Source organism: Diaphorina citri, unplaced genomic scaffold (genome assembly GCF_000475195.1).
Source record: "Diaphorina citri unplaced genomic scaffold, Diaci psyllid genome assembly version 1.1 scaffold576, whole genome shotgun sequence".
NCBI lineage: Eukaryota > Metazoa > Arthropoda > Insecta > Hemiptera > Psyllidae > Diaphorina > Diaphorina citri.
The window spans coordinates 1-63,195 of record NW_007378010.1 but is presented as its reverse complement, the minus strand read 5'-3'; the positions used below and the strand labels follow the sequence as shown (position 1 = coordinate 63,195).

Sequence of the window (63,195 nt, the reverse complement as noted above, 5' to 3'; positions counted from 1 at the left end):
ATTTTCCAGACTCAAGTCCTGGAGGAAAAACAATTAGGTACTTCGATTCTTTATGATAGTAAGGCTTAGGGGTATAGAGATAATAATCGGGAATACATTCCTATTAACAAGAATTAGGTTAGATGAGGGATTCGGGACGGGACGTATTAGAGGCCAATATAGTTCAGTTCTTAGGACCTGTATGAGTCTAAGGACTCTAAGGACTTTTTATCTGAATCTAAATGATCATATAACACTGTTTAGCAATCTTTGGACTAATATATTCCATCGGTCCATGATATCAAACATGTGAAGAGTTACGTCATACAATGGAATTTGCAGTGAATGCTATGAAGATTGTGTGCCTATATCGGTAAGACTTGCATATTGCAAGTTGAATTGTGATAACTGACTTGAGAGGGGAGAAATCAGATGACAGATATTGAGTTCGTGATTCTAATCAGAAAGAACACTGAGATAAATTGGTTGGTCTTTATTAAAGTGTAAATGGGTTGGATTTCATTTTGTACATAACTACGTAATTAGTTTGTTTTTTTTTTATTATTATTATATTTAAAAAAAAAAAAGGTTTGACAGAGGGAACTGTAACTGCTGTGGTCTTATCGTCCCGAAATCGAAGAGAGAAGGAAGACAGGATAGGAGAAAGCCAGCCGTTCCGAGAACGAAGATTATCCCATCAGTACAAAATCCGCCCCGGGCGGGAATCGAACCGGCGGCCTAGCGCTTACAAGGCAGACGCACTACCAACTAAGCTAACTAGACTGGCTATCAAAGTGTAAATGGGTTAGATTTCATTTTGTACATAACTACGTATATAATTAGTAATTACTACGTTTGAATTCAGTGAAAAAATTCTCTTAAGCAGGCAGTAGAAACCATGTGTCCCCAAACCCAAGGCAACAGGCAAATGCAACAATCAGCTCAGATTTGAGAAGCTTCAATGCAATGACAAAGCTACTTAAATGTTTTCAAAGAATCTGATACGTCCCCCTCTTTTTTTTACAATGGAAAGACATGATGAGTTCCTTGTATGCAAGTGTTGCAGTTTCACCACGTGGTTCATTGTATCTCTGTTAGCATTACAAAATGCCCATCTCATGGAACGCGCGGGTTTTCAATTTGGAGGGACTTTGCAATGTCTTCGTCTTTGTTTTTGCCTTATGTCTTGCGCACAAGTTCTCCTATCGATTTCTTTTCCTCTTTTTTCCTCTCGCGCTTTGTTCGCTTTTCTTTCTCTCCCCTTCACACGCGTTTTCGTCTTTGTAGGGAAATTTCTCGTTTCTAAATCAAAAGAAAAATGTGCTTTTTCCTTTTGCGTTGTATGTATGATGTTCGTTTTGATATTATGTTTTGATATTATTATGTACATACTATGCTTTTATGTTTGACAGTACTTACTGCGGCTTTTCATTTCATCATTTGCCGCCAGCGTTATTTTCTCCTCTTTTAGGATTTGGAAAAGGGGCTGAAGGGATTTGAAGTAATATTTTCTAATCAATAGAAAGTAGGTTGTATACATAGATGATTTTCCTTTTCACTTAACACTTACGTACACCGTACGTTGTTAAAATTATCTTTATGATATGGAGAGTATTTTTTTACGAGTACATATTACGAATTGTCCTATATTTGGGTTAACTGTATGAGGTGAATGTTTTCAGAGAAAATTCACGCGCTTTTTTTCTTTCTTTTTTCAACAGGTTGGAATGCGTTTAAAAGAAAGCGTTTATTTAGAATGGAAATGTAAAGATGTCCGAGGGGGCACAACTTACAAGTGGGAAATGGGTAATTTATGATTATCCCAAAGAGAAAGAGCAACTTGTTAGGTGGGGTGATAATAATTAGGGAAAGATAGTAATGATTATAAAAAACTAGTGTATACTGGCTGATGCCCTAATTTTACAATCACTAATCAGGGAGACATGATCATTTAATCATCTTGATTTTATCAGCAATCAGTTATTGCTCTTAGAAGTCCTAAAACTAAATAATTACATTTTAAACTATCGTTTCTCCTATCTACACCTAACTATTTCAATTTCCATTATACCTCTTCTTCTTTTCTACGTTCTTCTTTCCTCTCTTCTCCTATTCTATCTTCTCTTCTCTTTTGTTTTGCTGTGTTTCTCTCCTCTCTACCTCTTGTCTCCTTTCTCATATCCTTCTTTCCTTCTCTGCTCTCCACCTCTCTTTTACTTTCTCCTATCCTCTCTTCTTCTCTCGTTTTTTGCTGTGTTTCTCTCCTCTCTACCTCTTTTCTCCTTTCTCATATCCTTCTTTCCTTCTCTGCTCTCCACCTCTCTTTTACTTTCTCCTATCCTCTCTTCTTCTCTCGTTTTTTTGCTGTCCTCTCTTCTCCACTAACTTTTCTCAAATCCTTCTTTATTCCCCTCCATGTTACGTTTTCCTCCCTCTCCTCCTCTCGTTCACTCATTTGTTCTCCTATAGATATTTTTGGCCTCCCACACTCACCCATCTCATTCTCACCCACACTCATGATTATGAATACAAAGAACAATAATGTGGGCGGAGGTGGGGGTGATGTTGAGGATGAAATATTTCTTTCGAACGAGGAAAAAGCACAAAGGTAGGTAGCTATGTATTAGGTACAGGTAGGAGGAAAATGTAGGTTTGGGAGGAAATTGTACGTATAGATTGGAGGAAAAATATAATTATGACCGTGTTAAGAGTGGCAGAAGGTAGAAATTCATCATGTTCTTTCGGGCCTACGTATTGATGTGTTCGCAATTTCGAATACATATGTGCGTACCGGAATCTGATTCTACAGAGGTCTTAAACCATCAATACTCATTACTCATATTTACCTTCACCGGACAATGGAAAAATCAGCTAGAAAAACTAGTCTCTTCTTTAATCGAAGACTAGGTATCTGCCTAAATTTTGGATTACCATCTGGCCACTCGTTTCCTTGAGGATAGGGAGGTCAAAAGTTCCCGCTAAGTTTCCACACATGGTGAGTCCAAAGACCCATGTGACTCACGTGATATCAGGATTGAGGAATTTGGTGCATAACTCACATAGAGGAGACTGAGAGGCTGTGAACTCTCATGAGTCATTCACTGGGTTACTATATGGAATGAGTCACTCTTTGTCACTTGTCCCTGGTATAGGGTCAGCTCTAGGGTGATTAAACCGGGCTCTGATTATTGCAAGCATGCTTGATAAGTATGAATGAATTACGTAGTAATCATTGTGAGTCAATTTGGGATTCATCAAATTCCTAAAGGTTAAGCTCTGGGATGTATAGTTACGATGATGTAGGTATAGTTACGATTTTGTTTGTTAGTTAAAACTAAACAATGTAGAAGTTTAATTGTTTTTAATGGAGGATCCTGCTCAATTGAAAAGAATAGCGATATTATACCTTATGGTATTAGTGGAGATGCCAAAATTACTCAGGCCCGTAGCAGAAATATCAAGCTTAGAATTCATTCATTTAAAAGTAAAATATTCATGATGATGAGCATAACAGCTGAGCAAATGTTAGTGGAAAGTGTGGGACGGAAAAAGAGAGGAAAAATGTAAAAATCCCCATATTATCTAAGAATCTAATGAGATCTAACGATTATTTGAAAGAACTAATGACATATCATAGTTAATTGAATAAAATCAGGTATGATTCATCCTAGCAAGGGATGATTCAGAAAATCATACCGTGATCCATATTCTTACGTAGAACTTACTATGAAAAACGTTGACTTTCAGCAAAACTACTACAAATACTCTATACGTAGGTAATGCATACCTACTACTTACTATGGATGAGTAACAGTATGAGATAGAGTGAGGAAAGATTGAGATTGGTCGTACGTTTCCAAGGTTGATAGCTGATAGGTTTGTAGTAAGTAATAAGAAGTAGACACCAATAAGATATTCAGATGTGAGAATATACCACCCTACCTCCTATTGGAATGATGTCAGATGTAATGTAAAATGTACATATCTGCGATTTGATTATGGAATTCTCTTCACAAGAAAATAAAGGACTCACAGAGTCTATAGGAGCTCTCAAGACCTCCCTGGTAAAATATAAGGCTCACAGTTCACAGTGCATGAAAGAATAATCAGTGGTTGGGTGGAAGAGCTCTTGTCGGGGACTATTAACAAGGAGGAGCCCAGTCTGAAATTTCCTTGCTAAAGAAACAGCAAAGCTTGAGTGAGAAGGGTATCCACTTGGAATATTTTGTAGCCAAAACCAAATGTCAGCCCAAAGCAACCAACCTAGGGTTGATTGAGAGGCTGACGAAAAACGCCGACCCCATCTGACCCTGTCTGAACAGGGAAAAAGGCGAAGAAAAAGAATAAGAAGTTTGTAGAGTCTAGGGGAATTTTATATTTTCCTCTATTCTAAATCACGTGTTCTTTACACCAATAGGTCTAGATCTCTAGTTCTAGTCACGTGATGAGCTCTACCGAAGCGTAGATAGTAGTACTACAAATAGGTATAACAGATACCTATATCGTCATTATAGGGACCAACTCGAACGTTACCTCCTAAATAGTCAAGTCGTGTAAACAAATAGTAAAGTAGTACCTACATTCGTAGAGACCTACAGCTACTTTAGTTCATGATAACAATTGACTACACTCTTTTCAGTCACTATTTTATTAGTCAATTTTTGAATATTTTTTATTAATATTTTCTGAGAGAGAGAGAGAGAGTGGGAGGATAGAAAGGGAAGAAAATAGAAGACGTAACGAATAAGGACGGGAGAGATAGAGGGGAAGGAGAAAGAGAGGAAGAGAGAGAGAGAGAGAGAGAGAGAGAGAGAGAGAGAGAGAGAGAGAGAGAGAGAGAGGGATGGAGAGAGAGAGGAAGAGAGAGAGAGAGTGGGAGGATAAAAAGGGAAGAAAATAGAAGACAGAAAGAGAAGCTACACTAATGTAAAGAATAAGGATGGGAGAGATAGAGGGGAAGGAGAAAGAGAGAGAGAGAGAGAGAGAGAGGAAGAGGGGATGGACAGGATAGGGGTATAAAGAAATACTACGAGCTTGTTTGTAAGGAAGACAACAATTTTGTAAGTAATTTGTACAAAGTGCAAGACATAAATTTCAGATATGATAGGACCTTGGCGCCATTGCCGGAATACATTACTTTCCCTGTCCCTTTTCATTCTCCATTCTCTCCCTGTCCTTTCCTTTCCTCTTTCCCTATCCCTGCTCCATTCTCCCTATATTTCCCATCCCTTCTCTCCTTCCTCTTTTTCCCTGTACCAATACTTTCTTCCTTTTTGTACGTATTTCCATTTAAATTGTTTCCCCTTTATATTTACTCCCTGTCCTTTCCTTTCCTCTTTCCCTATCCCTGCTCCATTCTCCCTATATTTCCCATCCCTTCTCTCCTTCCTCTTTTTCCCTGTCCCAATACTTTCTTCCTTTTTGTACGTATTTCCCTTTAAATTGTTTCCCCTTTATGTTTGAAGTCAGTATAGGATAGGGGGTTTCCAAAATCTTCATACCACATAATTAATACCTGACGCAGAGAAAATCATATGGTAGGGTTCCTAATATCTAATAATGTGTTAAATACCTATCTATACCTAACTTTTTTTTACTCTCTATTAATATTATTACTATAGAAATTTAGGCTACAGGATACCTGCTCAAGGGATGTTCAAGATAGAACATTAAAGTTAAGCAACGTCGAGAGCAGTGAATGATGGACATTTAAATCTTCAAAGTTCCAAGTACTTAAAATAATTACCTACTCATCAAAACAAATTAAATTACGTATTATGCGTCCCTTAATAGAGTAGGTACAAGGTATTGTAAGAACAAAATAACATTAAAGTTAAGCAACGTCGAGAGCAGTGAATGATGGACATTTAAATCTTCAAAGTTCCAAGTACTTAAAATAATTACCTACTCATTAAAACAAATTAAATTACGTATTATGCGTCCCTTAATAGGTACAAGGTGTTGTAAGAACAGAAAATACAAACTGTAAATAGCGCTAGATACTCATAGTTCCAGTGCAAGCAGGTCCAATGTAGGTAAATACTGATAGCTGATAGAGTCATAAGTAGGACACTTCAGGTGATATCAGTAATACCCGAGTTTCTAGTTATTTTCCAATCTATACACCGCGTTAGAACATGAGAAAAACTATGGGAATAGAGGAGATAAAATGAACATTGTTTACGTATGTTTACTATCTATCTATTAGCATAAATTTTATTGTTACATAGGTTAGTTTGTGTAGAATATTAGTAGGTACCTACCGTATTGGGTACTCTAAGTATTTTACATACACTTGTAGTTTTTTCCCCCCCTAAAGGTTTAATAGAGGGAAATCTAACTGCTAAAGTCTTATCGTCCCTAAAACGAAGAGAGAAGGAGGATCGGATAGGAGAAAGCCAGCCGTTGCGAGAACGAACCTTAGGATATGTTTAGGATAAAATCCGCCCCGGGTGGGAATCAAATCCGCGACCTAGCGCTTACAAGGCAGACGCGCTACCCTCCAAGCTAACTAGGCTGGCACTTGTAAGTTTGAAGTAATTTTCCGGAAGAGCTCCTGTTAATTGTTTGGATAGGCAATAAGCCTGTCATATCTGTGCTGGAAAATTGAAATAAGTGCCTAGAGTTTAAATGGGAATGCCATTTCAGAAAATATGGGAAAAAATAGATTAAATTAAATTTTCCCCCTTTACCTACGTCCTAGAGTTTTGCTAATGAAAAAATGTGTGATCCCTCATATAATCTGGCATTGATTTGTTCAGGTAATAGATAGTGTCGTGTCGCGTATTTACCCATTACTTGCCTACAACTCGGCCCTCGTAATGTCAAGATAGTCCTTGGGTTCCCAGTACAAGATAGTCCCATCGTTCGATACAGCAAAGAACATGCTGATCGTACACCAAAGTTACCACGGCCTAGCTCCCACTGAGATTCTGAATTTAGGTCCATTCCAAGCACCGAATTCGCAAGTTCAGCCTTCCGATTTCCTGTTCCAAACATTCTAAAGACTCCTTTTCCATGTAAAAAAAACCTAGCGCCCTTTTACCCATACCGAACAGATAGTCTCTGCCCATTAACCACTATACTCCGCTCACATCTTATGCTAAAACCTGAGGCATTCTCTGCCACCTAACCTATCGACTCACCGGAAGCGAGAGAGGAGAGAGAGCCAGCTGTACTGCCACCACCCTCGTAGGCATAGTTCCTTAGATCATCGAATGGGGGAGCATTCGGATCTGCATCTGCTCGCTTCTTATGCTCCTCGATGAAGATGCCCACGTTAGGTTCAACCCCCATCGGCATGGGCCCGAGTCCGTCTGAAAGTGGAGGAGAAACTCAAGGATATGAGACTGGGTCCTACAAAATGGGAGGTATGTCTTACAAGGCATACTAGGGTATTTACATTCAATTCTTGAGAAAGGCCTTTTCTACAGGTACTCCTTTATATTTCCAGTTAATTAATTTTTACTTCGACAAAGTTTCCAAATAGGAAAGTTAAAACTGAAGTGAAATCTCGGGCAGAGTCATCTCATTTCCAAAAAATACTATAGTGCCGAAGAATACTATAAAATAAACTACAGGTTAGGTAAGTATGTAGGTACTAGGAAGTTTCCGACATTGAATCTAGGGCGTTCACGGTGGGTGTTTTAACTTTTCAAGTTTCAAACCCTCACATCGTGAGTCATGAGATAATATATTATGTTATGTCCCATGCATGCCTATCTCAGGGACACCGAAAGCAAAGCAATTTACTGCTTAATATTTTAATACAATCAATAAAAATTAAATTAAACTAGTGGTTTAACTTACAAGGTATCTTGTTGTTCATCTCAGGGTGAGGTCCGCCTATGGGTATCTGGAGGGGCGTAATGTCAAACGCCGTCATGTCATCCTCACCACCTCCCTCGTCATCATAATTGATAATATTCTCTCTGACGTCATCATCAGGGCCAGGGTACTTGATATGTGCCTCGCGTCTTCGGCTGTACACCACGAACACCAACACTAGGACTAGGGGAGTGAAAGGGTTAATGAGTTGGAATTAGTGGCGAGATAAGGGTTAAATAGTGGGTAGGAGTAGGAGATAGCTTATTTGAAACCTACGGGTTTGCAGTCTCATGGTATTATTCATTTTCCCAAAAAGTTGGGAAAGTTGTAAATTTAATTTGCATTTTAGACATTGTTTTTCAACTAATTTCATCGTTCTGCTTAATTTTCTGAAATTATTGTCCTCATTAGTTTGAGCGAACCCTAGGTTGGAAAAAAGTCACAGTTTAAGAATACTCCCTTAAAGCCTTTGAAACCCCGATTTTGAGTGGAAGAAACATAATCTACCAATCTGCCAAGATAGAAATTTCCCTTGCTAAAGAAATAGCAAAAGGTTGAGTGCGAAGGGCATCCGCTCGTAAAATTTGTAACCAAAGCCAAATGTCAGCCCAAAGCAATCACCCTGGTTAGGGCTGATTAAGAGGGTGACGAAAAGCGCTGACCCAGTCTGAATAATGGAAAAGGCAAAGAAATGAACATTTTATGCTGAATTCGGTACTTACCTTAACAAAATGCCATTGTCCATCATTAACAGCCACGGCATTCAGCCAGATATCCTTCTCATCTGTTTTCAAGTTGTTCAAATTGTATCGGAACCTCAGCTTGCTATCCTTGATCTGAGAGCCACGGCATTCAACCAGATATCCTTCTCATCTGTTTTCAAGTTGTTCAAATTGTATCGGAACCTCAGCTTGCTATCCTTGATCTGAGGAAAAAGAAAACGATTTGAGTTCACGTAAAGAATATGGACAGGATAGTTCTTTTATCTTATAGGGAGGATTCGCATATGCCAATAAGTCGATAACCAAGTGCAAAAACTCAAAATTAATTCTTGTTATCCTACTGTAAAATCAAAGTAATGAAATGAAATCCTCAAACTATACCATAGGGGTTTTTTAAGTAAAAAAAGACACTCTGACAGAAGGACAGTGGCGTAGCGTGGTCTAACTCCAAGTGTAGGGCGGACACTGATTTCTTTAACAATATCTATCTAATAAGCATACAATAATTTTTTAAAGTCAATATTGAAGGGTATTTGAGTGGAATTTTTGAGTGTATGGCCGCCATACACGCCCTACATGGACGCTACGCCACTGAAAATTAATTCTTGTTATCCTACTGTAAAATCAAAGTAATGAAATGAAATCCTCAAACTATACCATAGGGGTTTTTTAAGTAAAAAAAAGACACTCTGACAGAAGGACCGTATGAAAAACGTAATCACCATATGCAGTACTCACCTCTAGTATGGCATATTCTCTATTATGCTGATCACTCAGACGGAACAACTCTCCAAATTCTTCCCTCGTTCTAAACTTAAGCTGCAGCTGCGTGGTATACTTGTCTGGCTCAAAACTCAACGCGTACTTGATATAACTCTGCGGCTTGAACGTAACAGGACTTGTGGGGGTAACACAGCCCGTACCAGACCAGCCTGGGAGACATTGACACTTGGCGGTGTGCATACTGCCGACACAAACACCATGCTCGGGATAGCAGTGGAGACGGGAATGGGCATTACACACAGCCTCCGTGGCGGGACAACCGGGCACGGAGTTCTTGTGTAGACCAGGGTTGGCGAGATCGTAAAGCTGAAAGAAAAGAATCGAGGTCGATTAAATTGATTTTTTTTTTGATAAATTATGTAGGTAGATCAAAAATATCCTTAGGCCCTATTTCCAGAAGGCACGGTTTGGCCGTTATTCTGGACCAAAGTTCCGCTATTTAGGGCTATACAGGGAAAAAGCTCAAAAGGAACTAGCGCTTCTCACGACTTTACCTTTAGCCAAAGGCCGGCCAAATTTTGCACTGGTATGAAATAGGTAAACTTTAATTGAGAGTGCAAACAAATAAGTGCAATGAATAATATTATTAATAATGTTTAATAAATGATAAATCAATTTAATTTGAATTGAACTAGAAGTACTTGTAAGATAGTGAGATGTTTTATTTCATGAGCAAATAAAAGAAGTTATTTGAAAACGAACAAAAAATTATGAAATAATTCAAGGATAAAATAAAACATGGCAAGAGAGAAATCAACATTAAAATAAAATGGCAGTCAACTAAAACTAAAATAAGGGAGTGATAATATGTAAGTATTTTTCATGGATCTGTTTTTGTGGAAAAGAACTTATACTAGGGTGATATCGGGATCTAGTAGCAATAGCTTTACCTTGGGACATAGGAGGACCTATAAAGCTGTATGCAGGTGGTATACAGCTAGTAGCAATGTAGGTAGCTTTTCCTTATAAAGCACGTACATATTGTGGAAAAGAAGTTATACTAGGGTGATATCGGGATCTAGTAGCAATAGCTTTACCTTGGGACATAGGAGGACCTATAAAGCTGTATACAGGTGGTATACAGCTAGTAGCAATCTAGGTAGCTTTTCCTTATAAAGCACGTACATATGTAATTGTAACTATGTTCAGTATGTTCTCCATATTGTATTGGATATATGCAGGTTTCCCTCTATTAATTTTTTCGTACAAAACAAATGAGTCGTAGAAGAAAAAGAAAAATTTCGTTGGTCCTCATTTTTTCTGCTCTATGACTTTGAAACATGACCCAAGTAAGCGCAACTGATCAATTGTAACTATGTTCTCCATATTGTATTGGATATATGCAGGTTTCCCTCTATTAATTTTTTCGTACAAAACAAATAAAAATCAAATACTTAAAATAATAAATAATTAAAAATAGTGACTTCAAGACCTAATTAAAAAACTAAACAAAGTAAAATTTTGAATAGTAAAATGAGATTTCTTTGAGTATGTGCAAATCTTACAGAACTAAATTATTTTATGATATAATAAATTATATTGTTGAATTTTTTAATAATATTTATTACAGTATTAATTTATATTTTATTGTATACAAATTTCAAATGAAAACCCATGAATGAAAAATGTAAAATTTCATACGTAGGTATTTTGACTATATTACATGTTCTAATATTAAATTACCATCATTCTTCGTTCAGGATGGCCTATGAGCCTATGATATACATAATTCAAACGTATCATGATATCCGTTTTCAGATTTGAGCTTAACACGAAAAATGTAAAATTTCATACGTAGGTATTTTGACTATATTACATGTTCTAATATTAAATTACCATCATTCTTCGTTCAGGATGGCCTGTGAGCCTATGATATACATAATTCAAACGTATCATGATATCCGTTTTCAGATTTGAGCTTAACAAAGGCTTAAGTGAAAAAATCACCAGGTACCTCGACTAATAGAACATTGGTTATCTCGAGGCTGATGTGCTTACTTGCACTAAAGTGGAACTAAACGTGAACAGCCCCTAGTGTAATTTTACTAAGACGAAAATTATGCCTAATTATTACTGAAACACGTTCTATATTTGATTCTAAAATAATAAAAAAGAAAGGATAAATGATTCCAACTTGGGGAAAAAAAATCTCAATTCAACGGATCCGTATGTCAGTGATTTTGAAAAATATATGAGATTACTCACAACAAATACAAGAATTGTCGGTTTCGCAAAAACAAAAGTTGGGCAATGAGTTATACTTACAAAAATCTAAATCTAATAATTTAAAAATTAATTCACAAAACTGGTATGAAATAGGTAAACTTTAATTGAGAGTGCAAACAAATAAGTGCAATGAATAATATTATTAATAATGTTTAATAAATGATAAGTCAATTTAATTTGAATTGAACTAGATGTACTTGTAAGATAGTGAGATGGTTGTGGTTCTTTTAGAATTCATGAAAATGTGTCACAATGGACAAGTTTCAAATGTTCACTTTTCTTTGAAGATTACAGGAAAAATGCTAAAAAAAGCTTTCGTTTTTCCCCTGTGGAAGTTTAAGCTGGAGGTTTATTTCCGGCCAATCGGAACCGATATTGTTCTTAGGAACTAATTTCAAAACCAACTGAAAATGTTCTTGTTTGTGCTGAACTGAAAATGTTACACATGATACAATTAATTTAGATTATTCAATAAAATCATTTAGAAATATCAAATTGAGAATACCTGAATTGTTTATTTAGAAAATGTTTAATTTATGCTTGAAATGAAACTTTGTAAAGTGTTTGCTATAGGTTACAATTGTTCTAATATTGTTTATAAAGGAGCAGGGATTCGTGTACATTACATCAAATTAAATAATAAAGAATGAAAATTACATAAGTATATTTTACACAAATACATAAATTACAAAGAACTAGTATAAATAAAAATTAAACTTCAGTCTTAATTCATTGACTGTCATTTTCAAATTAAATATCTTTAATTTTTTATTTCAATAACCTTCTAGTTATTTTTGCGTTTTATTTTTTGTATTAAACCTAACGAGATCAATGACATCATGTTCTCATGAAATTGGGTTCTTTATTGTTTTTAATAAATAGAATCTTTTGTTCCAGACCAAACATAAAGCTCTAAAATTATGTGGTCGGATTAACAAATTAGGGGAAATAATCCCGGTATTGAACCCGCACCCTCCAGATTACCATGTGAGCGCCTTGACCACTATGCCTTCATAGATTCTTTTCCATCAGAGACTAATGCTTTCATACTTCAAAGATTCTTTTAAAGCAGAGACCAATTCCAAGAGAACAGAATGGAGAATGTATAAATATTAAATGACATGGCAAAATGAATACTGTTCTTAATATTGAAACGAGATAAAATGAACATTGTTTACGTATGTTTACTATCTATCTATTAGCATAAATTTTATTGTTACATAGGTTAGTTTGTGTAGAATATCAATAGGTACCTACCTACCGTATTGGGTACTCTAAGTATTTTACATACACTTGTAGTTTTTTCCCCCCTAAAGGTTTAATAGAGGGAAATCTAACTGCTAAAGTCTTATCGTCCCTAAAACGAAGAGAGATTGAGAGAAGGAGGATCGGATAGGAGAAAGCCAGCCGTTCCGAGAACGACCCTTAGGATAAAATCCGCCCTGGGCGGGAATCAAACCCGCGACCTAGCGCTTACAAGGCAGACGCGCTACGTTCTAAGCTAACTAGGCTGGCAGTTGTAGGTTCGAAGTAATTTTCCGGAAGAGCTCCTGTTAATTGTTTGAATAGGCAATAAGCCTGTCATATCTGTGCTGGAAAATTGAAATAAGTGCCTAGAGCTCTTTAAGTTTAAATGGGAATGTCATTTCAGAAAATATGGGAAAAAATAGATTAAATTAAATTTCCCCCCTTTACCTACAAAGGGGGAAAACGTCCTAGAGTTTTGCTAATGAAAAAAAAATGTGATCCCTCATATAATCTGGCATTCATTTGTTCAGGGGATGAGATTAGTAAGAAATAGGTACGTGTGAAAATAAATCTGTTTATAAAAGGGATACCAAGTTGTCTAATATTGAAATAAATCATTGTCATGGTAGCTTGACCATCGACCAAATCGGCCATAACTAGCCAAAAAGTCCACTCTATTTTCGCTCACTCAAAAAGAGGAAGCACCTTCATTCGTTAAGAGAGGAAACCCTGTGCTGTTCATGTTACTCAGACCTATATGATTTTTCCAAAATATCTCGCGGAACCCTTGCCGTCAGCTCGCGGAACCCCAGGGGTTCCGCGGAACACCAATTAAGAAACACTGGAATAGACTATTCACATTTCTAGATTCAATAAAATAGCCTGATAATTTTTTAATTATGCAATGTGCTACACTAAAATGTGAGTTTTAAAGTTTGCTTTATTTTTTACTTTCTATTACTACAGTATAGCGGAGCTATACTAGTAATGAAAGTATTGCAATCGGTCCAAATTTTCAAAATCGGGAAATGGTTGGAAATATCCGTTTTGGGATCCCCTGATGTCAAAAAAGTGATTTTTAGCCCATGGTCTGTACGTATGTATGTATGTATGTGTGTGTGTATGTATGTATGTATGTGTGTACTACAGGTTTAAATGGGAAAAGGTGGTATACAAAATATCTCAAGAACGGTTTGCCCTAGAGCGATATGTATGTATGTGTGTACTACAGGTTTAAATGGGAAAAGGTGGTATACAAAATATCTCAAGAACGGTTTGTCCTAGTGTAGAGAAGCGTTGGACAATCCTCAATCCTAATGGCCAAAATGAGTGAAGGTAGAATGTAAACACATCACACTGACACAAAAAAAAAAACAGGTAAACTGACACAAAAAATAGCACAAAGGCTCAATAAAGCAATGCGTGAAATATTTTAGTAAGAAAAAGCGGGCTAGACCTGTGAAAAAGGGTTGGCGGTTGGAACTGATAGAATACCTGAATTGTTTATTTAGAAAATGTTTAATTTATGCTTGAAATGAAACTTTGTAAAGTGTTTGCTATAGGTTACAATTGTTCTAATATTGTTTATAAAGGAGCAGGGATTCGTGTACATTACATCAAATTAAATAATAAAGAATGAAAATTACATAAGTATATTTTACACAAATACATAAATTACAAAGAACTAGTATAAATAAAAATTAAACTTCAGTCTTAATTCATTGACTGTCATTTTCAAATTAAATATCTTTAATTTTTTATTTCAATAACCTTCTAGTTATTTTTGCGTTTTATTTTTTGTATTAAACCTAACGAGATCAATGACATCATGTTCTCATGAAATTGGGTTCTTTATTGTTTTTAATAAATAGAATCTTTTGTTCCAGACCAAACATAAAGCTCTAAAATTATGTGGTCGGATTAACAAATTAGGGGAAATAATCCCGGTATTGAACCCGCACCCTCCAGATTACCATGTGAGCGCCTTGACCACTATGCCTTCATAGATTCTTTCCCATCAGAGACTAATGCTTTCATACTTCAAAGATTCTTTTAAAGCAGAGACCAATTCCAAGAGAACAGAATGGAGAATGTATAAATATTAAATGACATGGCAAAATGAATACTGTTCTTAATATTGAAACAAAATAATAATGGGTCAACACAAAACTTGGTGAGCTTTGAAACGCGACTTGAGTGGGATCTTTATCTTAAAACTTTTTCCTTTTATAAGACTGTTTAACACTTACGGACAGTACATCGTTCCTGCCGATACAGCTAGGTTGCCCTAGGTCTTATTAGGTCGAATAGCATATTGAAACAAAATAATAATGGGTCAACACAAAACTTGGTGAGCTTTGAAACGCGACTTGAGTGGGATCTTTATCTTAAAACTTTTTTCCTTTATAAGACTGTTTAACACTTACGAACAGTACATCGTTCCTGCCGATACCTCTAGGTTGCCCTAGGTCTTATTAGGTCGAATAGGTGGAGCACTTCAAAGTAAAGGAATAGTTAACAAATTGAAGGTTGTCTGAAAGAGAGGGAGGTGAGGAAAAAGAGGCACGAATGTTAGTACATAATATATGTCCCAAAGTTTCTTCAAACATTCCCGAGTACCTGTAAACTGAATTTTATAATTGACACACGGTAAAAAAATTTCAAAGCCCACAAGTCAATATGCTGATATGGATTAATTATCATAAATTGTTCTATGTAATATAAATCTAAGACTTAAACTTATTCTATCGTAAGTTTAATAATGAGTTACTATTTTATGTATAAGTTTAATATTTTTACACAGTTATGATCTTATTAGGTATACGTTCCAGTGCCTGAATAATATTCATTTAACGACTCAATGTATGAAATTCACCATCATGAATACGTATACGAGTATTTGCTTCAAATACAAATGTCATTAGTCAGGTTCAAATCACCAAACTAGAAATTTAACAAGTTACTAGTTGCCAAAGTGGCAGGGACGAATTAAAAGGGGGGACCTGTACGTAACAGGCACTGATACCTAATATTCACACGAACCAAAAAATTAAAATAAAAACAGGGCCAAGGGGGGAATAAACAAAAACGAAGGGCAAACAGGGGAAAATACTTACAGTGAATGCATCTTGTTCAAAAATTATAAATAGGATAAAATTGCAAATAAAAATAATACAATGGATAAGTTCAACTTAAATAAAAAAATAATCAAAAACTTAAAACGTAAGGACTAGATTGAGCTCAGTATAGAGTGACCTTTTGATGCGCGGAAATTTTGATCATAGATTAAAATACCTTTGATCATTACAATGGCAGATGATTTGATCGAAGGGAGAGAACTATGTATATTGATCGAATATGATGGGTAAGATCAGTAGGGAGGAAAGGGCAGTGGGGGGAGGGCGAGGAGGAGAATGAGTGAGATTGTATTGAGTAGAACACATAAATGTGTAGCTCTAAATGTGGCTTCAAATTGCATAAGTTTTAAACGTCGTTTTATAGTGCTACATATTAACAATACCATCAACAAAAACAACACCCAAATGCAACCTCTTATCTTTGGTATGCGAGAGGGAGGGGGAGAGTGAGTCAGAGAGGGAGAGGGAGTGATATAGAGAAGAAAAAAAAGGAGGGATTTAGGAGTTAGATCGTGGGAGATCTAGGGAGTTATAGAAGGGAGAAGAGTGGAAAATAATCTGGACATAGGAAGAGACGGGAGGGAAGAGACATAAGGATAGTTAGGAGGGGGAGATATTAAGGATAGTTAGGAGGGGGAGATATTAAGGATAGTTAGGAGGGGGAGATATTAAGGATAGTAAAGGAGGGATTTAGGAGTTAGATCGTGGGAGATCTAGGGAGTTATAGAAGGGAGAAGAGTGGAAAATAATCTGGACATAGGAAGAGACATAAGGATAGTTAGGAGGGGGAGATATTAAGGATAGTTAAGGATACATCTTACACATCGTCCTCTTCTTCTTCCTCTTCATCCTCCAGGTCACTCTCAGGTTCCTGGCCATACATGTCAGCCAGCTTATCGAACCGGGGACCCCAGGCTCCCAGGTAATCAAACTCTTGCTCCTCATCATCCGTGCCTGCGAAACAAATTCGTTTATTTTATTAACCAACCTTAGTGATGTAGTTTTGTTTCCATACACAAGAAGCGTCTACTTTGTAGGCGCTAGGTCGCGAGTTCGATTCCCGCCGTGGCCGATTTTTATGCTAAATAGATAAGATTCGTATTCGGAACGGCCTTAGTTAGGAACATTATTGTAATAGATAGTGTCGTGTCGCGTATTTACCCATTACTTGCCTACAACTCGGCCCTCGTAATGTCAAGATAGTCCTTGGGTTCCCAGTATAAGATAGTCCCATCGTTCGATACAGCAAAGAACATGCTGATCGTACACCAAAGTTACCACGGCCTAGCTCCCATTGAGATTCTGAATTTAGGTCCATTCCAAGCACCGAATTCGCAAGTTCAACCTTCCGATTTCCTGTTCCAAATATTCTAAAGACTCCTTTTCCATGTAAAAAAACCTAGCGCCCTTTTACCCATACCGAACAGATAGTCTCTGCCCATTAACCACTATACTCCGCTCACTTCTTATGCTAAAACCTGAGACATTCTCTGCCACCTAACATATCTACTCACCGGAAGCGAGAGAGGAGAGAGAGCCAGCTGTACTGCCACCACCCTCGTAGGCATAGTTCCTTAGATCATCGAATGGGGGAGCATTGGGATCTGCATCTGCTCGCTTCTTATGCTCCTCAATGAAGATGCCCACGTTGGGTTCAACCCCCATCGGCATGGGCCCGAGTCCGTCTGAAAATAGGAGAAATTGAAGAGGTGAGAGACTTGGTCCTAGAGAATGGGGTGGGATTTCTTCAAAACTTCCGGCACACTACATTTGTCAAGGGTCTAGTCACTGGATTTAAGGATCCATTACTTAAGGTATGTATACGAATTCTTCTCCCTCGTACTTACAAGGTACCTTGTTATATCGTTACTTACAAAGCACTTTGTTACTTACAAGGTATCTTGTTGTTCATCTCAGGGTGAGGTCCGCCTATGGGTATCTGGAGGGGCGTAATGTCAAACGCCGTCATGTCATCCTCACCACCTCCCTCGTCATCATAATTGATAATATTCTCTCTGACGTCATCATCAGGGCCAGGGTACTTGATATGTGCCTCGCGTCTTCGGCTGTACACCACGAACACCAACACTAGGACTAGGGGAGTGAAAGGGTTAATGAGTTGGAATTAGTGGCGTGGTAAGGGTTAAATAGTGAGTAGGAGTAGGAGATAGCTTATTTGAAACCTACGGGTTTGCAGTCTCATGGTATTATTCATTTTCCCAAAAAGTTGGGAAAGTTGTAAATTTAATTGCATTTTAGACATTGTTTTTCAACTAATTTCATCGTTCTGCTTAATTTTCTGAAATTATTGTCCTCATTAGTTTGAGCGAACCCTAGGTTGGAAAAAAGTCACAGTTTAAGAATACTCCCTTAAAGCCTTTGAAACCCCGATTTTGAGTGGAAGAAACATAATCTACCAATCTGCCAAGATAAAAAAGTTGCATTAAATCCATTCCAAAAGTCCAAAACTAAATCTACAAAATAATAACAGGTATCTAGCGGTATAAAAATAAATAAAATTGAAAATAAACAATAATAAAATAACTAATGAAAATAAAAATAAAAAAATAAGTACTGAATTCCCCAGTCCCCCCGGTGCCGGGCCGGGCCGGGACAAGGCTACTTACACAAGAGGAGGAGACAACAACTGACCACAGCCAGGATAAAGTCCCGTGACGGCGTAATGAAGCCAGACTCCTGCAGGCGGAGTTCGCAATGAAGACCCGTGTAGCTATGCGGACAAATGCATTCGTAGCGTCTCTCGTCCGCATAGTCCACGCATACGCCACGGTTCTCGCAAGGCGAGTACTCGCACTCGTTCTCGTTGAGGCATTCCACGCCCTGAGCGTGAAACCCATCCGGACAACTGGAGGTGTGGAGATAGGGAGTGTGTCGAGGTAGGGAGTGTGTGGAGGTGATGGGAAGGATTAGGAGAAAGAAAGATTGGGCGAATATCGGGATAAAACGGACGATGGAAGGTAGAAGGATTAGGGGAAAGAAAGAGGAGATTGGGCGAAAATCGGGATAAAAGGGACGAAGATTAGGGGTGAGAGGAACGAATGAAAGGAAGAATTAGGGGAAAGAAAGAGAAGATTGGGCGAAAAACGGCACGAAGATTAGGGTGAGAGGAACGAAGAAGTTTAAAAGGAAAATATGGGACAAAGGAGCCGAAAAAGGTGAAGGGTTTAGAAAGACGGAGGATATAGGAAAGGGAAAATATTAAGAACAAGAAGAAAGAGAAGATGATGGAAAATAGAAAAGAGGTTTGAAACAGAAGAAAAGAAATGTTTCAAAGCGATGACGAAGAATAAGAGGAGACAGAATTAGGAATAAAAATGAAAATTGTGGAATGGGAGAGACAAGAGTGAAAAATAAGGTAGAACAGAAACAAATAGTAGGAAAATAATGGGAATGAGGAAGTTATATAGAAGTGGGAAGAAGAGACGGGAGAATATAAAGGTTAGACAAGGGAAAGAGAAAATGAAAAGGTCACAGGATAATTGTGAAGTCGGGAAGAAGTCATCGTCCAGCGTCTTCTTGGTTTTCACTTTGAGTTCGAGAGTCCCAGAGCCGAAGTCTATCAGGAGTCTCGGGTGACCTCGTTCTAACTCGAGTGAGATGAAGTCGGACACTAGAGTCTCTTCTGGTTCTGGAGCTACTATGGGTCCGTTGTATAGGAGAGTACCTGGGCAATTCAAATTCAATGTTAGTTGAAACTTTTATATTATTTTCATGTGGTTGTGGTGTGAAAATAGAGACAGAAGTCACATCTTCAAAATAAGAGGGAAGTGTGACAACTGAGGTCTTAGGCCAGCCACTAACTATCAGGTACACCTGATCAGGTCCACCCGTCAGGTCTACCTGATAATGTGTGCTCATCAGGTATCAGGTAGACACGCGGAACTGATCAGGTGCACCTGTCAGTTCTACCAGATAATGAGTGGATGGCCTTATCGTCTTTTGAAGAGCCAAAACTAAATCTACAAAATAATAACAGGTATCTAGCGGTATAAAAATAAATAAAATTGAAAATAAACAATAATAAAATAACTAATGTAAATAAAAATAAAATAATAAGTACTGAATTCCCCAGTCCCCCCGGTGCCGGGCCGGGACAAGGCTACTTACACAAGAGGAGGAGACAACAACTGACCACAGCCAGGATAAAGTCCCGTGACGGCGTAATGAAGCCAGACTCCTGCAGGCGGAGTTCGCAATGGAGACCCGTGTAGCTGTGCGGGCAAACGCATTCATAGCGTCTCTCGTCCGCATAGTCCACGCATACGCCACGGTTCTCGCAAGGCGAGTACTCACACTCGTTCTCGTTGAGGCACTCCACGCCCTGAGCGTGAAACCCATCCGGACAACTGGAGGTGTGGAAAGTGGATGCGGAGTGTGGAGATGACGGGAAGGATTAGGGGAAAGGAAGAGAAGAAGATTGGGCGAAAATTGGGATAAAAGGGAAGATAGGAAGTACAGGGATTAGGGGAAAGAAAGAGGAGATTGGAAAAACATTGGAGGTGAAAGGAGAATATGTGACCAAGGGATCGAAAAAGTTTTTAGGTTAGAAAGAAGGAGAAAAGGGGAAAAAGAGATATGGAAGAACAAGAAAAAGCAGAAGAAGATGGAAAAGAGAAGGGGTTTGAAACAGAAGAAATAGAAATTAAAAAGAAATGTTTCAAAGCGATGACGAAGAATAAGAGGAGATAGAATTAGGAATAAAAATGAAAATTGTGGAATGGGAGAGACAAGAGTGAAAAATAAGGTAGAACAGAAACAAATAGTCGGAAAATAATGGGAATGAGGAGTTATATAGAAGTGGGAAGAAGAGACGGGAGACACGAGAAATATAAAGGTTAGACAAGGGAAAGAGAAAATGAAAAGGTCATAGGATAATTGTGAAGTCGGGAAGAAGTTAGGAGAAAGGGACGCGGAGAAAGGTGGAAAGGGGAGAGAGAAAAGAAAAACGAGAAAAATAAATAAATACGTTCTACGCGTGCACAAATAATGAAATGAAATAATAATAGGTATAAATGGGTACTACGTGAAGAAAATGCAATGGGAAATGGACGGTGGTAATAACAAAACTGAAAACTGACTAGATGTAGCCTTCGTGTTCTTTGTTTTTTTTTTCGGTCAGACAGCAGTAAAAACACTTTCGTACAAGATGTAAATAGTAGTTTTGGAGTTTATTGGTAACCATTACTGCAACCATAATATTCCAATTTTGTGCTTTTGAACGTGAGCAGAAAAAACAAAAAACAGAATGTTATAGTTAGGTAGTTATCGTACTGAATTATTGGGAGCTTCAAAATCTCTCTAATAATCCAGACATGCCATGCGACACGGAGGCATCCTCGGACTCTGTTATCACCGCTGACTTGCAGAAATCTACCACGAGACGAACGTTCTGGAGAATAGAATAGAATATTTATCATCAAATACAGAATAGAATGGAATATTTATCATACAGAACAGAATAAATTATGTAAACGTAAAGGTACGTCTACACTATAGTCGATCGATATCGACTGGAAGCTGGAATCCATATTAAGTAGGTAAGATCAAAGGTTTAAAAGACTCTTGAGTGGAAGGTAACCACTAGGCGAGGTAAACGTCGGAGGCGTTCTCTACCACCTAACCCTTAAAGCTCCATTATTATGTGGTCAACTGGCCAAATTTTCAAATAAATGAGGATGAAATTCCATACCTCGGGTGGGATCTAACCCAAGCCCTAATGTTTGCCAAGTGTACTGATCACTAAGCCACCGAGACAGGTCTTTATCATCTGCTCAATCGCGTGCTACTGGCTTTTCTTGGCCCCACAGCCCCATTCTGGCTAGTTGAGGTTATCGGGAGAAAGCACTAGGCTAAAGAGATCACCATAAAAAGGGTATCTACTCACCTCATTATCCCAGAAGATATCTATCCTATGCCACTCCCCATCGTCCAGTCCTTTTAAGTAACAGTTTTACCACCAACAAGAATCAAACCAAAACAAAGAATAATATAACTTCTTCATTTGACTTTGTAACATCATCAACATATTAACCCTGTTCCAGTACCCTACCCTGGGAGATGGGAAGTAACTTACGTGCACTCAAACTCATTCCACAGGTCAACACATTCAAATGGATCCGGACATAGGACATTGGTGCAGGGTTTATTAGATGGGCATCCCTTTTCTAAATTCCTAGCCATGGTGGCTTGGCCCCATTGGGTGCCGTTCTGGGCGGGGGGCAGAGGTAGGAACTTGCCCTCCACTCTCACGTCATCCATACAACCTGGAAAAAATAATAACAGGACCGTGTTAATTTACAATTGAAAGAGGATGTTAAATACCATTGAAAAAGTGAACAAGGAAGTGTTTCAATTTTCAATACAGTAAAAAAAAAAGATGCGATTTTCATCGCCGTTTTTAGGAGAGTAGCTTGTTGCCGAATGGAGGGTAAAACTCTCCTCACTAAAAATCTTAAAATGTGTACGTAACTCATTAAAAATAACGCGAGAAACTCATTGAACTGTTGGCAGTCGAAAACTGAGTAGGGAAAAGGAGGAAGGTAATTAGAGTGATGGTGAGGAGGAAGGGGACAAGAGGAAGAAATGGGAAGGAGGAAGAGGAGGAGGAGGAGGAAGAGAAAGAGAAGAAGGAGGGAGACAGATTATGAAAGTATGTACCCATGTCCAATTAAACTCTATGACCTAATACTTAATGGACCACCATTTGGGTTGGTTTGTAGAGCTGGATATTTAAGAAGTAGGTACTTTTGTTTAATACCTAATGCTCACCAGCCCAACACCCTGCTAGCAAGTAACCATGCCAACTATCCAGTGTTACTTATTGCACCATGCTTAGACATCTCAAAGTTTCATTTTGAAAAGGAAAATCAGTAACAAAATAAAAAAAAAAAAAAAAAAAAAAACTTGTAATATTCTCTTACCATCGCTGTGTTTAGTGATGAACTCGAGGGACAAGTGACTCTGATCACACATTTCCAAAGGAGCATACCATGCCCATCCATCTTTGCTGAAGCTACGAGTCGTCTGCTGACATCGCGGCCCTGAGTAGCCAGCGGGACACGAACAACTGAGGGGTGAAATGGAGGTGGGGAAAGGTGAGTGAAATGGTATATATACTTGAATTTGGGTGATGTAAGTACTTGGGTGATTTCTAGCGATTTTTGGGGTTTTTGTGGTTTTGCAAACGCCAAAGGATTGGCCGTGGCCACCTACTGGAGACACAAGTTCTGAAAATGTGGTGATCCGGACACGGAAAGTAAGTAAGTAAAGCGTTACTTTCTATGACGGTGCTCTTGTGTTGAGCATCTAAATGGAAAGTTTTGTGTCCTTTATCGCCCATCTGATGAAGATATACTATGTGATGGGTATGATACGATACAGAATTACAGACCACATGAGTCTAATGCACCAATTGTTTCATTGCTACAAAATAAAAACGGCGATGATACACTTAACTTTTCCCCTCAAAATTATAGATGGAACAAACTGATTTTATGAAATAAGGAAAAGAAGATAAGGCACACATACCTTGGTTCATATTTTCCCTCGATACATCTGCCTCCGTTATGGCACGGTGTGTTCCTACAGGACTCTGGCTTGCTGAAGTTCCTAGCACCACACGTACATTCACCTACTACCTCCACTCTGACTCCCACCAGGGCAGTCTTGTTAGCGTTCACCATGTAGGGGAGATTCGAGATCTCCAGGTTATTCGTACAGGAACCCTCGCAGTTGAGATTCTCGTAGAGACACTCGTCTATACCCACCATGGTGATGTTGATACCGACCTCTTTCTCAATCTGGGAAAGTTTGAAAAAATATTATAATTCATCGTTATCACAACTCGTTATACCTATAACTCGGAATACAAAGTTCAGTACACCACCATTGTGTTTACCTGAATTTCTCACTGTTTCCCCTGTACACAGCCCCTTTTTAATGATCAATGATTTCCACCCAAGTACCGTGACCAAAATGGTATTCTATGCGGGTAGAACCAAGATAGAATCCGAGTTAAAAAGAGGAGACGATCGGATTATTCAATCCTGTACTTTCCACTATTTTTATGGCGTGTGCACAAAGGCATGCGATGTGCAAGTTCCAATACATTTTCAGCATTATTAAAGACGAACAGTTTTAGCTTCTAGAAACAAAGTCAATGGGTCAACAAATGCAAGGTAAACCCAAATTATTCCTAGCAGTATTTAACATACCTCTTCTCTATGCATAAGTACAAGTCCGTTTAGTTTGACCGGTTTATAATAGGGCGAGGAATGAGCGGAGAACCGAATGTCAGTCAGAGGGGGGTTCTTCCTTCTCAACTGTACACTGAAAACATCCACATTCTCAAGGTCTACCTTGAGCAGACTCGCCAACTTCTCCTTGAATAAGTCCAGCTTACTACGGGATACGTGTTGAGTCTAAGGGCAAATAGGCAAAATATTAGGTCTAGGATTAATAAGGAATATTCAATGTGTTAGGCATACTTAAATGGTGGCTACAAATGTTCTCCACTTAATAGACTTATGGCCGGGTCCACATTCTCAAGATCTACCTTGAGCAGACTCGCCAACTTCTCCTTGAATAAGTCCAGCTTACTACGGGATACGTGTTGAGTCTAAGGGGGAATAGACAAAATAGTAGGTCTAGAATTAATAAGGAATTTTAAATGTGTTAGGCATAGTTAAAAGTTGTCACACATGTCGTTCTCCACTTAATAGACTTATGGCCGGGTCCACAAAGTTTAAGTTTAACTCTTGCATTAAGCAATCTGATTGGTTGATTTTTAAAACTTCGAAAAATTTAGCCAATAATATTGCTTAAACCGAAATTAAAATGGAGTTTAAAATCACTTTGAGGCCCCGGGGGTAAATGTTTTGTTCCATGTTCCATTATTGTAGCAGTTTTTCCTATCATGGCTTATTGATAGAGGTGGAAATCAGACCTTCAGCATTGATAAAGAGCCTTTCCCTTCCAAAAACAAGGATCAGTATTACTTTATGACCTAAGTTTCAAAAGTCTTATTAGATCAATTCTAGCCCAAATCCGGACTTACCTTATAGTTCCACACCCGGATAAAGTCCTCATCGGACATGCCGGCTATCCGAATAGATCCGGACTTGATCACAGCCTCGTGCGGTATTTCCTTAACTATGACAGTCCATTACACACAGCCTCCGTGGCGGGACAACCGGGCACGGAGTTCTTGTGTAGACCAGGGTTGGCGAGATCGTAAAGCTGAAAGAAAAGGATCGAGGTCGATTAAATTGATTTTTTTTTTGATAAATTATGTAGGTAGATCAAAAGTATCCTTGAGCCCTATTTCCAGAAGGAACTTGGCACAGAGATTCGATAAATTATCTAGATCAAAAGTATCCTTGGACCCTCTTTCCAGAAGGTACGGTTCGGCCGTTATTCTGGACCAAAGTTCCGCTATTTAGGGCTATACAGGGAAAACGCTCAAAAGGAACTAGCGCTTCTCACGACTTTACCTTTAGCCAAAGGCCGGCCAAATTTTGTTGGCCGGTATATTGGTCTGCGTGTGTTTCCTATCGTACACCTTGAACTTGAGCTGGTAGACGGCTTCCTTTGTACCGTGCCGCATCGAAATCATACCTGAGAATAAGACGAGGGTATTGGTGAATGACAGATGGGAATAAGAGCGAATAACTTAAACTAAAATCGAGAGTAAGCTATCACACCAAAAACTTTAAAGGAAATACATACTTCCTGAACTCACACATGGCCTTGTAGCTTAGAGTGTAAATAAATAATTAACTTTCTGAACTATTACAGGAAGCTGATCATTCGTGGTAAACCTGGAGTGTATCTTCACAATTTTTCGGGTAGGTATATCATAAGATATTACTACTTTCGGGAATCGGTCTTGGACAGTTCACCTTGAAGATACCTATCTTTATTAGGTATTCTTCAAGACTTGGGCTCGAACCACCAACCTAAAGATTCAAAGTCCGTGCTAATTCACATTACTGAAGGCTGGGGTAAAGGGACTTTATAGTCTCATTCGAGTAGGATAAACAAGGTATCTATACTCGATTCTATTATACACCACTGATGTTGCTTGGCGAAAAACGGCACGAAGATTAGGGTGAGAGGAACGAAGAAGTTTAAAAGGAAAATATGGGACAAAGGAGCCGAAAAAGGTGAAGGGTTTAGAAAGACGGAGGATATAGGAAAGGGAAAATATTAAGAACAAGAAGAAAGAGAAGATGATGGAAAATAGAAAAGAGGTTTGAAACAGAAGAAAAGAAATGTTTCAAAGCGATGACGAAGAATAAGAGGAGACAGAATTAGGAATAAAAATGAAAATTGTGGAATGGGAGAGACAAGAGTGAAAAATAAGGTAGAACAGAAACAAATAGTAGGAAAATAATGGGAATGAGGAAGTTATATAGAAGTGGGAAGAAGAGACGGGAGAATATAAAGGTTAGACAAGGGAAAGAGAAAATGAAAAGGTCACAGGATAATTGTGAAGTCGGGAAGAAGTTTAGGAGAAAGGGACGCGGAGAAAGGTGGAAAGGGGAGAGAGAAAAGAAAAACGAGAAAAATAAATAAATACGTTCTACGCGTGCACAAATAATGAAATGAAATAATAATAGGTATAAATGGGTACTACGTGAAGAAAATGCAATGGGAAATGGACGGTGTAATAACAAAACTGAAAACTGACTAGATGTAGCCTTCGTGTTCTTTGTTTTTTTTTTCGATCAGACAGCAGTAAAAACACTTAGTAGTTTTGGAGTTTATTGGTGTGCTTTTGAACGTGAGCAGAAAAACAGAATGTTATAGTTAGGTAGTTATCGTACTGAATTATTGGGAGCTTCAAAATCTCTCTAATAATCCAGACATGCTAGGTAACAAGGTAGTGGACATGTGGACATATTCATTGCATTTTCCTTCCGTACAAACAAAAATAATAAACCAAGAAAATGAAAAACTGAATAAAAATAAAATAATAAGAACTGAAAATAACGCAACACAAGCTTCAAAGTGCGACTGGATAAAGTCTTGTGCTTACTCAAAATCATCAACAGACACACGAGTATGGCGGCGAGGGCCCCCATGCCCAGTTTTAACGTTCGTCCTTCCTGCACGAGCTCACAATTCTCTCCCCAGAAATTGTCCAGACAGACACACCGATATTTGGTGCGCGGGTCCTGGTTAATGCAGAACCCTCCGTTCCGGCAGGGGTTCTCCAGGCACTCGTCTTTGTCTGTGCATCCCTTGCCGTCTGTGGTGACCACTCGGCCTTCCCCACAACTGATGGGCAGGAGGAAAGCGTGAAAAGGGAAGCGATGTTTGATAGTATGCACACCAATGTGGTAATAGATGGTAGTCATGAGAATATTTTCACTTCATAAAAGATCAGTTTTCATCATATCATTGAAGAAAACTGATCAATTTCATTGTTTCCCTTTCCCCCAATTTATTCTAAGCTAAAAAAAAGAACGATTTTCCTACTTCTTTTTAAGCCTAACTTAGACGCCTAGTCCAGTGTATATCTACCACCTTATTCCTTTAAAAAAAAAAAAAAAAAAAAAAAAAAAACTTGTAATATTCTCTTACCATCGCTGTGTTTAGTGATGAACTCGAGGGACAAGTGACTCTGATCACACATTTCCAAAGGAGCATACCATGCCCATCCATCTTTGCTGAAGCTACGAGTCGTCTGCTGACATCGCGGCCCTGAGTAGCCAGCGGGACACGAACAACTGAGGGGTGAAATGGAGGTGGGGAAAGGTGAGTGAAATGGTATATATACTTGAATTTGGGTGATGTAAGTACTTGGGTGATTTCTAGCGATTTTTGGGGTTTTTGTGGTTTTGCAAACGCCAAAGGATTGGCCGTGGCCACCTACTGGAGACACAAGTTCTGAAAATGTGGTGATCCGGACACGGAAAGTAAGTAAGTAAAGCGTTACTTTCTATGACGGTGCTCTTGTGTTGAGCATCTAAATGGAAAGTTTTGTGTCCTTTATCGCCCATCTGATGAAGATATACTATGTGTTTGGGACAAATTTTGTAGACAGTTTCCATAATTAATGATGATCAAAAATGTCCGGGGCCTCACCACTTACCTTACTGTTATGGAAGACATTTTTAATACAGCCCACAAAGGACTGAGCGTTGGGCACATGTCCCCAGTTGTACTGGGCAGGATCGAAGTCCTCTGTATACCGACCGCCCAGCTGCAGGGGTGCGTTCACATTCAGGTACTCATTGAAGGGAGGGATGATGCCGCGAGCTTGACATGTACTATCGTCAAATACATGCGACACGGAGGCATCCTCGGACTCTGTTATCACCGCTGACTTGCAGAAATCTACCACGAGACGAACGTTCTGGAGAATAGAATATTTATCATCAAATACAGAATAGAATGGAATATTTATCATATAGAACAGAACAGGACAGAATAAATTATGTAAATGTAAAGGTACGTCTACACTACAGTCGATCGATATCGACTGGAAGCTGGAATCCATATAAAGTAGGTAAGATCAAAGGTTTAAAATAATAAAAGACTCTTGAGTGGAAGGTAACCACTAGGCGAGGTTAACGTCGGAGGCGTTCTCTACCACCTAACCCTTAGAGCTCCATTATTATGTGGTCAACTGGCCAAATTTTCAAATAAATGAGGATGAAATTCCATACCTCGGGTGGGATCGAACCCAAGCCCTAATGTTTGCCAAGTGTACTGATTACTAAGCCACCGAGGCAGGTCTTTATCATCTGGTCAATCGCGTGCTACTGGCTTTTCTCGGCCCCACAGCCCCATTCTGGCTAGTTGAGGTTATCGGGAGAAAGCACTAGGCTAAAGAGATCACCATAAAGAGTTCTGCTCCATGTTTCGTAGGAAGGCATTTCTGCACTGGTACACGGTGGAGGGGATGGATGAATTTGAGTTCCACGAGGCAGGAGCCAATGTTGAAGATCTTATCTGTGAATATCAACAATACCAGGAGGCGTCGATAGAGGATACAGTGGAGATAGCGACCTCTGATGATGAAAAAGGTGACCACAGAATAAAACCTGAGAAGCCAGTGAAGACAACTTGAACCTGCACATGGTTGCTGACACCAGACTCTGTAAAATCACATTCAAAATCTAAACATGGAAAATAAGAACCTGAAAAATAATATACCTACTTAACAAAATCACTTGCTTTATTTTATCCCATACCAAAATTCAGACGTTATAGCAGGGATTTCCAATCACGTCACCAAGCGCCGGCGGCCGCGAGCACTTTTAGGGCGCCCCTTGGGCTCCGGCTCCCACTGCCCCACACTTATACAGCTATCAATGTCGGAATTCCCCGCATTAGAGCAATGAATTTCGTTAATTTTTGGGAGAGCTTGGATAGCTGTTTAGAGTGTTTAGCTATTGGTCAAAATTTTCACCCAGGATTCTGCTAAGCCTCGTTATTATGTTATCAGAGACATCCAGTTGATTACACCGGCAATGATGATGATATCATTAACGTTTTTTGTTTCCGATGCACTGACTTCGTCATAATGCGAAAATTTACGACCCAGGGGGAGGAAGGTGGTAGTGCAAACTCCCCCCCCCGCCTTTTTGAAAAAAAAGAGAAATGATAGAGGAGCAGGGAAAAGGAGGAAGGTAATTAGAGTGATGGTGAGGAGGAAGGGGACAAGAGGAAGAAATGGGAAGGAGGAAGAGGAGGAGGAGGAGGAAGAGAAAGAGAAGAAGGAGGGAGACAGATTATGAAAGTATGTACCCATGTCCAATTAAACTCTATGACCTAATACTTAATGGACCACCATTTGGGTTGGTTTGTAGAGCTGGATATTTAAGAAGTAGGTACTTTTGTTTAATACCTAATGCTCACCAGCCCAACACCCTGCTAGCAAGTAACCATGCCAACTATCCAGTGTTACTTATTGCACCATGCTTAGACATCTCAAAGTTTCATTTTGAAAAGGAAAATCAGTAACAAAATAAAAAAAAAAAAAAAAAAAAAAACTTGTAATAATCTCTTACCATCGCTGTGTTTAGTGATGAACTCGAGGGACAAGTGACTCTGATCACACATTTCCAAAGGAGCATACCACGCCCATCCTTCTTTGCTGAAGCTACGAGTCGTCTGCTGACATCGTGGCCCTGAGTAGCCAGCGGGACACGAACAACTGAGGAGTGAAATGGGGGTGGGGAAAGGTGAGTGAAATGGTAGGTATATATACTTGAATTTGGGTGATGTATGTACTTGGGTGATTTCTAGCGATTTTTGGGGTTTTCGTGGTTTTGCAAACGCCAAAGGAGTGGCCGTGGCCACCTACTGGAGACACAAGATCTGAAAATATCGTGATCCGGACACGGAAAGTAAGTAAGTAAAGCGTTACTTTCTATAACGGTGCTCTTGTGTTGAGCATCTAAATGGAAAGTTTTGTGTCCTTTATCGCCCATCTGATGAAGATATACTATGTGATGGGTATGATACGATACAGAATTACAGACCACATGAGTCTAATGCACCAATTGTTTCATTGCTACAAAATAAAAACGGCGATGATACACTTAACTTTTCCCCTCAAAATTATAGATGGAACAAACTGATTTTATGAAATAAGGAAAAGAAGATAAGGCACACATACCTTGGTTCATATTTTCCCTCGATACATCTGCCTCCGTTATGGCACGGTGTGTTCCTACAGGACTCTGGCTTGCTGAAGTTCCTAGCACCACACGTACATTCACCTACTACCTCCACTCTGACTCCCACCAGGGCAGTCTTGTTAGCGTTCACCATGTAGGGGAGATTCGAGATCTCCAGGTTATTCGTACAGGAACCCTCGCAGTTGAGATTCTCGTAGAGACACTCGTCTATACCCACCATGGTGATGTTGATACCGACCTCTTTCTCAATCTGGGAAAGTTTGAAAAAATATTATAATTCATCGTTATCACAACTCGTTATACCTATAACTCGGAATACAAAGTTCAGTACACCACCATTGTGTTTACCTGAATTTCTCACTGTTTCCCCTATACACAGCCCTGGTGATGTTGATACCGACCTCTTTCTCAATCTGGGAAAGTTTGAAAAAATATTATAATTCATCGTTATCACAACTCGTTATACCTATATCGTAATACAAAGTTCAGTACACCACCATTGTGTTTACCTGAATTTCTCACTGTTTCCCCTGTACACAGCCCCTTTTTAATGATCAATGATTTCCACCCAAGTACCGTGACCAAAATGGTATTCTATGCGGGTAGAACCAAGATAGAATCCGAGTTAAAAAGAGGAGACGATCGGATTATTCAATCCTGTACTTTCCACTATTTTTATGGCGTGTGCACAAAGGCATGCTGATCAATGATTTCCACCCAAGTACCGTGACCAAAATGGTATTCTATGCGGGTAGAACCAAGATAGAATCCGAGTTAAAAAGAGGAGAGGATCGGATTATTCAATCCTGTACTTTCCACTATTTTTATGGCGTGTGCACAAAGGCATGTAACCGAGTACAGTTGACGATGCTGTGATGGGAATCGAACCCAGGACCTTCTACATAACATGGGCTTTACCACTGGGACATTTACCTTTCTGGAAGTCGGCAATGACTTCAAACGTCCTGACTCCGGTATATTCTGCTTTACCACCGGCAAATACGCCTTCCTGTTTATCCACGGCTAACCACTGGTGTCCATCAAATGAGCAGGTCTCATTATAACGACGTCCTTCTCCTCCATCTAATTCCAACATGGCTGATGAACCGTAGCGAGATACCTGGAAGAGATTATTATAACTAACCACTGGTGTCCATCAAATGAGCAGGTCTCATTATAACGACGTCCTTCTCCTCCATCTAATTCCAACATGGCTGATGAACCGTATCGAGATACCTGGAAGGGATTATTATAATTTATTATGGACAGTTTGTTGCTAGGAAGCCTGGCCAGGGGACTTTAAAGAGGGAGTACCCTGCTTAGTCTGGCTGGGGATCTTTAAACAGGGAGTAGACCAGCTTAATTTGGCTGGGGTACTTTCAACAGGGATACCAGCCTGAAATTTCCCTTGCTAAAGAAATAGCAAAAGGTTGAGTGCGAAGGGCATCCGCTCGTAAAATTTGTAACCAAAGCCAAATGTCAGCCCGAAGCAATCACCCTGGTTAGGGCTGATTAAGAGGGTGACAAAAAGCGCTAAAAATGGAGTTTAAAATCACTTTGAGGCCCCGGGGGTAAATGTTTTGTTCCATGTTCCATTATTGTAGCAGTTTTTCCTATCATGGCTTATTGATAGAGGTGGAAATCAGACCTTCAGCATTGATAAAGAGCCTTTCCCTTCCAAAAACAAGGATCAGTATTACTTTATGACCTAAGTTTCAAAAGTCTTATTAGATCAATTCTAGCCCAAATCCGGACTTACCTTATAGTTCCACACCCGGATAAAGTCCTCATCGGACATGCCGGCTATCCTAATAGATCCGGACTTGATCACAGCTTCGTGCGGTATTTCCTTTACTATGACGGTAACATTGGCCGGTATATTGGTCTGCGTGTGTTTCCTATCGTACACCTTGAACTTGAGCTGGTAGACGGCTTCCTTTGTACCGTGCCGCATCGAGATCATACCTGAAAGTAAGGGGAAGATGTTGGTAAGTATCTGATGGGAATAAAGCAATTAGTAATGTCGCCACAACGCGAATTCACTCACCGAACCGGAAAAAAGTTAACCCCACCAAAAATTGAACCCAAGACTTCGTGCTAGGTTGCTTCCCAAAAATATGAAAGGAATTTTAATTGTGTTAAGCATATGTAAATTCTTGTCACAAATCTCGTTCCCCGCTTAATACAACTACGCTAAATTTCATGAGTCGACTTAGACTCAAACCACCAACCTAAAGATTCAAAGTCCACTGTGCTAATTCAGATCACTGAAGGCTGGGATAAAGGGACTTTTTTTAGTCTCATTCGAGCAAGATAAACAAGGTATATTCCGTGCTATTCTATTCTACACCACTGATGTTGCTCTCAATATAAATGTGTTTCTAACGTACCTGTATCTTCGTTGAGTCGGAACCTGGGATGTTCGGCTGTTTCCCAGTAGAATTTCTTATCAGGTAGATCCCAATCATCCAGGTCATACACATAGACACGTCCTATCTCTACATCGGGAGCATGGCCCTGCAAGTCAAAGGATGTCATTTCAAACAATGAAATTTTGCATTCAGACTTTATGAATATACATATTGAAGAGAAATGTACGGTTCAGCCGCTATTTGAGGCCATAATTTTGAAAAAGCTTTAGATTTCCACCCTAGCCTCTCAAACTTGACAGAGAGATTGAATAATGAATGTAGATCAGGTGCTACCCAGTTTTCCTGAAGGTACGGTTCAACCGTTACTCAGGACCAAAGTTTCGCTATTTAAAGCTATAGCGTGAAAAATGTGGAAATAGATCAAAAGGAGTTCGCGGTTCTCACGGGACTCAGATTTTAATTAACTTGCTCAGCACATAGTGATTTTTTTTTAAAAATTTAAAAAAAAAAAAAAAATAGCCAATAATATTGCTTAAACCGAGATTAAAACGGAGTTTAAAATTAAAATCACTTAGTGGCCCCAGGGGTAAATGTTTTGTTCCATTATTATAGTAGTTTTTCCTGTCACGGCTTACTGAAAGTGGTGAAAATCAGACCTTCACAAGACAGCATTCATAAACGAGCCTTCCCCGTCAAAAAGAAGATATGGCATTATTTCATTACCTAAGTTTCAAAAGCTTTATTACTTATGAGATCAATTCTAGCCCAAATCCGGACTTACCTTATAGTTCCACACCCGGATAAAGTCCTCATCGGACATGCCGGCTATCCTAATAGATCCGGACTTGATCACAGCTTCGTGCGGTATTTCCTTTACTATGACGGTAACATTGGCCGGTATATTGGTCTGCGTGTGTTTCCTATCGTACACCTTGAACTTGAGCTGGTAGACGGCTTCCTTTGTACCGTGCCGCATCGAGATCATACCTGAAAGTAAGGGGAAGATGTTGGTAAGTATCTGATGGGAATAAAGCAATTAGTAATGTCGCCACAACGCGAATTCACTCACCGAACCGGAAAAAAGTTAACCCCACCAAAAATTGAACCCAAGACTTCGTGCTAGGTTGCTTCCCAAAAATATGAAAGGAATTTTAATTGTGTTAAGCATATGTAAATTCTTGTCACAAATCTCGTTCCCCGCTTAATACAACTACGCTAAATTTCATGAGTCGACTTAGACTCAAACCACCAACCTAAAGATTCAAAGTCCACTGTGCTAATTCAGATCACTGAAGGCTGGGATAAAGGGACTTTTTTTAGTCTCATTCGAGCAAGATAAACAAGGTATATTCCGTGCTATTCTATTCTACACCACTGATGTTGCTCTCAATATAAATGTGTTTCTAACGTACCTGTATCTTCGTTGAGTCGGAACCTGGGATGTTCGGCTGTTTCCCAGTAGAATTTCTTATCAGGTAGATCCCAATCATCCAGGTCATACACATAGACACGTCCTATCTCTACATCTGGAGCATGGCCCTGGAAACAACATCAAACAAATTAATTTTGTTTCAATAATTTTGAAAAAGTTGAAAAATAATTAGCACGCAACCCCAGGCTCTCAAACATGACAGAGAGATTGGATGATGTAGATCAAAAGTGGCCCTGGGCCAGCTTTCCAGAAGGTACGGTTCGGCCGTTACTCAAAACAAAAGTTCCGCTATTTAGAACTATATCGTGGAAGTAGCTCAAAAGGACTTTACGTTTAGCCTCAGGTAGCCCAAACTTCGCAGAGAGATTAGATAGTTAATGTAGATTAAAAGTGTCCGCGGGGCGGGTTTGGAGAAACGTACGGTTCAGCCGCTATTTAAAGCCATGATTTTGAAAAAGCTCACACAGAGTTCGCGCATCTCGGGGACTACAGGTTGGTCAAATCAAAAACTTTTGTAGTCTTCTTCCTCTTGTTTCACTAAACCTTATCTCATTTCTATATGGGGTCGACTAAAACTTAGTTACTAGACTCAGATTTTAGTGATTTGTTCACCACGTAGTGATTTTCTATACGCACCATATAGTTGTACACAAATATCTCCTTGGCCCCGGGTTGCATCTTGTTATCATTGACATCTCCTATGACCACAGTGAGAGTACTAGTACCAGACATAGCCGGGTTACCCGAATCCTTGATCACAATAGGAATGAGATATTCCTTCTGCTGTTCTCTGTCAAATGAGCGCAGGGAGGACACAACTGCCATGCCATCTCCGTTAGCACCCTCTGTGAAACGAAAATTAAATTAATTTTTAATAATACGATCAACAATCAAGATTATCATTGCAAAACTCGAGTGCCTAGATAGATTCGTAGAAGATTAACCCATTTTTTAGGGCTGTTTGCCCTTACACCTAACCTAAGCCTCTGAGTGGGCTTTTTGTCCTGTAACTAGATACCAGACCAAATATGATTCTAGGGCCAACACCAAATAAGATCAATAGGAACAAAAAAAGATAATCACTTACTCTGATCGTGTTCAACTTATTCCTTCTGCTGTTCTCTGTCAAATGAGCGCAGGGAGGACACAACTGCCATGCCATCTCCGTTAGCACCCTCTGTGAAACGAAAATAGAAATTAAATTAATTTTTGATAATACGATCAACAATCAAGATTATCATTGCAAAACTCGAGTGCCTAGATAGATTCGTAGAAGATTAACACACCCTTTAGGGCTGTTTGCCCCTACACCTAAGCCTCTGAGTGGGCTTTTTGTTCTGTAACTAGATACCAGACCAAATATGATTCTAGGGCCAAAACCAAAAAAGACCAATTAGGACAAAAAAAGGTAATCACTTACTCTGATCGTGTTCGACCTTGAAGGAGGCTCGGATGATGTCGTCAGCATTCGGGTCCATTCGGAATGTGAAGGGAGGTCCGTTACTCTTGGATCTATCATCATCATCTGTTGCCAGAACTTCAACCACCTGGAAATTATCATAGAATAGAAAATATGTAGGTAACTTGTATATCCTGCTCGAATAAGACTAAAAAGCCCCGTGACTAAATTGTCCTCACAAAGACCTCGAAATCCCGGATTAACTAGCAAGTCATGAAATACCCCTTTTCAAACGCCACCAAAGCCCACGTTTAATTCAAGTGACCCCCTATCATCCTAGCAATTGATGTAGTGAACAAAGGTATATAGCTGCAGTCAAAGCCAAATAATCTTTCCATAGACAAAATTCAGAAGACCCTTGGTTGTACTTAATTAGCTAAATAACGCAATCTAATTTCAGTGGCTTTTGTCACCTCTCTTAAGAACTAAGAACATACTAACCTTCCTAGGAGGTACATGCTCAGGTAGAACAGGCCGGTACTCCTTGATAAACTTGGGTGCATTATCGTTGATATCCTGTACAATGACAGTAAGCGTAGCCGTGGCAGTACGGGGTGGAATGCCATCGTCAATAGCGAGGATTTTCACCTGGAAAACGGAGAAAGCGATTCGGGATCATTAGACTATGGGAAAGAGCTAAGCTAGGTATTTTGATTTTTCTAAGGTATTTTTTTTATAAATAACAGATTGATAAATCATAGATGTGTACTTGGATAATATATTATGTAGAAAAGGCAGGAATGAGGCACACATACATAATGATGTCGAACTACTTGTCCTCCCGTGTACCAAATCAGCACCAAATTGGTCACCAATCAAAGCCACCGAGGGTTGGTTCTCCAAAAAGGTAGTTGAAAACTGCAACTTGGAAAACTGGAACTAATGCAATTTCCAACTTTGAATGCAAAATTCAGATTCAGACGACTTAGATTGATGAGAAGAATGCATAGAACTTTCAGATTATCCGACCTCCCGTGTACCAAATCAGCACCAAATTGGTCACCAATCAAAGCCACCGAGGGTTGGTTCTCCAAAAAGGTAGTTGAAAACTGCAACTTTGAAAACTGGAACTAATGCAATTTCCAACTTTGAATGCAAAATTCAGATTCAGACGACTTAGATTGATGAGAAGAATGAATAGAACTTTCAGATTATCCGACGATAACGAATGACCAAGATAAAGATTTAAAACGAAAGTTCCGATCTGATAAATGAGGGAGAGGAATTTATTGCTGAGCTAAGGAGAAAAACTTTTTATCGGAATAAAATAAAACAAAGAATAACTATCATCATCAATCTTCTGATTGCGTCCAACTTATCTTGGGATAAACAGAACAAACTTAATCCGTCCATCTATTTTACTTCCTTGAGAGCGAAAAGCTGGGAACTATGACTATCCTGAATACTAATTTAAAATATATGAGGGGGAAGGTTGTAATAAATTTAAGCGAGCTTCAGCTCTTGTTATGATACAAGAGTGTCTAACTAGTAAAATAACAACTACAGATACTATAACTACAGTATGGTTAGTTCTCATTATCATAGCCAAATGAAAAATCCCGAGGGAAGAGTGGGTGTGAGAGGAACAGGAAGCGGGGGGGAGCAGGAAGGGATGGAGGATGAAAGAGAGATTTTTTTAAAGAGATATTGCTAATCTGTGGTACACGGCATTACACTTGGAATTTCAAGCAAATTTTAATTATTTTTTCTCATCTCTCTTGATTTCCCTCGAGATTTTGATGAGTTAAGACAAAAGAAATGGAAGAGGAAGAGAAGAAGGGTAGGGAAAAGGAGAAAGCGGAAGAGAAGAACGGAGAGGGAGAAAGAGAGAGGGAAAGAAGGAGAGATTTGCTGAGACGAGAGCAAATGCTATTACGAAACAAAGAGAATGAATGAATTAGTACATCAGGGAAGTAACATCGTCCCATCTTTGTCTGTCTAGTGGAAATCAACATAGTTAGAGAGAGACAGAAAGAACATGACGAGGAGAAAAAAGGGGGAGGGCTATGCAATATGGAAGACAGAGATTATTAGTACATCAGGGAAGTAACATCGTCCCATCTTTGTCTGTCTAGTGGAAATCAACATAGTTAGAGAGAGACAGAAAGAACATGACGAGAGAGAAAAAAGGGGGAGGGCTATGCAATATGGAAGACAGAGATTACGGACAAAGACAGCTAGAAGAGAGGGAGATGAAAAATTGAAACCATTGCAAGAAAATGGGAAAAAGAAATTGAGAAAATTTCAATTATAAGAAATACGAGAAAAGCAGGTAGGTACCTACTTTTCGAATGGTATAATTTGAAAACGACAGCTAGAAGAGAGGGAGATGAAAAATTGAAACCATTGCAAGAAAATGGGAAAAAGAAATTGAGAAAATTTCAATTATAAGAAATAGGAGAAAAGCAGGTAGGTACCTACTTTTCGAATGGTATAATTTGAAAATAAACCAACCAAAACCAATGAATCCAGAGAGTAATAGCGAAGTGGCAATATGCCAAAATAGCTCTAAAAAAGTTGCCAACCACCGGCCCACAAAAAAGTCTAAACACGAGAAATAACTGGAGTTTGATTTGTTTTCATTCCAACCCGATGATCAAACGGTTTCAATGGGGGAAAAATGTGAAATTTATTTAATAAAAGCATTATGAAACACCCGAAAGAATAAAATTAATAGATTGAGGAGGGAGGGAAGGAGGGAGAGGAGAGGAGAGAGTAGGGAAAAGGGAGAGATATTTTTTATACCCCAGTTAATCCCGCATTAGACGGATGAGAAGGGACACAATAGTTTGTTGTTGACAAACAGATCCCTGAAGAGAGTAAAAGCAACTCTTCAACAGACTTGACGAGAAAAGGACTTAAAACTAGAAGTGTTTGATTTCATCGCTTTGCTCGTTCATTGATGCTCGTTGCTCTATGCTCTATGCTCGCCGCTCCACTGTGTTCTTAGCCTTAGACGGATGAGAAGGGACACAATAGTTTGTTGTTGACAAACAGATCCCTGAAGAGAGTAAAAGCAACTCTTCAACAGACTTGACGAGAAAAGGACTTAAAACTAGAAAGAGAGAGAGAGAGAGAGAGAGAGAGAGAGAGAGAGAGAGAGAGAGAGAGATGTGCCAAAAATACCAACTTGTGTAATAAAGGACAAGAATGAAGGGGGAGAGGGAGGGAGGAAGAGGGAGGTAGGAAGACAAACAGATCCCTGAAGAGAGTAAAAGCAACTCTTCAACAGACTTGACGAGAAAAGGACTTAAAACTAGAAAGAGAGAGAGAGAGAGATGTGCCAAAAATACCAACTTGTGTAATAGAGGACAAGAAAAAAGGGGGAGAGGGAAAGAGGAAGAGGGAGGTAGGAAGAGTGAGAGAGAGAAAGAACTAGATGAGTAAACAGTTTTAGTAAGTGTCTCAAAGGAGTCAAATACCAATACGACAAGGGGAGGCAAGGTAGGAAGAGTGAGAGAGAGAAAGAACTAGATGAGTAAACAGTTTTAGTAAGTGTCTCAAAAGAGTCAAATACCAATACGACAAGGGGAGGCACGAAACCAGTTTTTGGGTGGAAGAGCTCCCTTAGGAGAATTCTGCTACTTTAAATACGAGAATCCTGAATGTAATGCTTAGCAGTTCCGGGAAATCTATGTACATTTCTAATGGAGCCTAATTCCTGGTGGCATCACTTTCTGCCAGAATGGGTGATAGTCCCACTCTTTTGGCCTGATGCTACTCGTAAATCGTAAAAAATAGAATGAAAACAAAGCGTGCAGGAGAATCCTGAATGTAATGCTTAGCAGTTCCGGGAAATCTATGTACATTTCTAATGGAGCCTAATTCCTGGTGGCATCACTTTCTGCCCGAATGGGTGATAGTCCCGCTGTTTTGGTCTGATGCTACTCGTAAATCGTAAAAAATAGAAAGAAAACAAAGCGTGCACTTACCTGATGTCGGGGAGTCTCCTCTCGATCCAACTGTCTCTGAATGGAGACGGTACCCTCGGGATTAATCAGGAACTGTCGTTTCCGGTCCGAACTCCGGTCTATGGAGAACGAAACCTTGGATTTACCGCCCTGGTCGGGATCACTCGCCTTGAACGTTTCCAGACTCTTGCCTATCTCGGCATTCTCGTACACGGACACTTCAATGTTGGGCCGCTCGAACTGAGGCTTGTTGTCGTTGATGTCACGAAGCTTGACGACAACCCACGAGTAAGCGACGTGATACTTGTCGTTGTCGTTATCCTCACCCTGTGGAGAAGGGAGCATTGTTTGTTTTAATATGAGGGGGGGAGGGGGGTGTAAAATGGCAGGTCACAGCATTGTTTAATATTAGGGGGAACGATATAAAATGATAAGGCAGTTTGATGAGGAATTGAGGACAAACCCCTCTCCGTTGCAAGGCACTGGAGGTATCAAATATGATGAGAAAGAAGAGTACTCGGAAAGTAAGTACAGGGCAGTGGAAATTTGCTGATAACGGATTACTTTTTGGACCCTGTTAATGCCTTTTTTTCTGAGTTCGGCAGCTCACTGAACTACTCGGTCTTCATAAATCATGAACCTAGTTAGTTACCTTTACCTATGACTGTGAAATATATAGAAAGTAAGTACAGGGCAGTGGAAATTTGCTGATAACGGATTACTTTTTGGACCCTGTTAATGCCTTTTTTTCTGAGTTCGGCAGCTCTCGGTCTACTACTCGGTCTTCATAAATCATGAACCTAGTTAGTTACCTTTACCTATGACTGTGAAATATATGAGACCTTGTTTAAATAAGGGGAGTAAAAGGACTTTTCAATCTCATTCTGGCAGGATAAACAAGGTATCTTTTATTCTTTAGTATGTTTAAATTAATTTTACCTCATTCTCAAATACATATTCATATTACTTACCTTATCATTGACTTGTATTCTGAACCGGAACCCGTTGCTCTGCAGTTGATCCTCGTAGTCCAGGGGTTGCACAATCTTCAATGACCCGGTACCGTCATTATTTCTCACCATGGTAAACTTGTCCGCTCCGTAGCCACTATTCTCAATCACCTGGGAGGGGAAGAGACAAATGTTTGAAGAACATTAGAAAATTTCAAGTGATGCAAAAGACATAAGTTCACTAGGTTTTAAGCTTTCAACTTTCAAGTCATCGGTCCAGTAAAAGGACTCTGACCCACATATGTACACTGTCCGCTCCGTAGCCACTATTCTCAATCACCTGGGAGGGGAAGAGACAAATGTTTGAAGAACATTAGAAAATTTCAAGTGATGCAAAATACATAAGTTCACTAGGTTTTAAGCTTTCAACTTTCAAGTCATCGGTCCAGTAAAAGGACTCTGACCCACATATGTACAGATATCTTAGAAGTACCTGAAGAAATAATTCAGAAGAAAATGCCATGGACATAAGCTGTTTCCTCCTCAGTTGACACAAACTTCAGAGCTTTGCAAGTTTTAAAAAATTGAACTATTCGCTTGTCCTTGTTTGGTCCGTGAAACTTGAAACTCTCGTTTTAATAGATTTTTGAACTAGTTTGTCTCGTCTACGTACCTTATATTGGAACTTGTTTGTCTCGTCCTCGTCATGCACGGTGACAGTTAGAATAGGAGTCTCGGGCAGATTGATTCCATCTGTCTCGTCCACTTCTGTCTGCCACTCGTCCTTGGTGAATGAAGGAGGCATATCGTTGATATCTTTCACTCGTATTGATGCTGTACCCGTTCCTGTTAACACAAAGAGAAAATCGTCAATCCTCAAGTTCAACTAAATATACAAAGTTCAACTGAATATACGAAATTCAACTGAATATACGATTAGGTATACAGGTATGAAATTATGAATATAATCCGTATAAGTGAACATTTTATTGTTAGGGCTTCATGAAATGGGGAAAAAAGCTTACTGCTGCAAAAATTGTTCGAAAAGATAAAAAAATAAATAAAATGATTTTCAAATATTTGGCTGCGTTCGTTTAATGTGAGGTATGTGGGTAGGTAATGTAGGTATTATATGCCACAAAAATTACCGATTAAAAAAATACGTACCAATAATTACCAAGGATTAAATTTAAAATTAATAAGCCCTTCAAAATTAATAATGTCCAAGTTCAAAGAGATTTTTGTTAAATGAAAGCACGAGGAAAGAAGAGGGAGAGAGAGGGGAGGAGGATAGAGAGAAGAGTGATATATGGTTATTATCAGTTTCTGATAAGAGAACTCTGAGCTGAAAATCCTATATAGAAATGTTCCGAATTCTGTCAAACATGTCCTCCCAGTTCTGTGCGAATTTTAGATAAAAGTTTCAACCTTTTTTTCAGGACTTGTCACCCAACCTATGGACATTTTTATTCATACCTGCCCGATATTAATCCCTTATCTCTCTATAGGGGTCACCTAGCTTACCTCCATCGACAAATGGTCAAAACTGTCAAGACGTCAGTATCACTGCTTCTCCCTCCTTACCTTTACCAGCGTTCTATGTTACCTACTAGGTAAAATCTAGGCACTTTGAAATGCAATTTCGAAACTAAAAAATGTTTCCAGGCAAACTAGTGAAGTTTAAGGGTACATGGAAATTCAAAATGAAACTGCAGACGACTTGGCCTCAAACGAAAGCTTCTTCTCCCTCCTTACCTTTACCAGCGTTCTATGTTACCTACTAGGTAAAATCTAGGCACTTTGAAATGCAATTTCGAAACTAAAAAATATTTCCAGGCAAACTAGTGAAGCTTAAGGGTACATGGAAATTCAAAATGAAACTGCAGACGACTTGGCCTCAAACGAAAGCTTGAATAGAGCCAAAAGACATCTGTCATGGACATAATTGTGTAGGTCATATAGGGACACATATTTTACAGAAGGTAGGTATATGTCATAACTGTGAAAGGAGTCTGCTGAGATCAAAACGCAGCGACTAGCCATGGGTAATATGTTCAACTAAATGCAGCGAAGAAAGAAGAAAAGTTATGGTTTATTTACAGTGAATAATATTCCCGCCCAAACAAATAATAGAGTTTCCAAGAACTATAAGAAAATTCCCCAAGGGGTTTCGTAGAGAAAGAGACAGCTACGAATTCGGTACATGAGATCAAAACGCAGCGACTAGCCATGGGTAATATGTTCAACTAAATGCAGCGAAGAAAGAAGAAAAGTTATGGTTTATTTACAGTGCATAATATTCCCGCCCAAACAAATAATAGAGCTTTCAAAAAACTATAAGAAAATTCCCCAAGGGGTTTCATAGAAAAAGAGACAGCTACGAATTCGGTACACGTCCAGACTGGGCTAAGTTGAAACGTAAAGGGAACCCCCACGATACTACCGTAGACCAAGACACTAGGGGGTTAAAATGGAAAAGCAATGTTCTTCAGGTCGCTGGGGCATTTGAGATGCTACCGAAATTTCCGAAAATGGAACTCAAGTAGTAAATGGAAGAGGAGGAGGAGGAGGAGGAAGAGGAGGAGGAGGAAGAGGAGGAGGAGGAAGAGGAGGAGGAGGAAGAAGAGGAGGAGGAGGCGAAGAACCCCCCCCCCCCCCCCCGGTACCCAAGCCTAAATGTAAGTGAATCTGTCCTTCAGCAATGCCAAAGTGGGATTTTTTTGTCTTTTTTTCGCAAACATTATGCCATTACTCATTGACCTTAAGATTGTAAATGAGGAGCTTGTCTTTACGTTTGAGAAGCCACCTTTGCTTTCATCCTTACCTTTAAGATTCCCGCCGTCCATAGCGACAACCTGTATCGAATAGTCTGGCGTTCTCTCTCTGTCCAAACAGCACCGCCGTCCATAGCGACAACCTGTATCGAATAGTCTGGCGTTCTCTCTCTGTCCAAACAGCACACGGCCGTCTTTATCACTCCCGTATCCGACTCGATCTCAAATATGGGCGTTCCCGTTTCCTCTTCTATGACGTTCTTCTCTATGGAGTAGGTCAACTTAGCGTTAGTACCTTCCAGAGGATCATCATAGTCCACGGCCGTCATTGTCATCACAACCATACCTGCAAGAGGGAAAGGTATTAAGAAACATGTCTTGTGAATTGGTAAAACCAAGGCTAATATCTGTTTATGGGAGGAGCGTTGTTGGTAGTACAGAATCTAGAATCTATTCACACATGGATTTTGTATTTCACTCCATCTCCTCTGAATAACAAATAAAGTAGGTACTACTAACTTTTTTATAGTAGGAAAAAATTATCTCTTTTTTACCATCACTGGCAATCCACTATCAACCCACATCAGGGGCCCCAGGCGAAACCTTGCGGAAGGCCCTATGAAAAACTATACTATACATTCTCTCCTTTTATAATCGGATGAGCAACCTTTAAAAAAAGTTTTTTTTTTTCTTTTTTTTTTAGATCCAGATATTTGCTGGAACTAAAGAAAAAGTCATAGGAACAGAGTACATACCTGCAGTTCCATTTTCAGTGACATTGCCAAAGTACACTCCTTGAGGGAAGGTAGGCGCATTGTCGTTTATGTCTTTCAGATTGACCTGTACATCTGCATAGCCCACCAATCCTTCACCTCCTTCATCTTGAGCAAATACGGTAAACCTCCACTGGGGTCGTCCGTTCGGTTGGTCCCTGTCCAGTGGCTGAGAACAAAAGAGAAACATCATTAGATTAGCATCAATATAAGTACGGGTATAAGAGGAAAACATCTTGGTTGGGACACATACTCCGTAGAAGTTGTCTCCAGAGAAGAAGGAATTTTAAGGAATTTTGTTGTGTTGAGCATAAATGCTCGTCACAAATGTCGTTCCCTGATGCAGTACGCTAAATTTTATGACTTGACTAGGACTCGAACCACCAACCTCCAGATCTGAAGTCCACGGCGCTAACCACTACACCACTGAGGTTGGTGAATAATGGAAGGAAAATAGAGGGAAAGAGAGGAAGGGGAGAATGAGATTCGGGTTAATAAGTGATGTGAAAAGAGGGAGAAGTTACCAGGAGATGAAAGAAGATGCACAGGACCGTGACAAGCGGAGGAAACTCGGTTGATACCTGTCTTGAAGACAAATTTACAATTATATTTATATAGAGCAAATACGGTAAACCTCCACTGGGGTCGTCCGTTCGGTTGGTCCCTGTCCAGTGGCTGAGAACAAAAGAGAAACATCATTAGATTCGCATCAATATATGTAAGTACGGGTATAAGAGGAAAACATCTTGGTTGGGACACATACTCCGTAGAAGTTGTCTCCAGAGAAGAAGGAATTTTAATTGTGTTGAGCATAAATGCTTGTCACAAATGTCGTTCCCTGCTTAATGCACTACGCTAAATTATATGACTTAACTAGGACTCGAACCACCAACCTCCAGATCCGAAGTCCACGGCGCTAACCACTACACCACTGAGGTTGGTGAATAATGGAAGGAAAATAGAGGGAAAGAGAGGAAGAGGAGAATGAGATTCGGGTTAATAAGTGATGTGAAAAGAGGGAGAATTTACCAGGAGATGAAAGAAGATGCAGAGGACCGTGAAAAGCGGAGGAAACTCGGTTGATACCTGTCTTGAAGACAGATTTACAATTATATTTATATAAGTAAGGGTAGATTAAAAATAAAAAAAGATCCTTGGTGAATGACCAAATAGAAACATCATTAGATTGATTGGCATCAATTTAAGTACGGCTATTTGTACATGTACATATTGAAGATAATTTGATGCGAATTCTCGAGAATGTGTGCATATTGTGCATTCAACCTCAATTATTAGCACCTTGGGATCAATTTAATTTGAAGAAACCATTTTCCTGATGAAAATTGCTTTAATAATCAATCTTCTTGAATACCAGCCACATGGAACCAAGTCCTAGAAACATCATTAGATTGATTGGCATCAATTTAAGTACGGCTATTTGTACATGTACATATTGAAGATAATTTGATGCGAATTCTCGAAACTGTGTGCATATTGTGCATTCAACCTCAATTATTAGCACCTTGGGATCAATTTAATTTGAAGAAATCATTTTCCTGATGAAAATTGCTTTAATAATCAAGCTTCTTGAATACCAGCCACATGGAACCAAGTCTAGACTTAAATAAGAGCTATCCAACTTGGAATTTTCAAACGAAACTTCTCAATAAAGGTTGCACCTTACCTACTCTGTGTCAAGACAAACTTGAAAGCTTTCACCGTACAAAAGTTTGTGAACTACGAGTACCTAATAGTTATTAAGTGTTACCTACCACAGAGAAGGAGGGGGAGGGAGAGGGAGAGAGAGAGCAAGAGAGAGGAGGGGAAGGGGAGAAGGGGAGAGTTTTAAAATTTGTCTTCGTCCCCCGCTCCCTAATTTGTGTTTTCGGGGTTTTCCTTCCACCACTAGGTACGGTTTATTCTTTGGCAAAACCAGAAAGTTTGTACGTAGGTTGCAACATTAATCAAAAGTTCAAAGAAAACTTCCCATTATGTAGAGGGAGGGAGAGATATGGAAGAGAGAGGGGGAGGGAGGAAGGGAGAGAGAGAGAGAGAAGAGGGAGTTTTGTACGTAGGTTGCAACATTAATCAAAAGTTCAAAGAAAACTTCCCATTATGCAGAGGGAGGGAGAGATATGGAAGAGAGAGGGGGGAGGGAGGAAGGGAGGGAAGAAGGGAGAGAGAGAGAGAAGAGGGAGTGTAATTTCAGGTAAGAAAGAGGGATACTCACTTTGAGGTAAATTAGTTGCTGGCTTGCTAGACATGGTAAAAATAATTCCCTTTAATAAATATGTATTAGGTCTGATTACCAGGGTTGCTTTTGCAGCGGGTAAGCGGCAGGGTTTTTATTCAACAGCTCTTCCACCCAACCACTGATCTTTTCCTTCACTGTGAGCCTTTAATGGACAAGATCAAAATCGGAGTTTGTACGTAGGTTGCAACATTAATCAAAAGTTCAAAGAAAACTTCCCATTATGCAGAGGGAGGGAGAGATATGGAAGAGAGAGGGGGAGGGAGGAAGGGAGGAGGGAGGGAAGAAGGGGGAGAGAAAGAGAGAGAAGAGGGAGAGTAATTTCAGGTAAGAAAGAGGGATGGATACTAACTTTGAGGTAAATTAGTTGCTGGCTTGCTAGACATGGTAAAAATAATTCCCTTTAATAAATATGTATTAGGGCTTATTACCAGGATACCAGGGTTGCTTTTCAATGTAAGCGACAGGGTTTTAATTCAACAACTCTTCCACCCAACCACTGATCGGAATTTAAGCTCGGTTTAAGTTTAACTCGAGAACGAAGCAATCTGATTGGCTGAAAATTTTGATTTGTTTCGAAATCAACCAATCGCATCCAAGAGTTAAGCTTAAACTGAGTTTCAACTGTAATTGTGGCCCCGGCCAAAAGATATTCTTCCAAAGAGGTCTTAGATGTTCACAGGGGCATAGGGAGAAATCATAAGCTCTAATAAATATGTATACCTACTATGCACTATGCTCTACGATAGATAGTAACTCCAACAGGAGCCTAGGGGGAGGGGATAGGAGATTATGTGTCCATACCAAATTTGGTGCTTTCCTGAATAAATGCAGCTTTTGGCCAAAATTGTGACGTTAGGCCACCCACTATTTTTTCTCATCTCTCTTGATTTCCCTCGAGATTTTGATGAGTTAAGACAAAAGAAATGGAAGAGGAAGAGAAGAAGGGTAGGGAAAAGGAGAAAGCGGAAGAGAAGAACGGGGAAATTATCATAGAATAGAAAATATGTAGGTAACTTGTATATCCTGCTCGAATAAGACTAAAAAGCCCCGTGACTAAATTGTCCTCATAAAGACCTCGAAATCCCGGATTAACTAGCAAGTCATAAAATACCCCTTTTCAAACGCCACCAAAGCCCACGTTTAATTCAAGTGACCCCCTATCATCCTGGCAAGTGATGAAGTGAACAAAGGTATATAGCTGCAGTCAAAGCCAAATAATCTTTCCAAAGACAAACTTCAGAAGACCCTTGGGAAAAGAAGTTGTGGGGGGGGGGGGGGGTAGGTAGGAGATGATTTGGAAGGGAGGGGATATAGTAAAATTAGACTCTAGTTACTCAAGTACAGGAGGGGTAAGATGAAAGTTATCTGAGGGTGGGGGCTAGGGATATAGGAGGGGGAATACGGGCAAAGAGTAGAGAGGAAGAAAAGCTTGATGTCCCCCTCCCTTAACATTCTAGTGGGTAACTTCTAGTACCTTAATTGAGTTAGAAGTAAACTAAACTCGGGGGAATTAATTGGGAGCTCGCTCCTTTGAAATGGAGCTGAGGGGAGGGAGAAAAAGGGAAGGCCCAGGAGGGAGGGTTAAGCCAGGGAGAGGAAGACCTAGGAGGGAGGGCGAAGTTTTAGGAGCTCCTCTCTCCTTTGAGAAGGAGCTGAGGGGAGGGGAGAGGATAGGAAGGGAGGGAGAAGAAAGGAGGAGGGCGAGGAGGGGAGGGTGGAGAAGTTTTAAGAGTTTGTTTTTTGATTGTGTCACAAGTGTACCTTTTTACCCCTCGTTACCCTATACAACCTCCTTATTTTACCTTCTCCCTCAACTCGGGGGAATTAATTGGGAGCTCGCTCCTTTGAAATGGAGCTGAGGGGAGGGAGAAAAAGGGAAGGCCCAGGAGGGAGGGTTAAGTCAGGGAGAGGAAGACCTAGGAGGGAGGGCGAAGTTTTAGGAGCTCCGCTCTCCTTTGAGAAGGAGCTGAGGGGAGGGGAGAGGATAGGAAGGGAGGGAGAAGAAAGGGGGAGGGCGAGGAGGGATCAAATGTCCCGAGCAAAGCTCCCTCGCAGGCAACACAATAATGTGTTTGTGCGCATACGTTTCTGCGCATTTCTTTCTGCTCCTCCGAAAGCATGCTTGCTTACTGGCGCTACCTAGCGGACGAGAAAAACAACTGCGTAAAGTCTGACGTCACACATCTTTCATCTCATTCATTAGAACGGAAAATAAAAATTGAATTTTCGACTTTTTACAATTATTTTTTCGGAGTTTCGACCTCGGATTTGGATTTTTCCCAACTTTTTACATACATAGGAGTCGACCATTTATTTATAATTTTACCCATTTGCAACTGCTCCATTATCCATATTTATTTGCTTTGTTCATTTATTGCAAACTACAAAACAGAAAATTCATATCTCTTATCGTAGCTACTAGCTTTATTAAGGTGCGTTTTCACCAACGTCGCGTCGACATAATACCTAGGTACCTTACCTAGCTACCTATCCTACTTCGGTGCCTATGGTATTAGTGGAAATCAGACCAAAGGCCTACGGGTTTTCCTAGTATATCTCTTGCAGGGGCGTCATTTGGGGGATTTCCCCAAACTTACCCATTTAATTCAGCTTGATACTCTTGTACATGCACTTATGTATGTACCTATGTATTGCTATATGTATTTTCTTTAGTAGCTATGTATTTTCTTTGGTATACTTTATTTATACTCTCGGCTAAAACTGAAAAGTTTATCCTACCTTTGATTTATCCATATTTATTTGCTTTGTTCATTTATTGCGCACTCCAAAACAGAAGTTCATATCTCTTATCGTAGCTACCTTATTACATAAAATACAAACTGTGAATATTGGACATGAAAAACTTGGTGAGTCTGAAAGTTTGCTCGCCCAAAACCACTTAAACTTATTAGATATCTTTTTCATTTAAAACCGGAGAAACAAAAACGAAAAATATCTTCCATTCTTGTGCATTTAATTGGATGATATTGCAAGGTAGAATTGTTTTCAACACAATGCTATCGTAGCATCTCTCTCTCTCTCTCTCTCCTATAAGTGCTACTTGGGGGCACTTAATCCTAACACCGAGCAACAAAAGTTGAAGCAATCTTTACCGGTCTCTCTCTCTCTCTCTCTTTTCTTTCTCTCTCTCTCTTGCCTTCTGGACTTTAATCGAAACATAAGAAGAAAACTTTCATCTGTTGTTTTTTTTCTTTCTCTCTCTCTCTCTCTCTCTTCTGACAATCTACACGAACGAAGATAAAACAAACATTTCTTCAAAAAAGAGAGAGAGAGAGAGAGAGAGAGAGAGAGAGAGAGAGAGAGAGAGAGAGAGAGAAATAAGGAGGGAGCAAGAGAGGACATAGGGAAAAGTAAATTGTCAATTTACTGACATTATTTTAAGTACAAGAGAAAAAATCCTGAAACCTGACAGTCGAAAATGACAGATGAAATTTTCTCGTAATTTTTTCTCAATCTCCTTCCAGGAGGGGAGAAACTGTTCCTGTTAGAAATGTGCTACATTGTTCCCTACTAGGTATGATTGCATTTTGCTAATTGAATTATCATTCAGGAAAAACTGGCACCTCGCCATTCTACTCTTTTGCACACACAAGTTTCTGACAAAGAGACAAATTTATTCCAACTTTGTTAACCGATCTTGTGTTCTGGCCCAGAAAAAATATGGTTTTCATCTCAACCATTTGTTGCCTTATCAGCAAAACAAGTTACCAAACCCACCACCCACGGATGAGACTTGGAATACAAGTTGAACTTTTGGAAAATTACTTCCTGTATTGACGGAAAGGAGCAGAAGGGGGGGGGGGCGAAAAAAGTTGGTAATTTATTCTATAGAGAAATGCAAAGGCGTAAACGTTTAATTATAGGACGGAAGTTAATTAACACCAGAGAGGAGGAGGACAAGGAGGTGAATAAGGTGGAAACAAGGAAATGATCCTGGAAATCCTGAAGACTTAAGAAAGCAGGAAACCTGGAAAATCCTGAGGAAAACCCTTGGGAGAAAACCCTGGAATCCCGGGGTAAATTCAACAAGAGAAATGTTGTGTCTGGTTTCGAAATTCCTTGCTTGCATTTTAGAAATCTTACTTTGAGTGTTTACTCATTTCCTCTCTATACAGACGGCTTCTAATGGTTTTGCTACAATTTCAGTCGTAATCATTTGTACACATATACATTATGCCTACCTACTCTTTTGGTACGTATACACTGTTGAGCCCTAGGTGATCCTAGAAAAACGGGCCTAAAAATGTAGAACCAGTTAGATAGAAAGTCTAATGCCCACGACTCACGGTCAAACCGTCTGATGGACTTTGGTAACGTGTGCTCCGGAAAAAGTTCGAGACCTAGATCTGTCAGACTGTCTGCCAGACCTGGGTTTCAAGCTTTTTTTATACAGACGGCTTCTAATGGTTTTGACACAATTTCAGTCGTAACCATTTGTACACATATACCTACCTACTCTTTTGGTACGTATACATATACACTGTTGAGCCCTAGGTGATCCTAGAAAAACGGGCCTGAAAAGGTAGAACCAGTTAGATAGAGAGTCTAATACCCGTGACTCACGGTCAAACCGTCTGATGGACTTTGGTATGTATGTCATACCGTCTGAACGTGTGCTCCGGAAAAAGCTCGAGACCTAGATCTGTCAGACTGTCTGCCAGACCTGGGTTTCAAGCTTTTTCCCTTTTACCTAATATAGGCACACTTTAAGGCGGTCTGAGCGTGAGTGGCGGGCTTAACTGTCGGTGGAAAACAAAACGTGGGTTTAGACAGTACTGGAACAGAATTATCGCTATTTATAATATGTAGAATACCCTGTAATTCACTAGGATACCATATTTATAGAACCTGTCAAGAGGTAATCCTGTACCTAATACCGCGAGAAATGCTCAAAATGAACACTGAGTAATTAAAATTTTATTACTAGGAGGGGTTTTCATTTACTTCTCTGTGATCCATATAAATTACTACATATGTAAATTACATAGGTACATATGTATATTTTATTATACCTACCTCATTCCTCATAACCTTAGTAGGTGAAATAATACCTATGTAAATGAGCATAAAATAATATAATGGAGGTGTCTTCCAAGTTCCTCCCTACGATATAACTAACTAGGTATACACCTATGTAGGTAATTATTTATATTAGATTATTAGATAATGTGATTATTGAATTACTTCATATTATTAATATACATCGCTTAATTAATTATTTCAAAATCGTATGTACTTATTACCTACGTAGTGGAGCTATTGAATAGAGCCAAAAGACATCTGTCATGGACATAATTGTGTAGGTCATATAGGGACACATATTTTACAGAAGGTAGGTACAATTGTTTTGTTGTGAACCAGTGACTTCAAGGAATCTAAGGATTATTACTAGACTAAGGGGGGGAGGGGAACACAAATACAAGTATATACTTAGCTACCTATCCTATGGTATTAGGTGCCTATGGTATTAGTGGGTGCCTTTTTTCGGTGCCTATGGTATTAGTGGAAATCAGACCAAAGGCCTACGGGTTTTCCTAGTATATCTCTTGCAGGGGCGTCATCTGGGGGGTTTCCCCAAACTTACCCATTTAATTCAGCTTGATACTCTTGTAGTTCTTGTACATGCACTTATGTAGGTATGTATGTATTGCTATATGTATTTTCTTTAGTAGCTATGTATTTTCTTTGGTATACTTTATTTATACTTTCGGCTAAAACTAAAAAGTTTATCCTACCTTTGATTTATTCATATTTATTTGCTTTGTTCATTTATTGCGCACTCCAAAACAGAAGTTCATATCTCTTATCGTAGCTACCTTATTACCTAAAATACAAACTGTGAATATTGGACATGAAAAACTTGGTGAGTCTGAAAGTTTGCTCGCCCAAAACCACTTAAACTTATTAGATATCTTAGGCGTGATAGCGCCTGTACTAAACTAAAGGGAAAAGAGGGAAAACAAGCTTCAAAAGACGGGAAATTCCGAAAGCAAAATACAACATCTGATGATTGCAGACCATCCTGTAATTCTGACGATACAAATGTGAATATTAAAATTATATTCGCACCCAAAGTGCCCGCAGATATATTACCACTGATTAAAATTATTACACTGCTATGATATAGAGTCAGTGAAATGCATTCCCCAGGGATCCAAGCAGTCTCCCCGTTCTATCCCAGGGGATCTATATCTACCCCGCTCCCACCCTCATAACATATATGAAATATGACAATGGATTTGGAAACTAATTAGACTACTGTTAGAACTAGACCAAATAATTGAGCTTGTGGTTTAGTTTTACCATTGATCCATTATTCCATATGTAAACAATACACGTAAACCCCTCCAATTTATTTTTTCTGCTAAAATTGGGATACCTGCCTTAACCCCTTAACTAATGATCTTGTTTCCAGGAAACCAGAATACCTTTACAGCTCTTGTCCCCCCACATCGATAGCTGTAAGGTCAATGAGAAATTAGTATCTAGATTCATCAAGTCATCACATATAAAACTCATGTCTGACGGGGACAAAACCCCAGGGTATGTATATACGAGTACTCATCACATGTAAACAGAACTCATGTCTTTCGGGGATAAAGCCCGAGAGTATGTAAGTGTATTAGTGTACCATACACCCAGAACTATAGCATCCAATCAGAACAATCAGAAGTTAGATAAAATATAGAGTACCATGTTACCAAGGACCTTCAGTGCACAAAAACCAACATAATATCTTGTGCAATATCTGTTAAACCGATGTCTTGGAGCAATTTTCTCTATTTCTTAACGATGAAGAATGGAAAAAGGAAAAGATGAGAGAAAATAAAGTTTTGTATACTTTTCTTTTCCATCAATACCACAGAATGCATATAACCAATATGTTGGACAACAATTTAACCCATATGAAGATTTTCTAGGATGATGAATGGCGATAAAGTTTCGAATTGAACGGGATTCTCGTATCTTTGGGAAAACTTGTGTTTTAAGACGTCTCCTACCCTTGCCAAACCAGGGTCGGTATTAGCAAAGGACAATAGCCCATGTGGAGAGGAATTGATGGAGTATAAGTATCAAAGTTTTAAATGGGAGCAAGGGAGAATAAATCCATTTGTAAATTATGGAACTATAGCTATAATATGTAAAAAGTATTTTATTTGAAAAATAAGCAATGAGAGACCAACAGGGGAATAAAATTGAACTCATAAAAATTGGTACTCGAAATAATCATTTCGAAATCTATAGCGTTGGACATACCAGCAGTTCTTGCGAAACAAAAAAGTGGTGTTAAACTCAACGGAAATGAAATATACGATAGATTAGAGGAGCAAAGAGAAGGAATGACATCCCTCAGGAAACAGTGTTGAAAAAATTAACATCACATAGGTCATTGGAGGACATATTGAAGAGATTTTCATAACGGATGACCATTTCAACAAAATAAAAACTTGCTGCTAGAATACAATGATAAAATTCAAAGAAACCATGTAGAATTTTAATGAATAAATATGGAAATGGTTGAAACAATTATGAAACATCCATGATTGAAAATGTTACTGAATTTCGATTCTACACCTGCCGTTTGAGAAGCTAGTAGACCAAATACAAATCCCTGGCACACTGTAGTAACCTTTTTAACAACACTTTAGACTCCAACGAAACACTTTGAATAGAGCGAAGAAAGAAATAGAGTAATGGAGGCAAGGGTAAATGAACCATCTACGTAATATCTAATAAACCTGCCGTTTGAGAAGCTAGTAGACCAAATACAAATCCCTGGCACACTGTAGTAACCTTTTTAACAACACTTTAGACTCCAACGAAAAACTTTGAATAGAGCGAAGAAAGAAAAAGAGTAATGGAGGCAAGGGTAAATGAACCATGTACGTAATATCTAATTCAAAGAAAACTAATGTAAACGTTTCGAAAAAATAATCAGAAATATTCTACAGACTACACGCATAAAAACAATTATAATCTTGAATGTTTCCAAGAGAACAGTGAGGAAGGAATGGGAGAGATAAAGTTCATCGAGCCATGAAATATATATCCAAGAACATGGAAATAATAAATAAAGATAAAGTCAAGGCAAAATGTTCATCTTCACAAATCATTTCTTGATTGTTTCGAGTGATGTTTTTCTTTATTTCTTCTTGAGTAAATCCCTTTGAGTCCTTAGAACACGGAACTACAAGCGCGTATAAAGAAACTATGATAAAGAATGTCTTTGACACGTGAAAGGGCGGTGTACATAATGTACACGCGTGTAACCCAAATTATAATTAAATTGATTTAATTAATGAATGTTTGCTGTACCAGAATTATTTTACAATGCTAAACGCATTTGAAATTTTGAACCCCATTTTAAAGTATGCTGGATTTAAAACACATCCAAGGTTACGATCAAACGCTTTAGGTATATCGAAGAATTTCCCGAATCTTTGTGATCTCTTACGGAAGAGAAACCCATTTCCTAGCTTTGAACAACAAAGCTCTTAATGCATTTTGTCCGTAGAAAGGAAACAAAAACATTTTGGTAAATTAAAAATAAGAAGCTTAACCATCGGGAAAAGAGCATCGTGTGTAAGTGGCGTGGGTCCAGGGTGAGAGAACATCTCCAAGGATTTTTATCTAATTGAGAGTGGGACGGATTGGAAGCCAAGAAGCAGAAAATATAGACCAGGAGACATTGGGGAAAAGAAAGAAAATAGAATGACAGACAAGAAAGGGAATGACAGACTCTCAAAGATAGAAGATTAGACGTAAACAATGGAGGTGGTGCAGTTGAAGATGGATTTTCGAAAACAGAAAATTTTATAGACGAGGAAGAAAAATATGACATAAGAAAAGCAGGAGGGATTAAGAATAAATTCTTGATGAGAGAAGATAGAGAGGATAAGAACAAATGGAATAGTTTTACGTGGGAAAGTATTCCAAATCATTTCTTGATTGTTTCGAGTGATGTTTTTCTTTATTTCTTCTTGAGTAAATCCCTTTGAGTCCTTAGAACACGGAACTACAAGAGCGTATAAAGAAACTATGATAAAGAATGTCTTTGACACGTGAAACGGCGACGGAAATGAGTAAGAAAGAACAAAGATTGTAACAATCTGAGAGAGAAATGCAAAGGGAATAAGAGATGAGTGACACGAGTAAGGTATGCCACATAAGAAATGAGAAATAAATACAAACAAATAGATACACAATGCTTGATGAAACTTCAAGGGATGGATGGATTATTAATATTAAGTACCTAGTTTTTAATGCTCGTATTGTAAATCGATTTTGGGGATTTGTCTTATGAAACCCTCTGAAAATCAACAGGTAAGGCCCTCATCAAAGTAAAACTGATAGTGACTTAGTCAAAGAAAATGAAGAAATTGGTATTCAATCAAACACAAATAAATGAAGCGTGTGGAAAAGCTCACACAATATAATAAAAGTTAGACTGGAAACGTTATGGAAGTCAATAGATAAGGAAATGTCAATAGATACGGAAGCTGAAGAGGTGAACTATTCAACAACTAGTTGAAGGATGAAGGAAACCCAAACTCGTCAAAATGTTCTCAAGTAATCGGAAACGTCACTGCCAAGGTATGCGGGAGTGATAAAAGCGTGTTGAAGAAAGTTCTTTGATACTGTCAACGCGTTCAATTTTCGGAAAACGTCTTTTAAAATTTGATGAGACATATGACAGCTATGACATATTCCTCATATAATCTGACGAGGCTATGGTAAAGTGGAAGCCAACATTATACGTATTATGTATATGATGTAGGAAGCGAATTTCCTAGTGATTTAAGTGGATCTTTTACATTCCATGCAAAACCCTCAAGTTATCAAACAGCAAAAATCTTGAGAATCGGGTGATAGGACGTCACAATAGTTTCTCACTCACGGATGAAGATTTGAAGAGTGTTCAAACATATGTAGGAAATTTAATGAAAGCCCTAGATGGAAAGTGATTCCTTTACCAGGCATGCAAAATCACAGGAATAATTTATTAATGCAGTTGCGCAAATATTATGTATTAGAGACCAATATCCCAAACGAACCCATAGGTGTTAGAAGTAGAATAGATAGACAGAAAATATCTTGTGATAGATATGCTTCACAGTGATGGGAATCTCAATCCCAAGACTAAACAACATTTCAGCACATCAAGCTACATGTCATTCACCATACGAGATATAATTTTATACGGTACCAAAAATACAAAAAACCCAGCAAAATCCATTCCCAAAGTACTTTGATATACCTCAATAGTTCACGCAAAAAAAGCACCACCAGAAAGTTGTGAGAGCCCATGTAAATGGTTAAAGAGTTTACCTTGAGTAGCGAATGAGGGTAGGGTCCGGGCAATTCTTCCTCCATGATTGCCGGATAAAGAGAAGTATTAAACACGGGCGGCATATCGTTGACATCATTGATGTGGATCACAACCGTGGTCTTGTTCTCATTGAGACTGTCCGAGGCAACCAGGGTTAACTCGTACTAAACAATAGTGTCATGCAACAATACAAGTGCGTCATGCAGGGTTAATATACGGGGTGGGGGGAACAGGGTTAAAATAAATAAATAACAAGGGAGTAAACAAAGAAATTGAACAAATAATAGAACGTGTTAGCACAACAAATAAACAATTAATTCGGGTGTGATGTGATCCTGGTTTACTCTATTTAAAAACAGGGAAAGACAAAGGAGCAGCAATGGCCCTCTCGTTTTGATGGTAACTGAGGTGTTTTTTATTCTTATTAGGTATTTATTTTATTAGATTATTTTTTTATTCGATTATATGCAAAAACACGAGCATTATGGCAAGCGGAAGGGAGCAGGGGAACGAATAAGTCAGAAAAGTCCGTGCTTTTACGTAATTGGAAAGTCTTAAGGGCCTCTTGAAGAAAGTATACTTGAACAGACAACAGAGAGCTCCTTGTGGGGAGAGGAAAAAAACATAAAATTTCATTAGGAGAAATAACTTTATAAAAATGTCAAAACATTAAATTCATCATTGTCTCGTTCTTTGTTTAATGTAACCTTGACTGCAAGAAAACTTCGTTTTTCCTTTCTCCCTCTCTGTGACAATAAGCCTGGGTGCCGTCGAAAGAATATAAACACTACTTCTTATACACACACAGTCTCTCACACACAAAGATTTTCGGAAAGTTTTTTTGTCATGTTTGTATGTATATAAATTTAATGTACTTTAAAGTGAAACTTTGCGAAAGCTTTCAAAGCATAATACATCTGAGCTAAGTCAACGCTAACGTCAGAACTCGATGAAAACAGTGAGAGTGTGCAGGAGCTAAATCACAGGGATGGAGCTCAGGGATTATTTATTGTTTATTGTGAGCATTCCGGTGATAATGATTAAACCTAGGTGAGAATAATGCATGATGAGCTCATTTGCCATCATTTAACCCTTGGCTTAGAGCCCCGTTATAGAGGTGAAATTCTTAAACAAATGATGGCTGTTCAATGCTTCAGAACTCGATAGGGATTGCAATTGCAACTCCATGGTTTGAAATATCCAACCCATTCTTACTATAAGCGTGAGCAAAAGCAAAGTACTGATTAAGTACTGTAGGAAACATATTGCATTTAACCCTTGGCTTAGAGCCCCGTTATAGAGGTGAAATTCTTAAACAAATGATGGCTGTTCAATGCTTCAGAACTCGATAGGGATAGCAACTCCATGGTTTGAAATATCCAACCCATTCTTACTATAAGCGTGATCAAAAGCAAAGTACTGATTAAGTACTGTAGGCAACATATTGCCCTCAATCCCTCATATTAGACGTCCCTGATATTACATGGTATGTGTAGTGTTGAGACTGATATGTTCCAGGAGTGTATGGAAAGATTCTTCACCAAAAAACTGATGCTTTATATTATGTTTTAATGTTCCCCACTTTTTTATGAAAGTTTTTTCATTTAGCTTTTAGCGATATTGAAGAAAATGTTCGAGATTCTTTCTGAAATGTTAAGAAAGATTCTTCACCAAAAAACTGATGCTTTATATTATGTTTTAATGTTCCCCACTTTTTTATGAAAGTTTTTTCATTTAGCTTTTAGCAATATTGAAGAAAATGTTCGAGATTCTTTCTGAAATGTTAAACAGCAGTTGTAGGGAGAGAAAACTTTGAGAAAAATGAATTGTTGTAAAACCACAGTAAAGTTTTTTGCTGAATGTGGGTTCCTGTGAGAAGTTGGAAGGCCGGGGTGCTTGCATAATAAAGTGCCAGATCACACGGAGACAAAAGATATGCCTTTCCCTATACTTTCAAATATCTCGGGGACATTTTCAAAAGACCGATGAATATATTTTTTCCGAGAATGGAACAAAACTTCTCAAATATAAAAGTAAATTTTTGGAACATAATCGGGACCATGTGGAGGTACAAGCCTTTAGGAAAGTTCTTTCTAACAGAAATTTAACGAGAGGCAACACACGAGTAACCTTTATGAGATATTTCTATTTGTGTAAAGGTGGACAGATTCCTAAATAAACAAGACACACACTTGTAATACAACACGTAACAACTTGACAATCACTTGAGAAAATAAATCTCGAAATATTGCTGACACAATTTATTTATTGATGAGGACTCGTCTACAACATTGTTGACTGCTATGTTGACAATCACTTGAGAAAATAAATCTCGAAATATTGCTGACAAAATTTATTTATTGATGAGGACTCGTCTACAACATTGTTGACTGCCATTGACAATCACTTGAGAAAATAAATCTCGAAATATTGCTGACAAAATTTATTTATTGATGAGGACTCGTCTACAACATTGTTGACTGCTATGTGAGGGGAAATGGTCATCTTTCGGCCATTAAGACTTTCACACAATACCATTTATTTTCATGTATAGGTACCTCGTGTTACATTGACATGGAGTTTCGGAGGTTTTTAATCCCATTAAAAAATAAAGTCATTCCTCATTTAATTTGGTAAAAATGGCAGGGGATGAAAACAAAGCGATATAGGCGAAATTTAACTTTAAAATAAAATTACTTTTACCAATTTCATTATAGGGTGTTTATTGTTTATAATAATTAACAATGAACGAACCACAAGTACCACCTACTCACAGAGTATAAAAGTTCTAGATTTCTTTTTCAAATTAAAATAATAGAATTAATGAATATTAACATAGTTTGCTATTGTTGTTCTAATAGGAGGGAAACTTTACTTTGTTTTTATTTTTCTTCTATTATTGTTCAAGTTTTTTTTTTTTTTTTAAATATGGAACAAACATTTAAAACATATCTTAAAGGAAAAGGAAATGGAATCATGTATAAAATCTATTCAATAGTATCTCAACTTTTCGATTTAATAAATACTTTCAAAGAAAGGAAAACAATCCCAGATTTCGATATTGTTTTCGATACAAATTGTCTCAGTTATATTGGGCGTATGTAGTATGTACGCATAGTACACTGTATTCCTTAAGATTAATGATCAAATTTAGGATAGGTAGATGAAAATATGTAATTCAAAATAATTATGTACCTACTATCACAACAAAAACTGGCTCAAGACAGTGAACAATATCCCAAATACTAGATAAGTATTTTTGTTCTCACTTATGTATTGTTAATAGTCCTGTTGTTATTTTTGTATAAATTATTTCCCTTTGTGATAATAACAACATCCGACTTTTATTTGCATAGAGAAAAAATATGACAGTACTGTGGTGTCAATTATGGTCCTGTTCATTGGAGAGGAAAAAGAAGATAAAATAATATCCATATATTAAATAAGGGTTTACAGCAGCTAAGTGCAGGGAGGGGGGGGTGTCAGCAAAACTACTATGACATTGAAACTAATAATTAAAACATGGTGTTATAAAATATAAATGACGTTGGAAACAAATAACATGGAAACTCTAAATGCTATGGGGGAAATAAAGAAAATGCTAAAGGAGACGTTAAATCTAGAAACGCTAGGGATTGGAAGCAAACACGTGGATCAAACGAGAAATAAAAGAATCAGATGAGCTGATGCACATTCTAATGACCATGGACATGCAGCTTATAAGGAAACGCGGGAGAATGTTTTGATTTTTCGAGTGGAATTGAATCTGGATTCTGTTCTCATTGGAAATATTTGTGACATAGCATTCTTCAGGATTCAGCTTGAACTAGATATTTCTCGTATTTTTCAACATTGATTATATTATTATTCTCATTTATTTATTTTTTAAGCGAAAAGCTTGTTCAATCACGTAATATGATTGCCCCAAATTCGGGAGAATGTTTTGATTTTTCGAGTGGAATTGAATCTGGATTCTGTTCTCATTGGAAATATTTGTGACATAGCATTCTTCAGGATTCAACTTGAACTAGATATTTCTCGTATTTTTCAACATTGATTATATTATTATTCTCATTTATTTATTTTTTGAAAAGCTTGTTCAATCACGTAATATGATTGCCCCAAATTGGAGCCCTAGAGGGGCGAAAATAAATTTCAAATCCAGTTCAATTTGCAGAGGTCAAACTATCAAAAACAAACCCTCGGCATCCCTTATCGGCGAAGTTGGGTCAAATAGTCAGGACCTGTAAGACACGTTTCGGCAGAGTGCGATCATCCTCTTCAGTGATCTGGGTACGATAGGTGGGCCGCTCGAACACCGGCGGATTGTCGTTCACATCCTTGACATGAATGACGACCGTGGTGTAGTTCTCCTTCAGATTGTCCGAGGCTGCTAGTTTCAGTTCGTACTGAACAGGGAGAGAGTTAAATTATATCATGGACATGATGAAAACACGGGATACGAAAACACACCTGTTTTGCCTGTTTTTGTTAAGCAAACATTTTTGTTAGAAAAGACAAAAATAAAAGAACAACAAAAATAGCTTGGACAAAGCAAACTCTTCATTTCTGTGTTTGTATTAGCTATAACTGAGAAATTTTATAGTACCAGAGGCAATAATATGGAGAGAGTTAAATTATATCATGGACATGATGAAAACACGGGATACGAAAACACACCTGTTTTGCCTGTTTTTGTTAAGCAAACATTTTGGTTAGAAAAGACAAAAATAAAAGAACAACAAAAATAGCTTGGACAAAGCAAACTCTTCATTTCTGGGTTTGTATTAGCTATAACTGAGAAATTTTATAGTACCAGAGGCAATAATATGTACCTATAATTGTTTTATATGCTGAAACCTGGAACGGATTGGTTCAGAGTTTCAGACATCCAGAGGCACTAATTTATTTCAAAATAATAGGGAAAAGAGAAAGGGAGAGAGATCATATTTATCTGTTCATTTTAAACAAATATCTATGTATATCTAATATCTACGTACCTAAATTATGAAATAATAGAGAAAGAGGGAAGGGAGGAAAGAGTAAACAGACGCTTGTTTCAAACTAGGGAAAATCAACATTCATAAGCATCATCAGTTTCGTAGTAAATAAATAGGTAAATAGTAAATATGTAAATGTGCTAACGAGGAGAAATTCAAAGATTGTATTCCTAGAGAGAAATCAACTAAGTACTTACTTTCAAATTTTACAGAGAAGAAAAACAGATAAAGCCTACAATCACCTAATTCCAGTACATCGAGTTCAGAAGTTCAACGAAAATCAATAAATTTCTCATTAGATTATACTCACTTTCCGCACGAACAAAAATGTTCCTTGAAAAATTAGAAAAACATCTCATTTACTCCTTCGCGAGTGCTTTAAGAATGATCGAAGAAGATGTACGAAATATGATAGAAGGGAGAAAGGAAGGAGGGGGAGGAAATCAAGAAGGAAGTTCAAAGTTAAAAGAGAATCCCGGATAAGAAAGCCTGGGTGCCGTCGAAAGAATATAAACACTACTTCTTATACACACACAGTCTCTCACACACAAAGATTTTCGGAAAGTTTTTTTGCTATGTTTGTATATAATTTTAATGTACTTTAAAGTGAAACTTTGCGAAAGCTTTCAAAGCATAATACATCTGAGCTAAGTCAACGCTAACGTCAGAACTCGATGAAAACAGTGAGGGTGTGCAGGAGCTAAATCACAGGGATGGAGCTCAGGGATTATTGTTTATTGTGAGCATTCCGGTGATAATGATAAAACCTAGGTGAGATTAATGCATGATGAGCTCATTTTAATACAGAACTTTAATATAAATGCAATCTAGCAATAAGCTCATTTCAATATTAAATGCGACTAGTAAGGTAACATAGAAACATAATACTAGTACTTAGTATGTAGGTATAGGTATGTATATGCTAGTCGACCACTCTCATCTGCATAAAAATAAAACCAAGCAGATATAAAACTGCTATTCAAATTCAGAAACAGCAAAAACACGTTCTGTTCCAATTCCCTTCAGGAAGAGCAGCAACTGTGCAGCTTTTTAACCCCCTAGCTCCTTGTCTCCGTATTTCATTATTTACATTACAGACAGGCCAGCCAATCCTTGACGAAGCTTCCTAGAACTAGAACATCTTAAACAAAACCCTCTGGCTCAACTATCAAGACTTGTTGACTTCAGTTGATTTGAGGAATAGAGTTAAGCACCTTTTCATGGTTAACCAGATCCTATCTGGGCAGAAAAATGTAAATGTTCATTACCAACAATGAATAACGATTTTGTTTTCTCATGATCTCATTTTTGAAATTTTTCTA

General features: G+C 38.7%; 2 protein-coding genes and 2 long non-coding RNA genes across 5 annotated transcripts; 1 reads left to right on the top strand and 3 right to left on the bottom strand.

The window, feature by feature from the left end:
- Positions 1–6,566: 6,566 nt before the first annotated feature.
- Positions 6,567–8,551, bottom strand: LOC103510231 (neural-cadherin-like). Its single transcript, XM_026824336.1, has 4 exons — positions 8,529–8,551; positions 7,789–8,021; positions 7,125–7,295; positions 6,567–6,577 (listed from the first exon to the last, which is right to left on the bottom strand). The coding sequence occupies exons 1-4, from the start codon at positions 8,549–8,551 to the stop codon at positions 6,567–6,569; spliced, it is 438 nt and encodes a 145-aa protein (XP_026680137.1).
- A 1,444-nt stretch (positions 8,552–9,995) lies between these two features.
- Positions 9,996–11,612, top strand: LOC113467877. Of its 2 annotated transcripts, none has more exons than XR_003391808.1 (3): positions 9,996–10,237; positions 10,396–10,492; positions 10,658–11,078. It is a non-coding gene; the product is annotated as an uncharacterized LOC113467877 (long non-coding RNA). The 2 variants fall into 2 exon arrangements; XR_003391809.1 differs by lacking the exon at positions 9,996–10,237 and adding an exon at positions 11,110–11,612 and having other exon boundaries at positions 10,318–10,492; positions 10,658–10,956.
- Positions 11,613–11,754: 142 nt separating this feature from the next.
- On the bottom strand, positions 11,755–15,070 carry LOC113467876. Its single transcript, XR_003391807.1, has 2 exons — positions 14,280–15,070; positions 11,755–12,042 (listed from the first exon to the last, which is right to left on the bottom strand). It is a non-coding gene; the product is annotated as an uncharacterized LOC113467876 (long non-coding RNA).
- An 814-nt stretch (positions 15,071–15,884) lies between these two features.
- Positions 15,885–61,282, bottom strand: LOC103510229 (neural-cadherin; the record flags this gene model as incomplete). Its single annotated transcript, XM_026824343.1, has 27 exons — positions 15,885–16,605; positions 16,732–16,876; positions 17,437–17,607; positions 17,816–18,016; positions 18,550–18,788; positions 19,283–19,607; positions 22,864–23,009; positions 23,471–23,742; positions 24,157–24,300; positions 24,498–24,560; positions 32,357–32,562; positions 32,988–33,114; positions 33,751–33,956; positions 34,382–34,508; positions 35,038–35,246; positions 35,822–35,948; positions 36,302–36,448; positions 39,793–40,098; positions 40,743–40,892; positions 41,395–41,567; positions 43,546–43,576; positions 43,639–43,841; positions 44,251–44,437; positions 44,793–44,849; positions 45,298–45,354; positions 56,873–57,037; positions 61,118–61,282. Coding segments are annotated over 26 exons (4,341 nt in total), but the record flags the coding sequence as incomplete, so codon positions are not given.
- Between the last annotated feature and the right edge of the window lie 1,913 nt (positions 61,283–63,195).

Bases quoted from the DNA above. Each gene is read 5' to 3' on its own strand.
- LOC103510231 (XM_026824336.1), bottom strand. From the start codon at position 8,551: ATGGACAATGGCATTTTGTTAAG. The intron at 8,022-8,528 runs GTAAGTACCGAA...ATCTCGCCACTA, and splicing joins GACAATGGCATTTTGTTAAG to ATTCCAACTCATTAACCCTT. The intron at 7,296-7,788 runs GTAAGTTAAACC...CTCCACTTTCAG, and splicing joins GATGAACAACAAGATACCTT to ACGGACTCGGGCCCATGCCG.